This window comes from Excalfactoria chinensis, chromosome 1 (assembly GCF_039878825.1).
Source record: "Excalfactoria chinensis isolate bCotChi1 chromosome 1, bCotChi1.hap2, whole genome shotgun sequence".
Lineage (NCBI taxonomy): Eukaryota > Metazoa > Chordata > Aves > Galliformes > Phasianidae > Excalfactoria > Excalfactoria chinensis.
The window spans coordinates 175,891,402-175,963,490 of record NC_092825.1 but is presented as its reverse complement, the minus strand read 5'-3'; the positions used below and the strand labels follow the sequence as shown (position 1 = coordinate 175,963,490).

Sequence of the window (72,089 nt, the reverse complement as noted above, 5' to 3'; positions counted from 1 at the left end):
ACATACTCCAAGACACAGAAATTTGCTCTGTTGCAAACTGCCGTCTTCTGATCTTTTAATATCACAACTGTTTATGTAAATTAAGTTTTCTGAATTTGCTACCATTCCAAAGCCCTGCAGATTATCAACGTAATGCGTGACCTTCTCCTGAACTTGTTAAAATAATCAGAATTTTGATTTAAGTGGAAAATCAGGATAAGAAGTAGTTAGCTCTACATATTTTGGAGCCTGCCTTTCCTTCAGTTTCACATCATTTCTGCAGGTTTCACTGAGACATTTAATAATAAATCTTTCCATTTTCCAATTTATTTTTTGAGGTGGAGGGCAACAGAACTGATATCAGTTTCTGAAGTACGAAAAGAAAACTGTTTTAAGTGGACCCTTGGATTGTAAACAGAAGAATTTCCCCCCATACATACACACACGTACATCATATGCAGCAAGTACAGATACAAATCTCCACAATCATCAACAGTCAGAAATTCTTACCACGCCTTCAGTTTATCGAACTGGGAATTCAGCCTCACTTTACCAGTCAACAATACAGCACACAGATTACTCCAATCCTCAACTGAGCCTAGAGACCAGCTAAACACAAAGGCTCAAATCTTTGCATTTGGAGTTTGGCTTCTGCGTATAACCAGGATGAAGATGTTCATAAATATTGAATCAGAAAACTTAATCTTATTGTTCAGTCTGGAAAAGAAGAGGCTCAGGCCTCAATGTACTCTACAGCTTCCTGAAGTGGGGGGTTGGCCTGTTCTCTCAGTCAGCAAACAGGACTCGGGTAAATGGTCACAAGTTGTACCAGAGGAGGTTTAGATTAGACATAAGGAGAAACTGTTTCTCGCAGAGTGGTCAGGCACTGGAATGGCTGCCCAGGGAGGTGGTGGAATGGCCTTCCCTGGTAATGTTCAAGAGGTTTCTGGATGAGGAGCTACGAGATCTGGTTTAGTGGCTTGTAGTAGCAATGGTAATAGGAGGATGGGTGGACTAGATGATCTTGTAGGTCCTTTCCAACCTTGTGATTCTATGATTCTGTGACCTTCTAAAGCTAAGGCTGCAACCATGCCTTTCTATTTGAAATTCCATTTGTTTTCCCATTATGTGTAGGATAAATCATGAAACGAATGCTTTATTAATTTTACTTTCATTTTTGCCTTTATTGAAGTAGAATACATAGCAATGCACATACTATTAAAAAAATAAATAAATAAATAAAAATCAAGAAATTTTGACTCTCCCCAAAAAACAAACAAACTCTTTGCATATGTGCAAAATGTATAGACTTTGGATATACTGGAAATCAAAGACTGAACTAAAAAAAAAACCTAGCAGAATCATTGAAGGTTTTTTCATACTTGCTGTATTACTTTTTACTGACTATTGTAAAGGGGAGTAGTGTAAAGGAAATACCTTGATGGACTTTTGACATTCAGATACACTAGAGATAGGAAACACACCTAGATATTCTGCATGGAAGAATTTCCATGAGAAATCAAAATTGGAATTTCTGAGCCTTCTTACAGTTACATCTCTAGATGGACTATTAAGAAAGAACATCTGTAATATCTTTTGGCATTTAGAAACCTAGGAACTTCGCTTTCTTACTGCCTTTCCCCTTCATTTGTCACAGAAAAAGCAAACAGAAAGGAAAAATAATGACTTTTCCCCAGAATAAGTACTGAGATGCAAACTGCAATACATTTTCTCCACGTGAAAGTAATCAGCAAGTCATTTGTTCTGCAGTAAAAGCTGTTTGATACGTTGCCTCAAAAGCACTACAAGAAAGGCTGATAACATACTTCACCATTTTAGAGACAGCAAGGACCACGCACGCTCAGTGCAGTTATCACCTAGGAAACAAATGATTGCATCTTATTTTTGGCATAAAGCTGTAGGTGTACGGAAGATCTGAAATGCGCTCCCACACAGTACTGAACTCATTCCTCATGATGTCAACAAGAGCAATGAGCAGAGCTGTTGGGAAGCACCTCCTAGAGGTAGCCAGAGAACCACCCACGGGTGGGATGTGATGTCAGGGCTCCTCACTGCATGCCTTCCCCAAGAACACCATGTTATGGCCCGCATAATGCAGGAGTCAGGCTGGGCAACCATAATAGTCTCTTTAGGCTGAAGATCTCCTAATAAAATCTGTAAGGCACCCAGAAGCAGCGTGCATCAAGATGTAAAAGCATTCAAATGGATTTTAATGAAACAATTAATTTAAGTGTTCTTCAGATCTTGATGTGAATTGCCTCTGCATCACAGCATTACAGCGGGTTGCTTAATAAATTGATGTATTTTAAGGCCAGAAGGGACCATTATGATCATCTAACCTGACGGTTTGCATAGTACAGGTCAGAGAACCTCAGCTGGAAATTCAGTAAGTAAAGCAAGTATTTTAGATTAGACAAGAGCATCTCTTCCCAAAAGCTTTCCAAACTTGATTTCAAGACTTTAAATAATAAAGAATTCACAACAGTTCCAGATAAATGGCTTAGTGAGGCATTAGCATAACTGTAAAATTTTTGTATCTTATTTTTAATCTTTAGATTCTAGATTTTAAGCTCAGTGTGTTGTTTTTTTTTTCATGCCAGTAGCTTGAAATATAACTGTGACCTACTTGGAAAGAGCTTGGTCGGGAAATCTTGTGCAGATTTGCTGATTGCAAAGTAGGTACAATTATCTTTCCCTCTTTATTTTCCTGCCTGAAGAGCCATCTCTATAACATTCCTAATGGAGACAAGACTGTCTGTACCTTGATTCTTTGGATCAGCATCATTCTTTGCATGCTACCTCTAAATATTTGTCAGGAAAACATAGATTTTGGAGAATTAACCATAGATTTGATTTGGCTATCATTCACATAAGGAATGTGTGCAAAGCAATACTAGGCATAACTTATACAGAAATAGGTATATTACACTGTCTGTCAGTGTGAACATGTTTAGTGCATAGTATGAAAACAGGAATTTTTAGAAAGGAATGATCTGCAAGGTTGTTAGTGCACTACACATTCATAGTATGCCTTATTTCACAGGAGCTTCCATGAATAGAAAAGTCCATAATGCAAAACTATATCTTGTCCTGCTCCTAACGCACATTATGTGCAACCTCATAGGCAGCAGGAAGGATCATATGGGATTCACATACCAAGAGGAAATAGAGTGGCCCCTTCCAGAAGGATGCACAATTAAAAGGAGTCTGAGCATAATTTACTAATTGTAACAGAATAATAAAGATATGTAACATTTAACAACCTGGTCTGCCGCCATTATGGTTTGTATAATTTGCTCTATCTGTACTGTTATGGTCCTTCTGTTAGAATGAAGATTAACACTTTTTTTGTCTATACTGTGCCTGGCACAACGGGGTTCTTGGTTAGGAATATACGCGTGTTGCTGTAGCAGAAATAAAAAGTGCTAACTGTAGTTCCCTTCAGTGGGACTCAGTGTGCACATATGGTATGTCCATATGGAGCTGATTTCAGGATGGGTTCCTTTTGTGCAGAACCTCATGGGTTCATCGATAGAAAATACGAACCTTTCGACAAGCAGAGAGGCAAAAAGTAAAACTGATGGCCAGAGGCCATAATGTTCTTTTCCTTTCAAATTTCAGAAATTAAAAACAATGAAAAAATCAGCCACCCAGAAATTAAAGTCATAACTGCCTAGATTTGAATTGCTCATTAATTCTGGATACCACATTTTGTCACACAATGTTAATGCTATAACGGAGATGTATGCTAATAGAACTAATAGCTAAAAGAAATGATCCAGTGAGGGGAGGACAGCATCTGTGTTCGAACAGAATAATGAATAGCCCTATTCCAACCTGATAACATTTCACAGCTTATGAACTACTGCCTGGTAGGCTGGGGTTAAAACGATCATCTAAAAATTCCATGTCCTAAGACATCTGCAAAATGATTTCATCTTTGCAAAGGAGAATGCTCACAAATCGCTGTTAATTGCAACATTCATAATTCTGATTTAGTTAAATGCCTTTAGAACTTGACAATAACAAAAAAGCTAAAATGAACACAGGGAGTGTAGCACGATGGAGCCAAAACAAGAATCAAGTGTTGGGAAAGAAGAATATTTCTGATGCCAAAGTCACAAATGTAAAAGTATTTGTCCATGGAAATCAGCTTGATCTCCCTTCAAAATATGTATATTTTTGCAAATAACTTTCTTCAAATATCTGTGCCCCGTGGTTGATAGCAATCTTGATCCTTCACTACTAGGTTTATAGTGAAAAAACATCTGAAAATAAAGATAAAAGTTGATAGTCTTACACAGACAGCGATGGCTTCTTATAATGTAAAGACTTCAGGATAAAGAGGCATAGATATGCATAAGAGATCACATCTACCCTACCTCTGCAGCCTTTATTGCAATTATTATGAGTTTCCGTGTGTGCCTAAAGGCATATTCTGACCAGCACCCACACACCTAGGGGAAGAATGCTATGCACAAACGCAAGAATTTATGAGGCAATGGGCACTTCTTGTATGTATTTGTGCTGTGATAAATTCAGGACTACTCCAGTTTCATATTGAATTTCATACTTACAGTATTCAATCTCTTGTTGTCTTTCTGACTTAGTAAGGGAGATAGATTGTAAAATATCTCCTCTATAGTGGCCAAAGTCATGACATATATTAAATGAAATGATTTATTATACTGGCCACAATATGTTATGACTGAAAGTGTCACTTTGTAATTAAAGTGTCAGAACAGCTGCTAAGATTTATAAGAGTGATATAATGAAATTATCATTCTAAGGTTTGTCTGTTTCTTGTAAATTTTGTCTGCCACTGGAATGTGCATTAGCCATGTGATATTTATAGCATGGGTTTTTCAAGCATAGTTTCAGGGATTAATGTATGAAAAATTAACGTATAAATCTTTGAAAATCAGATTAGTAGGATACAATAAGAATATTGTCAAACTAAGACTAACAGCCAGACTTCCCAATGCATTAATTTTATTTTGTGGGGCTCTGAAGACATACTGCAGGTTTAAATATGTTGCGCCTTACACATAACATTTGGATCTAGCTGCGTGCAGATTCATTTTGCCCAAGGGAGACTTCCTGTAGAGTGCAGGATAAAAGCACTGTGGATGTGGCAAAGTAGAGGAAAGGTGAGTTTGCAAATGGTGGTACTTACTGCTCACAGTGGTAACTTCAAAGTCACACATGTAAGTAAATTCAACCTGAGTCTCTTCCTTAAAGGTTTTCAAGCTCTACTCCAAACCATGTCTTCATGCAACTGAACACCTTCGATGTACCTGTAAAGATGATGTTCTATTTATGTCATTACTACGATATACTTCCAAATGCCTTTCAGGTGCTGAGGTTATTATTCACAATTTTTAAACACCACTTTTGGGATATTTTTGACCAATAAATAAAAGAAAATGAACAAGAGCTGGTCATTAAGATTCTGTTCCAAATGAGTAATTCCTCACATAAGTATCAACAGAGGAGCTGGTGTCTAAGCTCTTCCACTTCTGCTATAGAAATGTGGGGAAGGAGGCAACAGTCTGCATACAGATACCTGATAATGTCTGGAAAACAATAGTGCCTCAGAGACTGCTCTGGGCTGGAAAACAGCGTGTTGGATGAGTGTGACATTTACCTTGATGGATTCCAAGTTGGAACACCTCAGGGATATCCTCAAGACTTGAAAGGCACTGTGTATCTACAACCACCTCTCTTCTTGTTGATGTGGATGGTGACATCTGGAGAGATGAGTCCTACAGACAGATTCCTAATGACCTATTCAGTTGAATTTAGGAAGTTTTGCTCTATCTCACCAGGTGTCCAGCTGTCTTTACAGTAGGTGTCAGCCAGTCTGGCGGCATATTCTTCTAGACTGTTTCACTTGAAGTTGATCAAACACCTCCATTCCAGGAACTGAACTAAATCCTTACCTCACTCATAACACTTCCATGGAGTTACTACATACAGATTATCTAAATTCATGCATCTTATCTTTCCAGAAAAACAGCATCTTCCAGATGCAACCTATTGCTTTTTGTGATGTCACACAAAGACTTCATATTCTAAAAACAAACATTACAGGAGAATGTCAAAATAAAGCTGTTCTAAATTAAAATTTAGCAATTGATGAAATATTTTGCATAACTTTTTTTGTGTGTTTGTTTGTTTGTTCTGAAGCCAGATTGTGTAACTTAAAATATTTGAACAGATCTTTAAAAGAAATAAATTTCTTTTTAAATTAGATTTGGTCACTCCATACCAAAATCAACTTCAGTTTCAATACACTGAAAAACAAAAGAGGAAATTGAGACAGACCAAGATACATCTGGATACTTTAAATAAAACATGCAGACTTTTCATTTTCAAATGGCATTGTAGGCAACCTTTCAATAAACAAAGTATCACAAAGTGCTTAAATTTTTTAGATAAATCATATGCTTAGTGTAATTTTGGCTTGGAATTCTTGTGAGAAAATTAATTATATTTTCTTTTCATTTTGAACTACACTGATTTTTGTTTTGCAAGGATTTACTGAAGAAAGAAATAACTATTAATTACAATTATCCTCCAAGAACAAGGATCCTCTGTCTTCTCTATATTGTTGTATTATAGACTATTTATCCTTTCCCCATTTTAAATGGGTTCAAAAATTCCCCCTCTGTCCCCACACAATATGTGCAGTAGGACTAAGCAAGCTGAAAATGTAATAGTTTCAGGTTTTAAAAAGTGGTAATACAGCTACTTATTCCATCTCCTACTTTACCAAGATTTATACAGCAATTACAGATCTCTCAAAAATCCAATTATCTATCTATTTTCATGAATGTGACTTTTTTTATTTTTTTTTTTAAATAAACAATGTCTAGGCACAATTTTTCATGATACGATTAATGAAAAGTACCTATTTTCCTAAGTAATCAAACCCACCCCCAGCTTCACTATCAAAAATACACCTGTAGACACCACAACCAGGCATTTTTTTTCCATCAAAAATTCTTTTTTAATGCGATTTTTCAGCAACTGGAAAAATGTTTTGGTTAATAAAAGGCTTGAAACAAACAGTCAGCTGGATCATTAAAGGAAACAAACCCTCTGGAAAACTGCAATTTATTCATTTATTTTCCAGGTTTCTCAGGATTTTTTCCTCATCTTCAGCAAATGTTTTTAAAGTGGGCACAGTTTTTCTTTGGGGAAATAATTTGTTTGTTACAGATTCTCCTGCATATGTACCTACTACTAAGTGACGAAGTACACAATATGGTAACGTTTAACTATATATGTCCATATGCAAATGTACATGGGCTGCAGACTACCTTTACAGTAAATAGAAAGAAACATGTACTTACAGCGTGCAAAATATATCATCACAAAATAGACTCCTGAAAAGGTTACACAGATCACAACTAAAATTGTCCTTCTCACCATTGATTATGAAAACCTGGAGAAATATACACAGGTATGTACTCCTACAGTGACATATTTACTAATTTACTTGTTAATTTTTGAAAATGAAAATGATTATAGAAAATAAATATCCAAAATAAAAGGCATTCAACATTATTAATCTCTCTCTAAAAAAAAAAAAAATAATAAAAAAAAGACTATTTATATGAAGAATAGAATTCAGCCTGAAAACCTTCATCTGTTGTTCTCAGTGAGGAAACGACTTGAAATGAATCCAAGTATGAATTTCAGCTCAGCACTCTCTGAGATATCCTCTTCATTTCCATAGTCGTTGCATTCTGAAGTCATTGCATCTATGGTCTCCTTCAGTCAAAACTGGATATCATATTTTAAATTATTCTACTTTATATCTTCAGTGATAATCTTTCAGAAAGGGAAAAACATGCTTTGTGACATCTATTTGCTTATACATACAATATTGTTGAGGGTTTTTTTTTCTGTTTGCAGAAAATTTATTGTCCTGAGTTAGAAGGAAAGGCTACCTATCTCTTAATAATGTTTCTATTTCAAAAGAATCCCTGGAAACAAAATGATGATTACAGAACAAACTGATACGGCAAAAATCTACTGTCTCTGATTTGCCAATGCTTAGAAGCATATAGGCAACACAACTTGAATTTAAAAGTGAGAACATGTATCAAGACATTATAAAGATGGTTTCTATGAAACTGATGTAAAATTCATGATTCTTACAAGTCTTTTCCAACTTGGGATATTTTGTGATTCCATGATTCCAAACTCATCAGTACAGATGAAAAAAAATAAAAATAAAAATTAAAAAAAATGCATAGACATTTTTGTCATAAATGTCTTGGGAAATAAATCAGCATCTTATTCAGGGTTGTTTTTATTTCTGTTGCATTTAAGAAATGGTAAATGTTTCAGTGAAGCTGAATGCAAAACAGTGCCACACTGGTGGGCAGCACATGGCATCTTTGCTGGGATTAAGGACTGCCCAGGGTTATTCTAGTGAGGTAATGCATGGCTAAACACAAGGTGAAGTGCAAGGTTAGAATCCCTATTCTATCTATCTCACGCAGCTTCAGATGTCAGTGTATGAGCTGGGCACTTTCTCTTTTCTTTCTGTTAATGGGAAGAAGCTGGCACCTCCAAAAAGGGATTCAACTGAACTATCCTGGTCATATATTTGAGGTGAAATCTCATACTCATGAGATGTTTGCATTTCCTCTGAAGGAAGCTCAGGGTGACTAGATCAGGTTTGGACAGCTGAAATTAGGATTCCATTTGAAGTTGTATTCATTTATGTTTATTATTTACCATATCTGTGCTTGTGATATGTACAGTTTTGCTATTGACATGAAGAAGAGAAGCAAGTATACAAGAATTTTTCAGTTGAGTCAATATATGCATGTTAAGACTTAAAAGAGACTAGATTTACAGAAAAGAATAAATAAATAAGTTATTACTCAACATAAGAAACTTGAATATTTAAGATAAAGCTTGTAGTGTAGGAGGCATCTTACCAAATTTTACAGGTATATAATGTAGCTATTGTACAACTAAATTACATGAGATCCCATAATAATAAGTGGAAAGGAGTAAGTACTTCATCTACTTGATTTTAGCTATCTGAAATGCTTTAGGTTGAGATAATTTACAGTCTAAAATGTTGTTTGTTAATTCTTTGTAATGTAGTTATTGTTCTTCTTTTCTTTTTCCTACAGTTTCTCCAACATGAAGAGGCTTTGTGTGTCCTTGGAACAAGCTGCTTCATCTCTCTTGACTTCAGTTTTCTTAACTGTAAATGAAGGCAAAATATCTAATTATTTCAGCATACCAATACATAAAGTACAAGGGAAGGGAAGGGAAGAGAAGGGAAGGGAAGGGAAGGGAAGGGAAGGGAAGGGAAGGGAAGGGAAGGGAAGGGAAGGGAAGGGAAGGGAAGGGAAGGGAAGGGAAGGGAAGGGAAGGGAAGGGAAGGGAAGGGAAGGGAAGGATTTGCCCCTTTAGTACTCTAATAACCTATATTACAAAGCCTGTATGCTAAATACAGTCACAGAGCTCACATGCTTCTTTGAGTAGTTAAATTCTATCCACTAATCTTCTAACATGCAAGTTACGTGAGCAATTAAAAAAATCGGTAAAGAAAAGGTAATCCTTAAAGCAATTACCCTGCAAAACAACAGTAGTTCTGAATAGCAAGGCTGAAGTCTGATGCTTTCAAGCACTGAAAGAGAGAAAAGGAGCTTTCCCTGATGCAACAAAGACATTTCCAAAAAGTAGAGCAGAACTAATGCTTACTTCTAGCTCTGGGAAAACCCAAATTATCGACTTAGAAAACCTGAGCCATCACCCCAAACAGAAAAGATAGAAGAAAATGTTTTTAGGGATTTCTGAGCTTTCTATGTTTTCTCTGATGGAACCTTATATCAGCTCAAGGCAGAGTTTGGTTTAAAGCAGGATATACATAATGATCATCACAAAATATTCAAATACAGAGCCTTCAAGATGTAATTTGTAGCAAGGGTTTGAAGTCTAAATCTCTTTTCACTGCTGCTTGCTTATTGGTCTTTTGAGAGTGGTGTTAGGATTAGCCAGATGCAAATTGTTAGTAACTTTCATGCTGTAGCCCCACATGCTGTACTTTTCACATGGTATTCTCATCACTCCTCAATAATGAAGCTGTCTGTTTATGCTGGTACACACATATATGGCGTGACAGTATCCACATGAAAAGAGTCCTAACTAACAGTAATGTTACTTTTGTCCTTTGTGATTGGAAGTCCAAACTCAACCTAAATTTGATTGAATTTAACACTAGATCACACTAAAATTTACTAACATTTGAAGATTTTCTTCTATCAAAACCTTCATGATATCTGACACTGAATTTATTTTTAAAATGTAGTAATCCACTGCCAGCCCAAGTGTCTCTAAATGCCCAGTTCTAAGATGTAAGGAATGGTAAAGTTCTCTTTAGGAAGACTCTCTGAAGTCTGCTTCTCCCACCTTCCCAGTGAATTGCCAAATCACTGCTCTCAGAACTCAGTCAGTCCTTCACAATTACTGAAATTGGCCTTTTCCATCAAGACTTCTGATTACCACAAAGAACTTGCCTTATCCACAAAACCATACTTCAACAAATAGACCTTAATGCCAAATTCTCTCACATGTGGCTAGTCACAAGGTTAATTTAAACATTCTGGATACAAGAACCTCTTACTTACTTACCAGAAATATTGAACATATTTCTTCTTAAACACAATTGTGTAGTTTTCCTTAGTGTCTTAATACTCTGCATCACTGATGCATCACTTCTCATACAATTTATTTTTGGTGTTTTCTACATGGACATTCTTTGGCTTAAGAAGAATAAAGGACTTTCAAGAATATACATTTCTTCCAAGTTTCCTTCCATGAACATAAGGTCTCCCAGAACCTGTGAGTGGTGCAGAGGTGTTTACTACATCAGTGTGAATCACCTGAATGTAATCTGTTTTGTTGGCCAAGAAATTTCTTTCTCTCACACCACTCTTAGGTTTTTTCTTTGTCTTCTGAAAAGTTGTAAACATTTCATTTGAAAAATAAAGCCAGAACCTTTATGTATTAATTACTTCAAGATATTTGCATTTGAATATGAAGATGTAGATGTATTTATCATATTGTAATATGTATTCATCATATTGTAATATGTATTCTAGTGGTTCCAGAGTCTCCACCTTGGAGATCTTTGAAAGCCAGCATAGTCCCTGGCAACCTGCTCTGGGTGTCCCTGCTAGATCAAGGAATGGACCAGATGAACCTAGACGTCCCTTCCAATCTCAGCCATTTTTTGATTCTACAATCCTATGGTAATATTTGTGCTGCTCTGCAGTACAGACCTCAAACAGGCTAGAGAAATATGTTCTAAACATATCACAGGCCTCAGTGGACCAGAATTTAAGCTGTTTTTGTTTTAAAAGTGGTCAAACAAAAGGACTGTGTTGTGCAGTGTCTTGTTTTCACAATAGGCCATGGTAGATGCACAGTGGGTCTGGAAACAAGCCTGAAGAAACACTTCTGTGGATTGATCCCCCATCCTTAGACAATTCAAAGGATTCTGAGGTCAGAGATGGTGTCTTTGCACTTGCCTTGATAAGCCTTTCTTCCTGAATTTCATCAGTTTTTGAGTGCATGAAAATTTTCACCAAAACAGGATGTAGCAGAATAACTAAGACTGACATGAAGAAAAATCACTTTTACCAGGTTTTTACGTACTACATTCTAATAGCAAAGAATAAAGAGAAATCTGATCAATCATTCCCAGTTCACCTTTTCTTTTTTTAACTCACAGGTATCAGCTTTTATCAGAAGCACTGTACACTACTTTGGAAGGACTCTTTATTTTCCCAGATGCCTAATGTCTTACCAAGACATTTTGTTCTTTATTCAGCAAGTTTGAAGCACAAGAAACAACTATTTGCATTGAAGTGAAATTGAACGTCAAGGTCTTATATATATATTTAGTTAACTGTGGATTAGTTAATGAAGTTCTACAGAGAAAGTCAAATTCAGTACAGTTTGATTCTTCATTAGTGATTATTTGGACAGGGGATAGAAATCAGAGACTACATCTTATATGTGAGTCTTTTTTTTCAGCTGGGCCTTTGAGTACTGTCAGAGATTTGTGGAAGGTTAATAAGATATTTTTTATAACTCTAAACAATGTGTGTCTTTTTACTTTATATTTGTATATTGTAGAGATGTTTAAATTAATAGATTTGTAAGCAGAGCTGTTATAATTGCCTGCTTTATTGTCTGCATTATCTCTTTGCAGTGTTCTGGGGCTGAAGAACCATACCATCTTCTCTGCTCTGCAGGACAGGGAAAGCAGAGGGGGGCTGTTCTGCAGACTGGTAAGGCAGCTCGTTCTCACCCATTGTGAAACAGGGGTCCCCTTCTTGAAAGTATTACAGCAGATGCATGGGGAATGGGGAGCAGGCTGGGAGGTTAGGGAACATCCATTTTCCACAGCTTCTCAATTGGTGGCTTTTGTTTCCATGTCTACTGCAAATTGTAGTCTCAGTCAGCTCCAGGCAAAGCAAAAGCTGTGGACTTTCAGAATTCAATTAAAAAAAAAACAAAACAAAACAAACAAAAAAAAACAACTTGTGATTTTTAGGAGTTTTCTGAAATAGCTGAAGGTCTACTCAGCCCATCTGCTCTTGAAGCCCAAAGGAGATAAAGCTTACCCCGGGTTAAGGCAGGATTGAAAGGGAAAAGCCCAAATGTAACAAATGAGATTAATTTCTTCTGTATGTATTTTCTCCACTAGAACTAGTCACATTTATCACATTTACAGCACTTTTTCATTTTAAAAGCTATTACATATTTTGTATATTATATGAAAAGTCCACTATCTATTTCCATCTGAAAAGTATTGATTTACACTGGCAGATTTCTGGAACACACTAAAATAGCTGTAACATTTTCCTCTCTGCTTTACATATTCAGTGAAACTTTTTTATTAGTCTATGAAAGGGACTAATTTATAAATAAAATAAAATTTTTAAACAAAGAGAAAAAGATGCATGTGATATACTTAACTAATGCATAGGTCTCCCTACTGTCTGCACAGAAAGGCAAGGCTTAATGAAATCCCAATTAAGCTCAGCTCAAGAGCTTATACAAATGGCTTAGCCTCAGAAGGACCCAAATGGTTTGTACAAACATACTTGTCCTGGTTGATTCACTCCTTCCTTTTTCAAATGTAGTTTTTGACACTGCATAGCCATGCTTGCTTTATCACTAGGAGCAGCTGAGACCTGCTTTGTACTAAATCTCACTCTCACTTTTTTAATATAAAATTTGATGTTCTGTTTCCCAAAACACATTCTCACACAAAAACATCTTCTAGGAGCTTTTATTACTGTCCTGTATCTCCACAGAGATGGATAAATGGAGCAGGACAGGTCCATGAGAAGGACCTGAGGGCATTCAGGAATGGAGAAACACTTATAGACACTGCTGCTTCTGAAGAGGAGCTACTTAAGTGGGCAACCCCATAGGAAGGTTCCCCCAAGCCAACGCGCAGACTTAAGTTTATCGAGAGGTTAGTGGAAAGAAGAAGGAAGATTATACACTCACTAAAAAACTAAGACTGTGCAGCTGCTATCAACACAGCAGGGGGTACCTGCGATGAGGAGTAAGGATTCAGGTTGACAATAAAAGTATGTTAGTCTAAGTGCCCTGATAGAGAGAAATGACTGGCCTTGTTTCTCCTCGAGCTGTTTCCACTGCTAGTTTTGCATCAGCTGGAGTCCTTGTCTGACCCCTCAGAAGGACAAATTCCCTTGGAAAATAAGCAGAATGTGGATAGCTTTTCATCAGACTGCTGAAAAACTTTCTGTACTTTCAGCACCAGTGAGCTGTTAGATGAAACAGGGAATTCCTGAACCACTATACTATTATCCACCCAATTATATCTGGGCACTACTAGTATTCTATCAAGGTGAAATGCATGTATCAGCTGCACAGTAGTAAAAAATTGTGATACTTTTCCTCTAAAAAGCATTCAGACTCACCAAAATTTCCACTCTGCTCCAGAAAACCAAAACCCAGGCTGTCTTCAGCAAAGAGCCAAATAGAAGTGAAGTATAAGCAGAGTGGAACAAAAGTATAGAAAGTATTGCTTCAGCATCTCCCTTAGCTGCTGTCTTGTCATCAAGACTGATGGGCATCAGATAGGTTTTGTGTAGCCTGCAGCAAAGATCTAAATTGTACAGATCAATACGTTAGTTGCCTTGCTTTGGATGGCAGATCTGCTATTCCTTTTGTTATATTTCTACACATTGGCTCTACCACTCATTGTTTTCAGACCAGTGGCTGGTGTGCACACTGTCTCTAGGTCTCCCAGTATCTGATCAAAAATACCATAGCTACTCTGTTCATTGCATGAGAGCTCATTATGAGGGAGATAGACTAGATGATCTTTACAGGTCCCTTTCAACTCAAATGATTCTGTAATTATATGATTCTGTAATAAAAACACTGATCCTATAAAACTAAGTGGTTCAATGATGTTAAAAATGGGCAGACTAACTTCATGCTAGCAGGCTTTGTAACCAATGAGATATCATCTGTCCACACCTTTCTGTTTCTGTTAGAACATGAACTTGTGTTTCTCATCTTTGCATATAGCACAAAAGCAACAACATTATAACACTGGCTCAGTCTTCTCTGAGCAATTCATCAATGTTGAGACTAGGGATTCAAGCATGGAGCAGGTTAATGTTGTGATCAGTAAGGGGGTTGATTCAGTAATGCAGTGATTGCTCTTGGTAAAATTATGCCATAATAATTTTAGCCTAGGAAGCCAATTACATACATGAATTTTTCTGCAAGGGTTCAGGGCAAAGGCTGGCACAGGGTGGCAGAAGTGCTTCAACTTGCTGCACATGCCAAGCTTTACTGAACTTTGTCCACACTGAATTTCAAATTAGGGACCGACATCCCACTCATGACTGAATACACCTGCAGGTATATCCATCATATTATCAGCTGTGCTGAGAGGATATTAGGTATGCTGCTCCTGAGTTAAAAGTTGATTACTTACAGGGCTCAGAATCATTTTTCAGCCTGGGGCCATGCTCCTTTCATACATCTAAATGGGAGTTTAAGTCTTATTTCCAGATATCATACCAAAAAAAGTTGTGAGCGTATTTATCTTCAGCTAAAAAGTATGTGGGAGTTCCTAGCCTGCTCAATAAAGAGCCAAATGCTCACATTCTAATGAGAAACGTGATTTCTTCTCACCTAAAACAAAATTAAAAGAAAAAAAAAAAAAAAAAAAAAAAAAAAAGGTTATAGATTGAAAGTTACTATTTTCCTTTTCATTGCATAAACTCTGAATACTTGGCTCTTTCATGGTTCTCATTGCTAGATAGGGCTCTTCATGGTAGTACCTATGACATGCTCAAATATCACCGTTCTGCTTCCACCGCTGTTCTCCCTCTTCTGGGGGCCAGGAGCCAGATTTGGCTCATGGATAAGCCACCAAAAATACCGTTAGCTCCATCTGGAACTTGGGACATGGAAAGGGAAGAAAAACCAATGCTTAGTCCTTCTACATGAATTACAAGCTCAGCAGGAGCTCAGGCAGATGTCTCAAACACAGTGCCTCGTGTAGTGCATAAGGATGCTGATGCTGAACAACAGCGAGTAGCAAGTAAGGATCAGAGAGCATAATTTAAGCCTACTGGTTTGTTGAGTTGAATTTCCTGGCTGGATAATAGCCTATCTTTCCTTACATTTGTCAGTACTCTCTCATTGTCAAAAGGTCCTTGTACTCATCCATCTCAAATAGCCATGTATTATTTTTCTACTTTTCTCTATACAGAATTTTTTCTCTCTATTGAAACTGGGCAGCACAAACTCTCTCTCTGTTTATCCATCCTTTCTTTCTAAATTTATACTTGATTTTTAAAATAATTTCAATTAAAAGCATTTTTCCATTTTCCCAGATCTTTTCTCTGTTTTACATAGACAATTAAACCTCTAAAAAAAAACACAGAATTCCTAAAAATCATTAAGAAATTATACGGAAACATCTTCACCGTACCATCCAGGTGCTAGAAGTTTTAAAAACCCATTGATATTACCTGAAACTTTGATTGCTTCATTATCAGAAGACTAAAATTGAAATTTCCAGTAGCATCTTCTAAATGTGAGTTAACTCTGGTCATGAGTTATTTTTGCACTGTGTGTAATTTGATTTGTTCTTTTTCTTTTGCTCATAATTACATCAGAAAATCATGAGTGCTGTCAATGTAAACAATTTAGTTCAGCAAATGCAATGATGCTGAAAAACCAATCCTAAAACCACAAGAAAAATAGCATGTGTATGTCAGAAAGATATCTCACTATTCTGTATCTGTGATGGTTTTCTTATCTGTAATTACTGACAACTCTATAAAACACTTAAGAACTTTGTAATGAAAGCACATCTTAGATCTTAAATATTGCTACACTGAAATCAGTCCTTCAGGCGATCCAGTTGCAAATTTTCGTGTGGAGTTAAAGTTCAGAGACAGGAGGTAGAGCCCCATGCTAAATTGTTCCTGGAGTTCTCCTCTACAGAACCCAATTTTAATGTGACTTGTGGTCATTTTTATTCTTGAATCAGATAAACTTGGAAAGGGCCAACAAATAATAAACTTGGAAAGGGCCAACAAATAATAGTATGTTTTGGGGATAGAGGAAGTGGTCTGCTACAGGGATGCTGATCTTGTGGAAAACGTAGCATTTGTCAGCCTTGAATAAAAAAGTCTTGACTCATACTCAGATGTTGGGACTCAGATGCGAGAATGAGGTTTCAGTGCATGCAACATGATGGTGTTTATCCATTGGCAAAATTCAAGACAGAGTTCTCAGTCTAAAGTCTAACTTCATCTGATACAAAAACTTCAGTTAAAAATAAATGATGGTTCTGTTAGAGTTCTCTCAGAGGTATGGGTTGAATTTTGGGTGGTCATTTGTGCAGCCAGGAGTTGTACTCAGTGTCTAGTGTGGGTCCCTTCCAGCTCAGGATATTCCAGAATTCTATGATGATGGGCTGAAGGAATAGAAAGTCTTATGTGATATTATTAATGATGAGAATTTGGCCTGGATGCAGCACATGAGGTGTGACTATCTCATGTTTTGGTGACTCTACAGTCACACAGGAGAACAGGAACATGTATTGTCTTACTTACGGTTGCTTATAGATGGAAAGGTTGAATTTCCAAATGCAATCTGAATCACTGACAGTTAATTAAAGGAAGCCTCTGCTCACCAGTAGGTCAAGAAGGGCAGCATATGCTTCTCATCAGTCACATTTCTCATTCAGAGCTTCTCATTCATACGGTTTCACAGGAGATTCCTCTGTTAACCAGCTGCTTCAGAAATGTGTCATATGACAAACGTCAAGACTTGTATTCTTTTTTTTTTTTTAACATTGAACATAAAATCCCCATTGAATATAAACTTAAGATATTGAATATATTTTTGTGTAAGGCTGCCTGCTTAAATATATATTCAAGTGCTATTCTGGTTTCCTCTGAGGCTTTGCCTCAAGCCTTTCTTAATCCCATAGCTTTTCACTGAAAATTAGAAAACATAGATCCTTATCCTCTGAGATGGCCCTCTTCTCATGTGTAGCAGTTTTGCACTAGCTTCCACAGGAAGAACACTAAATGAAATAGATTGCTAAAGTTTCCCAAACAGCCAGGAAAAAGGAAAACAGAATAAATCAAGCAAGCAGCATTTTCACGATGAAATCTGTTTTTACAAGCCTAGCATGGAAACCAGAAGAATCAGACAAACAACAGTAAGCATCAGCCTGTGGTTAGAACTATTTCTGAAAACACAGTTCCTTTCCCCTTGCTCTTTCTGCTCCAAGAGCCCCCATCACAGGCACCGGCACTCAGAGATAATCTCCCTGAATATCTGAGGCGTAGAAGCCAACTGGATTAAAGCACCTCGTGCTCCTCAGCATGGTCATGTGATGACCTGCTGATCCCAGCAAAAGGCATCGTTTCCCAGCAGAGCTCTCACTTATTTCCCTAGATGTTGTTTCTGCCTTCCTGAGATTCTCTGTAGTCATTATTCTTGTAGGAAAAAAAAAAAAAAAAAAGAAAGAAAGAAAAAGAGAGATTAAAGCAACTGCAACAACAACAACAAAACTCCAGCAGTTTTAGTGGTAACAATGATAGCTAAAGAAAACTGCATAATTTAAGTGCAGTTTGCCCACAAGTAAACCAACAGCTGTCCCTGCTTCAAGGGTCATTTCAAAGTAGGTATAACTTCTAATGGTTTTCATATAGGTCCACTATTGCAGATCAGACTTTCACAGAAGAAGAAAAAGAGGTGAGATGTCTGGAGTAATATACTGAGCAAAGCACATAGACATTATTTCCTTAACAGTTTTTCACTTTGTAGTTACTTGTTGCTGGTCTGGTAATGTCAGCTCAAGCCGAAATACAGAAAAGACAAAGACAAATAATTTATCATGTCCCCATCCCATGTGCACACTAATAGTCATTTTCTCATCTTTATGCTCACTGTCCTTACTTTAACTGATCAGATTTTCTGGATCTTTTTTAAACAATAATTTACACAAAAGCATATTATCCAACAATGATGCTGAATAGACAACTGCTGATCCCATGTCCTGATTTTAATCTTACTTCTCCAATTGCAACAAGAAAGCAATCATGTGCTAGGCAGAAGATTAAAATTTTGCTATAAATGCCTTCATTTTGAAACCTGTAGGGGGTGGGAAAAGAAGTCAGTTGGCTTTCATCCACAACATGTGATAATCAGATTAATCACATAAGTGTATTCTGTGCGTAAATGCATCCAGGGTAGGAATGGGGAAGGACATTGGAGGGTGCACAGTAGCAGAAGTCAGCAGTGAAGCATTCCCAGTGGGGTGGAGAAGTTTCTTTCACACTCAGGTCATTGGAGCAGTCAGAGAGAACTCTCCATGCACTGAAGCGTAACGCTGGTGCTCCCCTGCTGCTCTGTTAGGATGTTTCTGTTTACCATGGGCTTACTGCTGGTCATCCTTCAGCCATCCATTGGGCAGTTCCCCAGAGTCTGTGCGAACACACAGAGCTTGCTGAGGAAGGAGTGCTGTCCTCCCTGGGATGGAGATGGGTCCCCTTGTGGGGAGCGTTCCAACAGAGGAACCTGCCAGCGCATCCTTCTCTCTCAGGCTCCTCTGGGACCACAGTTCCCTTTCTCAGGAGTGGATGACAGAGAGGACTGGCCTTCTGTGTTTTACAACCGGACATGCAGATGCAGAGGCAATTTCATGGGGTTCAACTGTGGGGAGTGCAAGTTTGGCTTCTCGGGACAAAACTGCACTGAAAGACGACTGAGAACAAGAAGAAACATCTTCCAGCTCACCATAAGTGAGAAGAACAAGTTCCTTGCCTACCTTAACCTAGCAAAGAACATCCCCAGCAAGGACTATGTCATTGCTACTGGCACATATGCTCAGATGAACAACGGCTCCAACCCCATGTTCAAAAATATCAACGTGTATGATCTCTTTGTCTGGATGCATTATTATGCCTCTCGAGACACACTCTTAGGTGGCTCCAATGTGTGGAGGGACATCGATTTTGCCCATGAAGCCCCTGGTTTTCTGCCTTGGCATCGTGCTTTTCTGCTGCTGTGGGAACGTGAGATACAGAAGATAGCGGGCGATGAGAACTTCACCATCCCCTACTGGGACTGGCGAGATGCAAAGGACTGTGCAATCTGCACTGATGAATACATGGGTGGCCAACACCCCACCAACCCTAATTTACTGAGCCCAGCATCGTTTTTCTCCTCATGGCAGGTAAGGACAGGCAAAGGGATGAAGGCAAGGGGAGGATAAGAGGAAAGGGAAGAACCAGGGAAAGGGAAAAGCTGATCATGCCCAAACTATCTAACCTGACTTTAAGTACTTAAGTGAGGTGCACTATCTGGAGTGAAAGCAAACTGCTTTCCAGATTTTATGTGGATCTTCATTTAGAGTATTCATTCATCTCTCTGTCTCTGCTTTGACAGTAGAACATAGTTTAATTATGAATAAAAGTCACTCTACAGGAAGGAAAGTCAGACCTTTGTTTCCAAGCATGAGCTTTAGCAGGCTGAACAGGCTGTTGTGTGCTGGAGCAGCCAGTTGAGTTAAAGAAATTTTTATGTATGCAAATAGCTAGCACACAATCACTGCAAAATTGTTGGTGTCTGAATGAAGTAAAAGGTTCTAAGATGACCTACTCCTCTCTCACTGACTTTCTACATCAAGAGTTAAAACTATCCAATTAGTCTTGTCTGCTTTCAACATAAATAAGCAAATAAATAAGTAAATAATCCTTAGAGCGTGGAAGAAACATCTGTGCTGTTCATCTCAGTAGTTCTAAAGCAAAACAAGAAGTGAACTTTGTTACTCAGAGGAAATAAGTAAGTTCAAAAGCTATCTTTTCCACTTAAAACCACTATGAGTTGGTGTATAAACCAAGATTACATATTTACCTAGGTGATACAGTCTCATATGGTCAAACTATACTGTGCTGTTCTAACACTGAGAGTTTCTAGAGTTTATTTGGCTCTTGCTTGTTATTATCACAGTGCCTAAAATACGGTGGCAGAGGTCTATTGGCTTCCACAGACATACTCCATCATGACAATAACAACAGTCCCTTCTGGCACTGAAGTCTATGATTATGTTGGTGTAAATCTAGCTCTGTTCTTTTTAATTCTGTACCAACAACCCAAATGAAGATTGAGCAGTGTTAGTGATTTAATGGACAGTGAAAGAGATACAAGCCAGCAACTTGCTGACATTCTGGCCTTTACAAAACAATGCCTAACTGGGGTTACTGGGATGGTTTTCTGTATTTAGTCTTGAATTTTGCTTGCTAAATAATGTAGTCTATGTCTAGTCCTTTAAACTCAAGCATTCTCATCTACAACCGCAGACCTATTTTAGGACATTCTCTGGTATAAATTTTGTATGTATTGTATAAATACATATATATGTAAATATATGTGCTGTTAGACGTATGCATATATTTATATTTAGTTGCTCCCCACACAGACATTTTTCAGGGACTGTCTGTGGGTCATTGTTTGTATGAAGTTACACTGTTCGAGAATCAAAGATGTGTTTTGTTTTAAGCACAGATACAGATTATTTCATACTGTTTCATCTGATTTTGGGTTTGGGGCAAGGAAATTGACTTAAGGGATCCATGTGGGTCCCTTCCAATTTGAGATACTCTGTGATTCTGTAATTTGGTCTCAGTGCCCAGGAACATTCCTGGCCACATATATTTTAGCCATAGACATAAATAGAGTCAAAAAACATGTATTTTGATCTCATTTGTAAAGATTACCCTGATTTCTAGTATAGCGAATCAAGATGAACTCAACTAACTAAATTGGATTGCATTACCAAAATGAAGTAGATCTGATCCTGTTCTGTGCCCAACTAAATAAAGAGTTACAGGAAATGGTACAAGTGTTAACATGGAATAAGTGAAACTAAAATTGAGCTGGCTATATTTGTCAAGTGGAGCTTTCAGTGTAATGTACCGGATGAGATAACCAAAGCAGTAGGAGGTAGGTTGTATAAAGGAATCAGCAAGCTGCTAGCAATGTTTTCTAAAAGCCCCGGAGGGATCGGATAGTTAGATTTAGCTCTCTTTTTCAAAGATATTATTAACCATATCAAAATTCTTAGAACTTCTCCATCTTAGTGGCAAGTACCCAGACGCTTTACCAGTCACAGTGAATGTGTTTAAGAACTCAGTAGTCAGTTTATGACTTCTCATTTAAAGTTACTGTCATAGATATATTCTGGAAACAAACACATTTTATGAAATCAGTGGCTTTTAAAACACATATCTTTTATAGACACAGCAATGAATATTGTTCTATACTTAAAACACATTCCATGTCAGTGTCTATGAGTAAAAACACCTGAGTTTTTCAATGAAGCTTTCCAAGTCATTTCTGAAAGTAAATGTTTATCAAATATATTTTCAGTCACTCCTGAAAATGTTATACTTTCCAAAATAGATTCCAGTTACCAAAATAGCACAGTTTTAAATTCAAAGGGGGTTATTCAACTTTAACGTCCCCTATCAGCTGCCTTATCTAGGAAAAAATGACCAAGATTGAACAGAGTGGCATTTTAAGTCAGTGAGCTTGGGGCGAAGATAAAAAACTAACTGATTTTTCTTTACTGGCAGTGAATCCAAGTTTTAACATTAGCTGATGGTGGAATAACTTAGTTGATACAGTGGCTTTAAGTAGCAAAAAATAAGAGATTAGAATCTTAGTCCAGAAAATTGAAAGGGAATAAATACAGCCTTAGCTTCAACCAGAAAGCATAGATCTGTTGCAGAATATGTTGATTATCTATGCTCTGTAGATAAACAAGAAGAGGATTTAAAAAGAGAGAAGGAGAAGAGGAAGATACAGAAATGTGAAGGAATTTAGGCTTTTAATAAGCATACAGATTAAAAAGAAGGCAAGAGAAATCTCTTGAATAACAAGTCTGTAATGTAGTGTCCTTTTACAATATTAAGTTATTAAGTCTCTTTCGAAAGCAGAACAAAACAATGTCTGCTACAGGAGGAAAGGAGGAAATTCTGCTCAAGATACAGTTATGGGTTTATTTTAAAAAGGCAAAGTGTCTATTTGCAGAACAGCATCTTTTTTTTTTTTTTTTTTTTTAATCCCTAAAGAAAGGAGAAAATAGTTTATTCCATTCAGAAGTTGCCATGGCAACATGGACACCCATGAATACATGCTGAAAGTCTTGCTTTCTCCTTACTTTTATTTGGCATGCTGCTGTTACCACTTAGCTGAGTGAATTATCAGTCCACATTTTCTTCATGTTTACCACCTAAGTGAAACTTTTGATACCTGCCTCTGTTTTTACCAGTAAGCCTATCAGGGATCTTTAGTGATTTTGTTTGCTTCTTTCATGGTTCAGAGTGGGTAGAAAGGATTTTCCTATGCTTTTAGCTGTTTGCTTTTGATGATCCAAATGTTGCGTTTAGATTTATTTAGGACTGCATGGCACCTTTATCAAGTTTTATAATTCCATACAATTTATCAGAAGGCAAGGTGGGAAATGCAGCTTTTCCATGATGTTCTGAGAGTTTTTTGTTTTACTGTTCATTTCTATAATTATTCAAGTTAATGAATTTGCTAAAGAAATAATTATGATGCCTTGCATAAAGAGCAATGGGTGAAATTCTGTTCTCCCCTTCACCAGAGATAACTTGAAGAAATTACTGAAGTCAATGGAGCTACAAATGTAAATATAAATAAATAAATACCTAAATAAACTTTAAAAGCCTTCTGCAATTAAAAGCAGAATATTTCTGCTGGGATTTAATATCAGAGTTCTGGGGTTCCCCCCATGTACTGGACAAGCAATGAGGAAAATAAAGCAGAAGGATATAAATGCTGTTTTATGTTTGTAATTATGCAACCAGGCTACACCACTGACTTCACCTTCCATCTCTTGAACTTTCCTAAAAGAGTTATTTGTGAGAAGCAATTGCATAGCATGGAGGGCTGCCTACTCTCAGCTGTGGTGGTGCAAGCCTGGAGCCAATTATTTGATGCAAGCACTAAGAATTTCCCTCAGCACTTCTTTCTGTATAGCCCTGCAGAACTACAAATGGAAAGTTACTACAAATGGGAAATAAATTCCGAAAATACAAAGTGGATACAAGTCTCTTGAACTAATAATGGCAGTACTTTATATCCATTACCTGGAAATAAGACTTGATAGGAAATAATTTATGTTATTCAGGCACTGTTACTTAATTCTAAGCACAGCTTATCATGGGGCTGTGCTGCTAGTTGAAGAATCGGAGGGAATAATTTGAATCACTGTTTTCTGTCCACCTTTAAGAATGGAATTCATAGAATGGCTTAGGTTGGAGGGGACCATAAAAATCAGCACTTCCATCCCCCTTGCCACATGCTAACTGTCAGCCACTGGATCATTCTGCCCTGAATCATTCAGCCTAGCCTAGAATGCTTCCAAAGATGGGGCAGCGTGTTCCAGAGCCTCACCATTCTCTGAGTAAAAAATTTCTTCCTAACATCTAATTTAAATCTACCTTCCCTCTTGTTCCATCACTTTTGGACTGTGGGACTGTGTAAAAAGTCAATTCCCCTCTTGTTTGTAAGCTCCCTTTAAGTACTGGAAGGCCACAATGAGGTCTCACACAACCTTCTCTTCTCCAAGACAAACAGGCCCAACTCCCTCAACCTTTCTTCATAGGAGAGGTGCTCCAGTCCTTTGTTCATCCTCATGTCCTCCTCTGGACCCACTCCAACATCTCCACATTCCTCCTGTACTGGACACCCAAGACTTGGACACAATACTCTAGCTGATGGTCTTTTGATGCAACCCAGGATGCAGTTGGCCTTCTGGGCTGTAAGAACATGCTGGCTCATGTCTAGCTCTTCGTCCATCAGGAGCCCTAAGTCCATCTCCACAGAATTGCTCACTATGAGTGTACTCACCCTGACTGTACTGGGATGCCCCACCCCAAATGCAACACTTGGCCTTGTTCATAGAATCATAGAATCATAGAATTACACAGGTTGGAAAAGACCTTGAAGATCATCAAGTCCAACTGCAGCCTAACCATAGTACCCTAACTCTAACAGTCCTCTGCTAAATCATATCCCTGAGTACCACATCCAAACAGCTCTTAAACACATCCAGGGATGGCGATTCAACCACCTCCCTGGGGAGCCTATTCCAGTACCTAACTACCCTTTCTGTAAAGAAGTTCTTCCTAATATCCAACCTGAACTTGCCCTGGCGCAACTTGAGGCCATTTCCCCTCGTCCTGTCACTTGTCACTAGTGAGAAGAGACCTGGCCCACTCTCATTGTAAGAACCTTTCAGGTACTGGAAGAGGGCGATAAGGTCTCCCCTCAGCCTCCTTTTCCACAGACTAAACAGCCCCAGCTTCCTTAGCCTCTCCTCGTAGGGCTGATTCTCCAGGCCCTCATTGTTAAACCTCATTAGATATTTTAGATATTTGTGTTCCCATTTTTCAGACATGTCTAGGTTGTTTCCTGCTTCATCATCCTGATTTCTTATGCTGGAGGATGGAAAGCTCTTGGGCTCTCAGAAATGCATCCTTAGGGTGCTGCCAGGTATAGTAAGCTTCTTTGTCCCAGTGTAATCTTCCAGGCAATTTCATCCAACAACTCCTTATACAGCCTGAATTTCACTCTCCTGAATTTCAGGGTCTTGATTCCATTCTTTGCCAGGCCTGTGTTCCTCGAGATCACAGATTTGACCAGGACATGGTCACTGCAGCCCAGGCTACCTCCAGTTTTAATATCTTTAAAAATCTCTTCCACATTGCTGAGCAACAGGTCCAGCAGTGCTTCACCTCTTGTCAGTCTGTCCAGTACTTGAACTAGAAAGTTATCATCTATGGACCAATTCTTCTATCTTTATCAGCAGTACATACCCTCTCCCCATCAAATCTAGTTTAAAGCCATGTCAGTGAGCCCACACAGCTCCTGGGGCAAAATTATTTTCCCCAGAGACCCAGGTTGACCCCATTGGTAGCCATCAAGCTAGGTGTCAAGCAAACTGTCCCATGGAGAGTGCCATTCCTGCAGTGGCATCAGCCTCTTAGCTGCTTATTTATCAAATGGGTTTTCCTGGTCCAATCAGTATCCCTCAGAGCCACTGAAAGGTTAGAGAAAAATGCCATCTGTACCCTCTCTCCATCCACTGACTGCTCGAGCCCCCCGAGGTCCCTTTTGATAGCCCCCAGGCTTCCCTCTTAAGGGATAATAATCAGAGGTGCAAACCAGACTAGGGAATCTCCTAGCAATGTCCCTTACCCAGGCCCTGGGGAGGCAGCAAACCTCCCAGGAGCTAGGGTCTGTCCAATAGATGGGGCCCTCTGTTCCTCTCAAAATCGGGTCACCCATGACTATTGCCCTGCTTTCCTTTTTGGTGGAGAAAGTCTTGAGGCATGGAGTCAGCTTCCTCACCCTTGACAACATCCTGCGTGGACCTTCCTCTGCATTCTCACTTATCCATTCCTCGAGTTCCAGACCCTCAAACCTCTGGTAAAAAATAACAAATAGAAAACACGAACACCACAAGCCAACAATTGTTAAGCCAGCCATGGCAAGTGCAGCCAGTAGGGCTTCCTCTGCCTTTCAGTGTCATTGTAATCTGAAAGTAACTCTACCAGATCATGAGGTTGGACACTGGGAAGTAGTCAGCTCTTCTCTAGTGTGTTTTCTCAGTTTCTCTAGCATTTATTTTTCTGTTATGTAGTAAGAAAATGACTGCAAAGATGGTGAAGGGTCTAGAGGGGAAGACATTCAAGGATTGGCTAAGGACCCTTGGTTTGTTCAGCCCAGAGCAGGAGAGGCTAAGGGGAGGCCTCATGGGGACTACAGCTCCTCAAAGGGAGCAGAGAGGTGACAGGAAATCAAGAGGGAGCAAGGGAAAAGGTCTGCCCCAGATAGTTGTGGGCATGGAACAGGCTGCTCAGGGCAGCGGGCATGGCCTCAAGCTGCCAGAGTTCAAGGAGTATTTGGATACTCTCGTACATTGAGTTTGGATTTGGATTTAGGGAGTTCTTTGTGGAACCCAGAGTAGGACACAATGATCCTTGTGGGTTAGTTCCAATTTGGAACATTCTACAATATACAAAATACTTCAAGGTATGGAAATTAATAGCTACTGAATTTCATAAAAACTGTGTTTTCTTTCTTTTTATTTATTTGTAATTCACTAGAAACAAACAAACAAACAAACAGACATACAAAAACTACCTACAGAAAGATGGATCTGAGAATTTGTGGTGGACATGGATACAGCAACACTGAGAGGGCACAACTTGGAGACAGAGAGATCAGGGAATCACAGTCTGTCAAGCCGTAAAGACTTTATGAATATTGCAATCCTAACCAATAGCAGAGTTTCCTACTCCTCCCCAGCAACATTTTGAGGTGTTGAATGTGATGTAAGTTGGGCTGCATCTGAGCAAATAGACAAAACTCATCCACTTTTTCTGAGGGCTGAGAAAATACCTTGCAGGGCCTGGGTTTATTTTATAGCTGTCACTTCACATTTGTCTCATCTATTTGTAGCCTTGAGTTTCATAGTTCTTCCGGTTAATGTTTGTGCTGGAAGGGTCACAAAGATAATTAATGACCTTTCACTTTGCATACAGAATGCACACAAAGGTTTTTAGAATTTCTCTGTTTACAAATTTTCTTTTTTCTATGTCTGTTTTACCTTCCTATTTCCTCTAACATTCATGAGTCCATGAAGAATTAGATATAAATATACACAATCTCTTAGAAACCATTTGGACTGCTATAGATACAGCACCTGCTAGAGTGCTGCCTATAAAGGTAAGCACCCAAAGTATGGTTTGTTCTACTGTAGATTTGGGGATTTCCCTGGATTTTTCTTCTTTGGTGATGAAATGCCTGAGCTTTGCCACTTAATTAGGATTAGATTATATCCGGCCCTAGTGCAGCCATTTTAAAGAATAAATAAATTAAGAAATTAAAAAATTAAACCTCTTTACAATTGCCTCATTTTAAATCTAGCATGAGTGCTGCACTTGATTGCCACTTCCAAGCAAGGGTGTGAGCACAAATGGAGAAAGAAAGGGAGAAGAGAAAGGCACTGAACTGGTACAAAGTGGAATCCAGGGCTCCAGTTTATGCATCTAGACTTGTGAGATAAGTGGGCACATGGGAATCATAGAATCATCGAATCATTAAGGTTGGAAAAGACCTCTAAGCTCATCCAGTCCAACTGTCAACTTATCACAGTTATGCCTACAAACCACGTCTCTCAGTGCCACATCTCCAGTGAGCAGCCATTTCAACACCCAGAAAAATTATTCATCAGGTTTTCCAGGTATTCAGGTATATGATGTATGTACTGCATGTCTCTATGTAATAAGCACAAATAATTTGTCACTCAAAACTTTGAAGCTTTGAATTTAAAAATGGTAGGTAAAAGACTGAACTTTGCCAAAAGCAATTCCTTTTACTTCAGCTCAGGGGCTGGTCTGTGCAAGCAGGAGCAAACTAAACAACAGCAATGCTTCTGCACATTTACAGCCTGTTTTCGAAGAAACAACACAAAGAGCTGTGCAGAACATCTCAGCTGCAGTGCACCAAGGGGTTCTTATTTATTTATTTATTTGTGGTGATAACAAGGCCCGTGAAGTTGCTGCACATTCTGGACTGCCATCTACTGGTGTTTGCTCTGCTTACTGCTTACATAAGCTGTTCCTCAGAGAATCTTCGTAAGGCTTTCTGTGGAACCAGTGGGTTTGTGGACACAGGCACTGGGTGCAGTTGGGTGCTGTTCCAAAAGGGAATGTGTTTTGTTTGTTTGTTTGTTTGTTTGTTTGTTTGTTTGTTTTGTTTTGTTTTTTAGTAGAAAGACTTCATACTAAATAAAAATAAAAATAAAAAATATAAAAAATGTTAAAAAAAGGCAATTCTGTGACCTATTTTGCATAAGCATTATACAGATTAAATCCAGAAGGAAAAACAAACATGACACTTTTGACTGGCCTATGTGCTGTCACTACTAACACCTCATCTGACTGATAAAACAGCAAATAATAATTTCAGGATAGAACTATAACTTGTAACACCTAAATTACACCTTTCTGGAAAAGCATCCAAGCTCATTTTACATCCAGACTTTAATGTTTAGTTCAGGGCAGGAAGGGCACAGTTAAGCACTTTATTCCTGCCCCTTATGTTGGCATTTCATGATCATGTGCTACCAGATGCCTTACAGCATCTTGCTTTTGTTTGGTTAGTCAGTTAACAAGGGCTACACAGAGACACAAACTGAATAAAAAATAACACTTTAGGCATTTATAAGCCTCCCAACATTGAGTGGAATTAAGTCACACTTAAATAAACAAACAAAACAACGGGAAAATGTTATTTTGTTTAGATCTATTTGGGCTTATACTTGAAGGCTCCCTGTCTGAGTGTTTGAGATGCAAATTGTGAAAGCGATGCATGACTCCTCTTTAGGATGCAGTGGGGTAATGTCTCTGGGTGATGGGCAGAGGATGAAAAGACAAGAGATGACAAGGCAGCAAAGTCAGGAGAAGCTCTACAAAAGGACTGGAGAAAACCAAGCTAGACAGAAAGCTTTTGTGAGTGCAGTTTCTGAGACAAGTGCTGACTGGGAAAAGTGTTGAGATCCATCAGGCAAGGCTCAGTAGTTTTCTTCACTGGTGCGTTTATAGGGTCTTCAGATTGTGCATTCTTTATAAGCAAAAAAATTACTATAATATCTCCTACATTAATCATCCCCCTGCTTTCCTGTTAAGTTGGTTGAACTTCATTAGAGTGAAAACAGTCACCAAAACAGCTGTGTAGCTGTGCTTTGTGTTTCTAAGCGTAGGTCTCTCTACCTTGCTGCCTCTTCCTTCTTAGTGAAATATGAAAATAAACTTCTTAGGGGCACAATCCTTGGGAGAGCTGCCAAGAGAAATTGAGTTCTGTGAACGTTAAACCCTGCTGAACAACCACCTCCAGCCTCCAAGGGCACCTTAGCAGTTTTAATAGACCGGGGCAAATTTCAGTCAGTTAACAGAGCAGTCTCAATGGATACATTTCTCTGATGAGCTTTCTTATCTCCTCAAAAAAAAAAAAAAAAAAAAAAAAAGATTCATGAGATTCATATTCATAAGAAGCTTATCATTTAATAATCCAGATCCTTAAGAAATCTGGGTTATATCACCAGCTCTGTCACACACTTTCTATGAATCTGTGGACAAATCACTTTGAAAAGATTCTTCTCATGTCCTTCCAGTCATCCAAAAGTTTGTTAGGCAGTGAAGCAAGTTGTCTTTGACTCTGTCTTAAGTGACTTCAGAGGCCTATCCATGCCTCCAGGGTGTGATTCATCCCATCCTAATGCAGAAACAGAACATTAAGCTGAACACTTAATTTTGCTTTCCTTGCTAACTGCAGTCCAGAGACTGTTCCCACATTGATTTTTTTTACACATTTTCTTTCACCGACTTAATCAATGGAGAGAGCTTGGCACCCCTAGAAGTAAGTACATCTCAGTTACCAGACATCTGGTTTGGGAGGGTTGAATCACACTTTGGAGATGCCTCTCTCTATTGATTGCAGAGGTTGCCCTAAAGAATGTGTTTCTTCATTCCCAGCAATTTGTACACAATAGCAGCAGCAAAGTACATCTCCCACTCACTTCTTCCCGTAACAGAGAACCTCATGTTCCTCCACCTGGTTCACTGCAGATATGGTGCTTTCAACCATCTTCTCCACTGTTTCAGTCGATGAAACAAGGTTGTACTTCCAGGATGAAAGACTTTTGAATGTACATCACTCAAAATTGAGACTTTTTCTTTCTCCATACAACTTTCTCACTAACTACATTGATGTCACGGAGATATTTAGATCCACGACAGTTGATTACCTGCTAATCACAGAATCCCATTTGAATAGATCTCTGGTTGTTTGGAGATATTTTGTTTTGGTCATTTTGTTTGTTTGCTTGTTTGTGTTGTTGTTGTTCATTTGTTTTAAGAAAAAAATGTAAAGCATTAGATAGATTTGCTTCAGACTCTCAGCCTCTCCTGAGGTGCCAATGAAGTTTTGAGCCACTTTTGAGCACAGTTTGAGCCTGGAAGTTTTGAGCTACTTGTTTTCGTTTTTGGTAAACTGATCAACCGTACCATCAGACAGGACCACCAAACCACCTAACATTATCTTCTGCTTGTTGTGTAATTTTGTTTTCCCCCATCCTCCATTCTCCATCCTGACTCCCTGCCAGGCTATGTCCTGAGTATGAAATAGAAATATTTGTTAGAACATGTACAAACTTCCTATGGGTTTATTTTAGAAGAACCATATATTCCACCATCTTATTCCCATTATTTTTCTGGTCAAGCAGTGGATGCAATGAGATCAAGTGTATGAGAGCTTTTATAATGGGCATGAGAGATGCATAGCAATAAGAGGGCCTATGTCTCCAGGTTAAGTTCATGTGGCTTAAAAGGGCAGCTAGCAGCATTTGGGTAACATAGATAGTCTGAGCATCCACTTTTAACCTATGGCAAGTGTGAAGGAGTTTGACTCATAATTAACTGACTATTATGTGAATTTACACTGATCTACCTGGCTTGTTCAGGAGTCTCAAATTGGACTGGAAGTTGTCATTTCCAGTTATTTGATAGTTATCTAAGAAATAATGATTTGTTATGTCATGGAACTTTGCTTTTGAATCCATAGATTATGACAGTATTTCGTACTTTTTCAATATCCTGAATACAGCACCTTGGATTTTGATATACATGCATCTCCATAACATTCTTGTGAAGAAATCAACAAGATGTAGTGAAACTAAGTGATTTGTCCATTTAGTCTGACAAAGCACAGATAGATATTTTCAGACCAAATTACAATTGTTTTCGTGTTCCAAGTCAACAATTTTCTCCTTTATTACATAGGGAGACAAATCCATGATTATGGCTTTGTTCAGTAGGCAGATGAAGCCAAAAGCCTCCTTTTTGCAGCTGCAGCAGCAGGTTTAACTCCATCTGAATCCTGCCACACTGACTGATAACACTGAATTTAGCTTTGGTGAGTTTCCAAGTGCACAATGAGGTGATACATTGGTCCACCTGGACAGCCACTGGTGCTATATTGTAAATTTCCTTCACTTCTTCCTCAAATAATAAAGTAAATATTTGTTTGTTTTCTTTTTTTTTTAATGCAACTTTACTAATAAAAAATATTTAATACAGGTAATCTGCACTCGATCTGAGGAGTACAACAGCCAACAGGCTTTGTGCAATGCCACTAGTGAAGGTCCTATACTTCGAAATCCTGGAAACAATGACAAATCAAGGACCCCAAGGCTCCCATCTTCATCAGAAGTTGAATTTTGTCTGTCGCTCACTCGGTATGAATCTGGATCCATGGATAAAATGGCCAATTTCAGCTTCCGAAACACTTTGGAAGGTAACATGTTCCAATCTGCTATGATATCTCTGTCAGTAGCTTGATTGTATCTGGGATTAGAGCCTTAAAACTTGGGACATTTTTAGCTAATTTCGTTATGCACAACTCATAATTATATAACATAACATATTATAATGTAAAATAATATAAATATATATTGTATTATACCATATAGAGTTATAAAATAATAATAATTACTCCTGGAATATCAACATACAGGAAGTACCATGTTAAAAATATAGAAAGCACAGACCCTACATCCATCTGTTATGAGACATTGTCTCAACACTTGTCAGTACTGGGAACAGAAACATAACTGTATAAAAACAGATAAAAACAGATAATCTAATAACCGGCTTGCACATTTTTGCAACCATGTCCATGCAGACTACAGGATTATCCTGAGTCTGTCTTCCAGAGACCGTGCTGAATGTCAAGGATGAAAGAAGATGCTGCCACTTGGATTCTATGTATGCATTCAGCAACTCATAGCAGGCTTCACCCCAGAATCTAAGGATTAAAGGCAACATTATACCTTGAACATTAATCATAGAATCATAGAATGGTTTGGGTTGGAAAAGACCTTTAAGTTCATGTAGTTCAAGCCCCTGCTATAGGCAGGGACACCTCCCTCTAGACCAGGTTGCTCACAGCCCCATCCAGCCTGGCCTTGAATGCTTCCAGGGAGGGGGCATCCACAGACTCACTGGTCAACCTGTTCCAGTGTCTCATCACTCTCACAGTAAAGAATTCCTTCCTGATATCTAGTCTAACTTCAGCATCTTTTCCTGAAGTGTTTAGTTATTCATCTCAGTTATCTAATTAGCCAATCCATTATAGAGGTTCCTAATTTGCTGATAAACGAGGGTTCTTTTGTAAATAGAATAGTTATTCTTAATTATCTATTGACCCAAACTCTTTCAAATCTTGCTAAATTGCTAGTAAACAAGGTTAGCACATTATGGTTATCAAAAACCATTACTTCCCTGCTGTATTTTATATCTGCTGAATCAAGTAGGCCATTCTTTCATTGATATCCCAGAGATTTTTCTTGCAAGGCAGTACACAAGAACCAAAAAAATACAATATAGACTTTGGTGTGAGGATAACACAACAAAGCTTTTAATTGTCTGGTGTTACTCTTGACATAGTATGCAAAGCCATAAAGCTTTTTCAGGGGAAAAAATAGAAGAATCTGTTTCAGTACTAAAAACAGTCAAAAAATGTGGAATATGTACACTAAAGACTAAAGAAAATATAGATATTTATTGACTACAACTCTGGACAGAGTTGTGGTTTTTACATTAGAAAAAAGTACAGTTTGGGAAAGAAAAAGGTGATATAACCCTCTATTATTTTATTATTATTTATTTATTATTATTTAAATTTAAATTCTAAAATCAGAATCAGGGTTTTTGTCTGATTGATTTATCGTTCTTTTCTCTGCTGTTGTCTCTTTGTCACGTTAATTTCATGGCAGTCATGGTTGATCTTTATTAATATAATGGAGCCATCAGCCTGTGATGAAGAGATCACGTTTTTATCTGAACTGTGACAATATCTCTGCATCTGCAAGAAGCTTTTGTAGATCAAATTTTCCTCCAAGTGAGCTTTCCTCTTCCATATAACAAATCTTTAGAACCTGAAGAATGTTTATATTTCTACTAAGATCGTGAAGCTCCAGCTTACCACCACTAGGGTAGGCACCAGTGAGGTCTGATGGATTTAATGTGATTTAGATAATTCCTCCTATAAACTTGGGACAAAACTACATGTCCTTGAGGATGAACTCAAGCCAGATATGATACAGAAGCTTAGATGATCACAGAAGTAGCATATATTATTTTGGACATAGTGCTGCATGACTTCAGGATGCATTCGTTTAGCTTGTAGCCAGGACAGAGTGAATTCATGTCTTTTTTCTCAGCCTGTCGAGATGTGCACATAGTAGCCTTTTCATAATGCCTGTATGATCTCTCCAATGTAATTCAAAGAGGGAAAAAGAGAGATGGAGCAATTTTCTTTAGCAATGGGGTATGCCCTTTGCAAGTCCTAGGTTTTATGTGGAAGAAGGCTAAGAGGTTGAACTACAGTAAGAAAAAGCTCAATGGGAACAGACTGAGACAATAAATGTCCTGTCCTTAGACATTCCACAGATGTAAAACCAGAAGCAAAACACCGACCCAGTACTACAGTCCTTTCTCTACCATGGGAAATCCTGTTAAAATAGTAATGTTTTCTGTAGCCCAACTCCCAGTGCCCTTACCATATTGTTTTATAACTTTAATAGACTAGCTGAAGGAGCTCTATCTACAGTGCTCCAGAGCTGTTATGAAAGAAAATGAAGTTCAATAGAGTTCAGAAATAACTATCCCTTCTAGCCTGAACTATCTATAAAACTAGCTAGTCCTAAAATCGGTTTGCTGATTTTTTTTAAAGGCATTTTAACTCATTCTCCTGAAAATTATTATCAAAAATTGCTGAGGAATAGAACATTCCTTTCCCAATCAACTATCATTACCCTCTTTGGTGCTTCTACAATGAAAGCCGTTTCAGACCACTGCTTTTAGTTTTTAATTAAGGTTCAGCTTCAACAGCACCTTCAGGCTTTTCTCTAAGTGTGTTCCTCATTCTCTTAAAATGCCTTAAAATTGAAAAGTAACAGTAATTACAGAACTGAGAGTTCCAGAATACTACCCAGATCTTGTCCATCAAATGGAGTTACCACCTTCCTGTCTGCAAAAGTTGCATAGGATATATAATACAAGACTTCTGAATACTTAGAGAGACTTTTCTATTCCAGTATGGTATTAACTCATTAACTTGTTCTAAGACACTTTTTTTTTTTTTTTTTTTTTTTTCACACTGAGATCATTTTTAATCTGAATTATTTCAACACTGAAGTTTACACCTCAGGTCCATGGCATTCTCATATAACAGTTCACAGATCCCAGCATTTACTTCCTTTTCTAAGTGAAAATCTTTTCAGTCCTTCTTTACTGGTTTACCCAAGCTTGTGCCTATACACCTAAGGTCAAATGCTAATCTCTTCTAGATCCAAAGTAAATCCAAAGCAACTCCACTGACTTTAGTGGAGTTACTTTAGATTTACAAAAGATGACTGGAACCAAGCTAGTGATTCTAATGGAGTGGCTCTTGATTTACACCCATGTGAGATTTACTCCTCAGTTTTATTTCTGTAATGGAAAACAGCTGTGATCACTTAGAATAACTGAGCACAAGATGAGGCCAGAGTATTCCAGTCTTAGACATGTTATCGTGCACTTATGGACAAAACTTCACGCCCTTCCATGTCTCAGCATCCACATGAACTGGAACAAACACATCTAAAAGGTATTCATCAGCACCACACTGAATCCGTTTTCATTTTGAAAATACATTTTTTTGGTAGCTTCTTGCATTACAGTGGGAGTACTGAGAAAAGTTTTTTCCAGATGAAAATATCTCATGGGATAGGACCTCATAGGGTGTCCTATTAAAATGAAATTACATTTCAAAGTGCTTGATGTTCTGTTCCATTATTTCATGACAGAGATGGAGTAACAATACATAACTGTGTCAGACAATGGACTGCTATGACATCATTTGACTTGATACCATGTGTCATGGGTTAATTCATGAATAATCAAGGTGATATAGAGTTCTAGAACCCAAAAAATATTATTTTGTCCTTTTGTAGAAAACTTAAGAGGCACTGATTTTCATTTGCAATTGCCATGAGTACATTCATCCTAAATGTGGAAAAAAGTAGTTCTTTGGCTATCTCTGATTTTTATAATGTGTCACATTAAAGCTGACCTACACAAAGAAGCCCAAATCTTAATTTACAGTCAGCTGATCTTCACCTATTTCTTATAATATCAACTACTTTTCTGTACTTTTCTGCGTCCAGGATGTGTCTGATGTGTCTGATGTGTCAGTAGTGTTTTCCAGGGACAGCTGTTCAACAAATTCTAAGTAAAATACTTTCCTCCAAGGAAATATATGCCACCTGCTTTTAATCCACTGTTTTTCAATCAAAGTAGAAGCTACCCTGTCCCAGAGTGAGAGGACATGAATGTTCAGTTCCACTGGGTTGTTGCTTTAATGAACTATATTGAACTTAGCTGACCATATTTGTAGTGGCACTACGTCTATCAGGCAGCTGAACTTGGATATGCAATATGCAAAGCAGAATTTGGCCTTTAAAGTCCCTGCTACCCCAGTAACAAGCCTAGAAAGTCATGCAAAGCTAAATCATATTTTGTAAGAAGAGTTTTGCAGTTTAAAAATAAAACAGCAATAAATAACTCACAGACATTGGTAATGCCACAGATGTTGGGCAGTACACTAAAACAGTCAGTGGAGAAAGGATTTCTGGAACGGTTTATGCATTTCTGTAGCACTGAAGGTTGCTAATGCTCTCCAAGGTCTGCATATCCTCCACTAAACATACTTATAGTACTTCAGTCAGTGGAAAATGAGCTCTTGAGGAAAACACTACCTGCTTGAAATACATAATGTTTCTCATTTGATAGATTATAGAAGAACATCTGTGGACTCTGTCATTAGTCAGTAAAATCCAAAGAGAGTATGGTTAAGTCCTCCATTAAAAGACAGATACTTGACCCACTACATTTTTAATGAGAACCGCCTATATATCATCCTAAAAGGGTTAGGCATCCTTAATTGTGAGTGACATGATTAGCTCCTCCTATAATAAGCTTTGGGCTGAATCCTCATCTGATTTAATTTGGCCTGATTCTACCGAAGTTGCTTCAAATTCATTGGATCTTTGTTGCTGATTTACAAGGTTATATATATAAAGGCTTAAAAATTTTGATTCTTCTCTCACTAAAATCATTGGTAACACCTCAAGGCTCTTCAGTGATGTATTCCCTACTGGATATTTCTAATACACCATAATTAAATGAGAATTTAGAAGGATGTCTGGATGATACAGCTTTCTATACTGGCTGGATGATTTAATAGCTCACTACCACCAGCCACAGTCCTAATTCTCTGTGCAATTTCCTCAGTCCTCTAGTCAGTCACTCTCACCACTTTTTGGTACTCTGTATCATTGCATAAGTTACTGAATGAGTATTCTGTCAGTTCAGTGAGTTGACTCAGTTCACAGAAGGACGAAGAACAGCTGCATTCAGTACACGGGAGAGGATAGGAACACACACCATGATGCAAAGCAGGTGGAAGGAGCTTCCCTATTCACAGGCAGTGATATCAGTTTCAGCTCACAGCCATGTGTAGATCTGTAGTCCTGTATTTGCAATAGAGGTTATTCTTCTGCAGCTATCTCAGCAAAATGTCCAATATTCTGAAAAAAAAAAAAAAAAAAAAAAAAAAAAAAAAAGATTTTCATATATTCTTTTGTGTCAACCTTACTCCATAACATGTTGTGGTGATTTTCCTGATGCCCTTCAGAAAGCCTGAAAGAAAGTATGAATACCCAGATAAATAAAATGAATTAATATCAAATTACAGTTTATTTCTGCCAGGTTTAACTTTCCATAACATTCCACAACTTTCCATAACTTCTTATGGTGCACCCTTGAGAATGGATGAATGCACCCCAATTAACTGGTAGATAGGATGTTGAGGTTATTAAAGGCATCCCAGTTACTTGTGAGCATATGATCATTGCACCAAATTGCTGAAATTCAGAAGTTTCATGAAAGTTGACTAGAGCCAGAATGTTCTGTATAACCACTAAATCACAGAATATCCCAAACTGGAAGGGATCCTTAAGGATCATGGAGCCCAGCTTCTGGCTCTATGCAGGACCACACAAAATCCAAACCCCATGTCTGGGAATGCTGTCCCAATGCTCCCCGAGTTCTAACAGTCTTGGGCCTTGCCCACTGCCCTCTGGTGAAGAACACTTTCCTAATATCTAATTTGACTCTGCTGATATTTCATGCCATCCCCTTGAGTTTTATCACTGAGCAAAGTAGTTGATTTTTTGTTGTTGTTTTGTTTCTTTGTTTTCATCTAACCTAATCGTAATTTCTAGCTTTTAATTTCCTGACATTAGTATAACTAGCAATTGTGACAAAACAAAAACCACGAAAGAAATGCAAGGAGTGATCTTGTAAAAAAAAAAAAAAAGTTAGTGCAGTCCTCTTTCTGGTTGCAGATGAAGTTTTCACAAGCTGTTCTAACCTGAGTGAAAGTTTTGCCTGACAGTTTTAATGTTGTCAGTAAATGAAACTGTCGATTTTGAACTGACCAGTAGCTCTTACACAACAAAGTCCTTAAGAGCATGATTAACTCAGTCTTCCTAAGATCATGTCCTTAAGTAATTACCTAACACTTACTATTTTCAGTGGATCTTAGCCACTTCCATTAAGCATGTACTTTCACACTTTGCTGAGTCAGAGATGCATCATAAGAATTAGTTAAATCTTTTTCTTCAATACAAACTGAAGATGCTCAATATCTTAAGTCACTTAAAACATCTACTGTTTACCTGTTTATGTGTATATCTACATTGCAACCTCTCACTTGTACTGCTGTAGAAATAATGGCGTGATGAGGCATGTTCTTTGGCCAGAGTGACAAAAAGTCTTAGTGTAGCGGTGGCCATATTGATAAAAACTTGTGATTTATTTTTTTTCTTCTGTAGTTTATTTCACTAGTAAAACTGCAATGAAGAAGCCAGCAATGAGATGTGCCAAAGTAGCTGAGTATGTGTTTGGAGGTTTTGTTGATGTCATGTGCCAATGTCTTTATAAGAAAGTATTTTTAACTGGGGAAAAATCTTCCACTGTTAAGATTTTAAAATAGTTTGGGAAAAAAGACTGTTGCAGTTTATTAAAGAAATATTCAGTTCAGTACTTTAATATTCCACTTCACTAGATTTCCTTTAAGATTGTGGCACTTGTACTGTGTGCAGAAATAATGCTGTAATATGAGTAATCAGAAGAACTGTGGTGAATCTCAACAGAACTGGGAAATTATTTGGCACAAGTAAGTAGTGAAGGAGAATAAGGATGCTTTTCAATATTGACCTGAAGAGGGAAGATTGTAACAGAATCACAGAACTGTAGGGACTAGACAGGAACTCTTGAGATGACTGAGTCCAGCCCCCGCGAAAGCAGGCTCCCTGTACCAGGTTGCACAGGTAGGTGTCCAGCTGGGTCTTGGAAATTTCCATAGAAGGATAATCCACAACCTCCCTGGGCAGCCTGTGCCAGTGATCTGTCAACTACTTTGTGAAAACATTCTTACACAGGTTTGTGAAGAACTTCATAAGACTCAATTTGTAGCCATTTCCCCTTATCCTATCACCGCACATGGATGGAGTCAGGTATCAGTTCTTTGCCTCCAGCTCTTTAGATACAGACATTGATCAGATCCCCTCTGAGTCTCCTTTTCTCAAGGCTGAGCAGACCCAAGTCACTCAGCCTTTCCTCATAAGAGAGGTGCTCCAGGCCCTTTACCTTCATGGCCATCCGCTGCACTCTTTCCCGGAGGTCCTTGTCTTTTTTGTACCAGGGAGCCCAGAACTGGACACAGTACTCCAGGTGAGTCCTGACCAGGGCAGAGTAGAGGGGGAGGATCACCTCCCTTCAGCTGCTGGCCACGCTCCTTTTAATGCACTGCAGGATCCCATTGACTGTCTTGGCCCCCTGCGCACAGTGCTGGCTCTTTTGGAAAACCTCACCTGTTTTCTTTCATTCCACTGTCATACTTAGAAGATCAGTATGTTCTCCCTTAGCTCGTTGCTTCAGTTTTGTTGTTAGGCCCATCTCCGTGCCTTTTCACCACCTCCCTTCCCTCTTTCCTGGTTCCTGGGTTCGTTTGTCCCTCTGCCCCATTAGTCACAGAACCGGGCTGCACTGCGCTGGAACCGTGACACCGTCCCAGTGCCCCAGAGTCCCGTTTGACTGCCCACAGGCTTCCTGCAGCGCCTTCATGGCTGCCGGCCTGAGCTACCAGTCAGCAGTAATAATCAGAGGGACAAACCAGAGCAGGGAGTCTGAGCCGCTGTGCCTCAGGGCCTCCTTGCGTGTCCCAGCAGCTCTTGCTGTGGTGTTTTGCCGCCGTTGTCCCTTTCTGGGAAGGCTCCTTTGGTGTGAGCCTCCACTATGAAGCTGATCCGCACGGGATCTTTGGCGACCTGTCCCAGCTGTGGATTCCCAGTGTGCCCTGGATTCTTCCCAGCGTGCTGCGGGACTCACAGGACCTCCCCGTGTGCTCTGGGGGACGCTGCATGACCTGAGTGGGACGTGGGCTCCCGCTCAGGATGTGCTCTCTCCCCCTGAGGCACGGCTGTCTGTGGGCACCTCAGAGCCACCAATGCCTCTTTTCCCCCGGCCCAGCGCCCTTCCTCCTCACCAGGCGCGTGCCCCCAAACCCCGCACAGCAGCACTCTCCTGCAGCAGTGCCTTTCGTGCTGCTGCTGTCCCGGACACACCACCACCACAATGACACCGGATGCAGAAATGTTGGTGTTATAAATTAATAATTTTTATTTTAATGATAATTAATAAATATAAAATTTATATAACTATAAATAATTCTAATTTTATTTTAATTATAATATAATAATAATGAAATTACATGCCAGATGGAAAATGGAGGTGATGATCTGGGAGAAGTTATTGTTCACTCAGTGGAAGATGTTGTTGTTCACTCAGTGGAAGATGTTGTTGTCATCGGAGGTGCCTTCAGCGCAGGAACCTTTGGTGGGCTGTGGTGTGTCCCGCCCCACCAGCTGACTGTCACCATTTGACCCACAGGCTGTCAGATGGACAAAAGTGCTTCATGGAAATCATTCTCTGTTCCTGTGGAAGCTGAGGCCGTTTGTCTGGTTCCCTGGAAGTGACAGGGCATGGGCGCAGGGAAAGGGCTGCAGGCTCATTTTGCAGAGCATCACCCTTCAGGGCTCTGATTCCTGTGCCGCTTTTCCAACCTCACGGGATTGCTCAGGGCAGCCTGTGGGGCTTACTCCACCTCTGGCAGGGCCCATTTTGCATGGGGGGCTCTGGCTGGGTGTCAGTGCTATGGCTGGGCAAGCCCCTGGGCACAGCTGATGGACATCTGAGGTACGTCTGCTTTCCTTGGAAGACTTCACATTGCGGTTCCTTGCTCCCCGGCCATGGTTTGCTCCATGCTTAATGACTTAGCTGGCCTTGGTGTCTTCACAGTCTTTCCAACATGCTGTGGACTGCCCCCAGCAGCTGCCACGTAGCCCAGTATTTCCCAAATTCCACAAAGAAACGGACTATCCGGCTTTGCTGACAGAAGTCCTGGAGCTGGTTCATGGTGTCGAGCCAGCTGGAGGCTTTCTGCTCGGTGTGTGGGGACTGCTGCTTTGGGCCCTCTGGAACAGAAGACTCGCTGACCCTGTACCGGACCCATCTGGGGTGTGGAGAAGGGCCAATCCAGAAGCGCCAGTTCAAGGGATGGAGATCAGCATTGATGGGCAGCCTCTCCTGAGGCTGCACAAGTACTTTGTCTCCATTCCCAGGACAGGTGGTTAGTCCAGTCAAGCAGAGCCAGTTGGAGATCTGACTCCTGGTCTCAACTGGGCTCTGCTCCTCAGGAATGATGTGGTTTTTGTCCTCATCTTCCTCGGTCTTGGTGGGGCAGGTGGTTAGTCCAAGCCAACAGAGCCAGTTGGAGGTGTGGCTCTTGGTCTCAACCGAGCTCTGCTCCTCAGGAAGGACGTGGTTTTTCTTCCCCTCCTCGGTCTTGGTGGGGCAGGTGGTTAGTCCAAGCCAACAGAGCCAGTTGGAGGTGTGGCTCTTGGTCTCAGCCGGGCTCTGATCCTCTGGATGGATCTGTTTTTTCTTCCCCTCCTTGGTATTGGTGGGGCAGGTGGTTAGTCCAAACAAGCAGACCCAGCTGGAGGTCTGGCTCTTGTCGTCAACTGGGCTTTGCTCTTTGGGAAGTACCTGGTCATTGTTCCCATCCTCGATCTTGGTGGGGCACGTGATCAGGCCAAACCAGCAGGCCCAGCTGGAGGTCTGACTCTTGGTCTGAACTGGGCTCTGCTTTTTGGGAAGTACCTGGTCGTTGTTCCCATCCTCCATCTTGGTTGGGCACGTGGTCAGGCCAAACCGGCAGAGCCAGCCAGAGGTCTGGCTTTTGGTTTGAACCAGACGCTGCTCCTCCTGAAAGACCTGGTTGCCGTTCCCGTCCTCCATCTTGGTGGGGCAGGAGGTCAGGCCAAACCAGCACAGCCAGCCAGAGGTCTGGCTTTCGGTTTGAACCAGACGCTGCTCCTCCTGAAAGACCTGGTTGCCATTCCCGTCCTCGATCTTGGTGGGGCAGGAGGTCAGGCCAAACCAGCACAGCCAGCTGGAGGTCTGGCTCTTGATTTCAACCGTAAGTTGTTCCTCTGGAAGGGCCTGGTTGCTGTTCCCATCCTCAATCTTGGTGGAGCAGGTGATAAGGCCAAGCCAGCAGAGCCAGACAGAGGTCTGGCTCTTGGTTTCAGCCAGACACTGCTCCTCCTGAAGGACCTGGTTCTTGTTCCCGTCCTTGATCTTGGTGGGACAGCTGGTTAGGCCAAACCAGCACAGCCAGCCAGAGGTCTGGCTGCCGGTCTCAATGGGGTGCTGCTCCTCAGGAAGGACCAGCTTTTTGTTCCAATTCCAGGCCCAGCTGGGAAAGCTGAAAAAGCCAGTAATTGGAGACATGAAAGGAAGTAAGATGAGGAAGAGAGTCAGGCTGAACTTCATCCTGTTCTCTTCCAAGGACCACTCTCAACACACAAATGGCTGTCACGCAGAGCAGAGCTCCAGCAGTGACCACCAGGACGGTGCGACCGCCTAAAGTGTCTGAGCTGGGGGAGGGAGCCAACGTGACCTGGTATAGTCTGATGTCATGCCCCGCACTGTGATGTCACAATGCCTTTCCCTCGGTGTGTGCACCCATGCACCCAGCTCAGGGCTGGAGACCCTACGTCCAAATCCCACCTCCCTGTCCCACCTCCCTTTTTTCCAGTCTATTGGCACTCTGTAATTTTCTCCATCAGTCGAGGCTATAGAATCACAGAATCATAGAGTGGCCTGGGTTGAAAAGGACCACAAAGATCACCAGATTTCAACCCCCCTGCTATGTGCAGGGTCACCAGCCACCAGACCTGTCTGCCCAGAGCCACAACCAGCCTGGCCTTGAATGCCTCCAGGGATGGGGCATCCACAACATCTTTGGGCAACCTGTTCCAGCGAGTTACCACCCTCTGTTCAAAAACCTATGTAACCTAATCCTTTCTCATCTTAGTTTAAAAACATTCCCCCTTGTACTGTCACTATCCACCCTTGTAAGCAGACGTAAACAGAAGTTAGGTGCTCCTCTCCCATCCTTTTGATCCTTTCAGTCCAACAGCAATGAACACTGAGATAATTTCCTGTAGCTATATGTAGGAAAGAAAATAAAAGAATATATGATAACGTAGACCAAGTGATTCAATCCTTTGCTTACGTCGCCCATAGCCGTGTCTGTATTTGTTTTCTGCATGACACAGATTCACAGAATTGTAGGGGCTGGAAGGGAGCTCTTGAGATGATTGAGTCCAGCCCACCTGCCAAAGCAGGCTCCCTAGCCTAGGTTGTACAGGTAGGCGTCCAGGCGGGTCTTGAACATCTCCAAACAACGAGACTCCAAAACCATCTTGGGCAGGAGTTCCAGGGCTCTGTCACCCTCACTGTGAAGACATTCTTATTCACGTGTGTACAGAACTTCCTATTTTGGCCGTTTCCCAGTGTCCTGTCACCATGCACGGCTGAAAGGAGCTTGGCCGTGTTCCTTTCATAGAATCTTAGAATCACCAAGGTTGGAAAAGACCTAAAAGATCACCCAGTACAACCGTTCACCTATTACCGATAGCACCCACTAAATCATGTCCCTCAACACAACATCCAATTGTTCCTTGAATACTCCCAGGGTCGGTGACTCCACCACCTCCCTGGGCAATCCATTCCAGTGCCTGACCACCCTTTCTGAGAAGTAATACTTCCTCATGTCCAGCTTGAATCTGCCCTGCCGTAGCTTGAAACCATTCCTTCTGGTGCTATCACTAATGACATGAGAGAAGAGGCCGACCCCCAGCTCACTACAACCTCCCTTTAGGAAGTTACAGAGAGCAATAAGGTCTCCCCTGAGTCTCCTCCAGGCTGAACATTCCCAGCTCCTTCAGCCTCTCCTCCTATGGCCTCTGCTCCAGACCCCTCACCAGCTTTGTTGCCATCCTTTGTACATGTTCCAGGGCCTCAAGGTCTTTCTTGCAGTGAGGGGCCCAAAACTGGACACAGTACTCGAGGTGCAGCCTCACCAGCGCTGAGTGCAGGGGAACAATCACCTCTCTGCTCCTGCTGGCAAAACTATTTCTGATGCAAGGCAGGATGCCATTGGCCGTCTTGGTCACCTGGGCACACTGCTGGCTTATGTTCAGCCAAACGTCAATCAATACCCCCAGGTCCATTTTCTCTCTACAGTCTTCCAGCCACTCCGCCCCAAGCCTACAGAAGTGGGATTGTTGTGGCCAAAGTGCAGGACCCAGCATTTGTTCTTGTTGAACCTCATCCCATTGGCTTCAGTCCAGCTCTCCAGCCCATCCACATCCTTCTGTAGGGCCTCCCTATCCCCAGGCAGATCCATGCTTCTAGCCAATTTGATGTCATCTGCAAACTTACTGAGGGAGCATTCAGTGCCATCATCTAGGTCACCAATAAAGATACTGAAGAGGACAGGCCCCAGGACCAACCCCTGGGGAACACCACTCGTGACCAGTCGCCAGCTGAATTTAGTTCCATTTTTCATGATATTGCCATCAAAGAGACGGACAGTTATTATGATATATTGATTCTTTGGCATCACAGCTACTATTTGACCTTTAGGGTAATATATAAGCTTTATTCAGTATACAGTGAAGTACTGAAAAATACCCCATGCCTGGAGGCATTCAAGGTCAGACTGGACAGGCCTCTAAGGAACCTGATAAAGCTGTAAGTGTCTCTATTCATTGTAGGGGGTTGGACTAGATAGACTTTAAGAATCCTTTCCAACTCAAATGCTTCTATGATTCTGACAATTATCCAGGGCTTTTCACCAAAAGATTTTTTTTGAAGAGATTATTAGACAAGGCAAAGCCTGATAAGGGAATTTAGAAGCACAAAGAGATGAAAATAGCCCATCCAGCAGATATTCTCAGTGATGTCTAATAGTCAAGTTTCCAAACTGACAGAATACTATATAGTAATAAAACATCTATGGCCGTGTGTCAGTCAATACCTTCTGTGAATCAAAAGCAGAAAACCCAAAAGTGCAAACAACTGATACTGAGGATTTGACTTCCATGTTACACGTGAGGGTTTTGGTGAAGAAAGGGTTATTTAAAATTAGCTCTAGTTCAGTCCCGCTAACTGAACACCCACTGATGTTAAATTTCCTTCAATCTAGCATACTGAGGCAGAAATTGCCCTGTGATGTGAATCATTACAGGAAACAGAAAGACTGTTGGGAGAAACACTTCAAAAGAATCCTGATGCTGCTCTTTCAAATGCTAGTTCTTGGTCCAGATAAAGCAACTGTTCATAGTGTGTGAACCAGAGAGATCTCTCTTTTTCCCACCACGGATAAACTGTAACAATATTGGGAAAACATGGAGAAGAAGCACAATAAGCATACTGTTCAAAGTCCTTTTTATTTGATTATTGATTTTTAAAGATGTTTTAATATCCCTACATTATGTTCCCCCATCCTACAGCATACAGGAATTGTGACAATAACGCACCTTCATGAACCAAATCAGAGATGGCAGGAAGATGTGTGAGTGCAGGTTAAATAGCAGGACTAACATCAGGTTAAGAAATAGGTATATTTCCCTTTGTTTTCTTTCAGAAACCCTGAGAAGTTCCACATGATTTAGCTGACTTTTATTTTGAGACATTACAAATAGGGAGGAGGCTTCTCTGTTACAATGCTAAGAAAGGCTACCAGCACCAAAGGTGATGTGTGGGTAGGCTACCATACAGAAATTCAGGGGTTGCTGTGTGTGACCTATTTGTAAAGCCTGTATTCTAAGATTAAAATTAATAGCAGTCCACAGACTTTCATGCTCAAGTGGGAAGATGAAAGATCATCAATTGTTTTTTTACCAAATACAAAAACATTAATATTTTACTCATTATTTACAAACCCTTTTTGTGCATTATCTCCTTCCATTGAAAGAATGAGTTCTATAGAGATAAGTGATACTAAATGGTTGCATATATGAGATACACTAGCTGGTTGTAACTTAGAAATGTATAAGGATGGACATAAAAATGAAAAAAAAAAAAGAAAAAAGAAAAAGGAAAACCAGTAAAATTGATGAGAGTAAACATAAATAACTGCAGAAATTGGGCTTCCTTTTTGCAGTCACACACAATGGATGTAGAAATTTAAAAATATAAAGCAATTAAGCAGTACACTTGCTGACATGCTGCATTAGTTACATGGCAGGAGTTTTAATTTAGCTTATTCTAATTTCATCTTTGCTATGCCTTTGAAATTTATTAATACTCCTATATGCGTTTTCTGAAGCTCTTGTCTAAAATGCTGAAAGTAAATGAGTTGGAATTAGGTATTAAGATCTTCAGTGTTACTGGGGAAAGAATTCTATGCATTGTCGTATCAGCATATGATTTTCTCTGGAATATACAGGCTTTGCTGATCCACACACTGCAATATCAAACATATCTCAAAGCGGTTTGCATAATGCCCTTCACATCTACATGAATGGCTCCATGTCCCAAGTACAAGGCTCTGCAAATGATCCTATCTTCATCCTACACCATGCATTTGTTGACAGGTGAGTTTAATTCTTCTTGGTAAACCTAATTTATTTTGTTTCTACAGCGTAGTTTTCACTTGTGCTTCAAAACTGCTAATATTTTACATGCACAGCATTTTCAGAGATGTAAAATTGGTCTTAGCTATTATTTGAGAGCAAGCGTCTGTCCTAACCCATCTTTACTTTCACTGGATTAAGTATCATTTCAAAAGTTGACAAATGTAATCAGCTTTTATTACCATGGTAAAAATAGTCCTTCAGTGATGTCATGGTAATTGATATATATGGATGTGTATGTCAAGAGGTTTGGACTGAAAGTGTATGACTCATTTTAACAAGACTATAATCGGTTGAAGTAGTTCCTTAATATTCTAAATGTCAGTGCTCTTTTAATTTCTATTCCGTAAGGAAAATCCAAGTGTGCTATCCATAAAGAATAACAAATTGGTATTTCAGTGTGACAAACAAAATTGTGACTGTCTCTTGCTGAAAGAGAAGACTACAGCTGTGCAGATGGAGAGGGAAGCAAACAGAAAGATGTCATGTTTATTAATAAGAGAGGGTAAGTGAGCACAGCTCTGCAAGAAGAGACTGAAATTACTATGGTGAGGAGGACATTCCAAGATTTGATGGTGACCTTAACATTCTCTGTGACAATTTACTGTGTACTGTACTACACATAACTGTGAAAACTAAAGAGCACTAAAAAAAGGAAACTGAACTGCAAAATACATTAAATATATATATATATATATCTTTAAAAATAAGTGAAAAGATTCTTCTACGTCAGGTGGCCGCCCAGATAATTTCAAGCAGCAGTGATAAAATGAGGATGTTCTCTTCAGACCTCTTTATATCTGTCCTGCCTGCAGACCTATGAGGGCAGCAGTGAAACACTCATTTAAAAGACATAATTCAATTGCAGCAAACAAAAAGAAGACAGACTGACATTAGCCCAAAATCTAGCCCTAGAAAAGTACTTCAATTTATTTCTTTTTTTTTTTTTTTTAACTACCAACGCTCCTTTTCTTCAAAACTTGGAGCCATTCTCTCAGGAGAAGATTCTTATATGTGTGGAAGATTGGCTTGTTCCAACCCTTCCTTTTTGACTCATCCTGCTTTTACTAAATCACTCCATCAGCTAGCTACATCATAAGGTTGTGTGTTACTTGACTCGTCTTTCCAACCTTCTTTTACTCTCCCACTGTGTGCTGACCATGACTTGGCAATGGCAATACTTAGAATTATTATGACTCAAGACAAACTTTTGTGAGTCTTTCATAAATGTGTGCTCAGAACTCTACTGATGGAGCCCCTGCCTGCAGGATGCTAGGCAGATATTCAACCGAAAACCAAAAGTTTCTTTAACCAGGTTTCCAAGGTATGCAGCACAAGAGGAATGCAGATTATATCCTCAAGACATCATCTTGCGGTGAACTTCCTTAGTTCTAGGCAGTTCACACTAATACACTTACATACATATAAATATAAATACATTAAACTTTATAATATTTGAACAAAAGGCTGTACATATGAAAGGTAAAGTTGTTTGTTTTTCCTACTCAGGGTATATAATTAATGAACCTAATGGTTGTGTTCCTCATTCTTTATCCAATTAAAAACGGGAATCAAGTCTAGGCAGGTCACAAAGGCATGAATTGGTTGGTTCCTTTGAAGGGTGACCCCGCTTTCTTCTGCTCCTAATACGGAGGTTATAATTAGACTTCTTGAAGGTGTCAGTTTTGAAACTTTACCAAAAAGTTTCCTCAGAACATTTTAGATGCTAAACAGCACGACTTAGCTATGATTTAGTATATCCACCCATTGACTGCTTGACACAGTGCATGCACAAGGGTTTCAGGTGCAGTTACAGATTTCAAGTTTGGCACCTGGAAATTAACTTTCCAGTATCTAGACTTTTAAAAATGGCTCAGTTGAACATTCAGAGAAAGGGAACACAGAAGGGAACACATTATGCTCTGCAATATCAAAAGACATTGTTTTCTTTAGACGTTCACACTTGGATAAGACCTATGCTTCTCTTAGCTCCCACGCAGTGCAGAGCTTAAGTAGCACCTTGGCCTTCATGCTGACCCCTCCCGCAGAGGAACTTCAGTTATAGTCATTATAAGCCCCTGGAAATACTTTTCATAACATCCATTTTAGAAGGCAAAATTATTTGCAAAAGATAACATCATTAAATCCTACTGGTGCCAAGGAAATAAATCACTGCACAGGCACTGTGGGGGCAATGCAGAAATCCATGATGCAACCTTGTCCTACCTGTGGCAGAAAGAACTCTACCAGTGCTCTGCAGCTGCTGTGTATATGGGTTTCAGTACACATGGATATGAAAACTGATGATAATGCTGCCTTTGTGTCAGTGACAGAAATGAATTAGCATGATTAGGGTTACTTAGCAGCCTTATCCATGACAGATTAATCATGCTTTTAGTTATAATTAATAAGTAGGTGACTGATAGGTACGTACAGTACATTTAAAAGAATTATGTTCCTCTCCTACATAGACATTGATTATGAAGGGTTGCAAAGAAGTTTTGAGAGGCAGGGAAGAATACAAAGCACAGAGGAAATGGGAGAAACAGCATACAGGAGCAGAAACGGTCTTTTAACTATCTATCTGATATTTACACTAAATCTGAAGAAGACAATATCCCCTCCAGAACTTGATGAGGATGTGGAGGGTTGGGACACGGGAGTTTACTGGCAAAGGGTGAAGAAAGACTGGAGACAGAAACCACAGCTCTGCTGGATCTTAGAAAGCAACTCTGTGTCTAAAGAAAAACAAAATGGCCCAGAGCTTGAAGCATCTGTTTAGGACCCAGAAGAGGGATTCCCCACACCACTACAAGCTGCTTGAGTGAAACTGAGCATGTAGTTTGCTTTCCCAAGCTCACTTCTCTTGGAGCTGTGTTTCCTTCCATCAACAAGAGATAACCAAAGTCTTTTGAGGAGCTGTTGATCTGAGCTTCAGCTAACCCATCTGTAAAGTGGGTGATACTAAATGCCTACGCAACAGGAATGCTGTCAGGGTAAATGCATTAACGACTGTGAAATGCTCAGTTATGACCATAATAGGAGTGATAGAAGTATGGCAATAGATCATTGGGACTGCTTTTCCATGGAAACATATGGTACAGAGGAGGATAAACAAGTGTATACGGAGTCTGCTGACAGGTGTGAGCCAAATGTCAGGAGCTGCGTTCCAAACTGAGCAACAGCCAGTTCCCATCTGTTGCCCTCAGCCCTTCCTAGGCAGGCCTGCTGCCTGAAAGGAGGGAAGGATGGAGAGAGCAGAGGTGTGGAAAGCACCTTTCTGAGACAGAAAGCAAAGTATGGGCTTACAAATGCTCTTCTTTCTATGTCATTCTCATTCAGCAATGAAGAAGTATGAATGTATTCAGGCAACAGCTTCCTTAGTAATGATAAATCAGATTCCTTGCCTTCTTATTTGCTGGGAAAGATCAGACCCCGAGGTTTAGTAAAAATAGGTGACTGCTGTGAAAATTGTTAATTATTAATTGTTGAACCAGTTGGAAGGAAGGAAGGAAGGAAGGAAGGAAGGAAGGAAGGAAGGAAGGAAGGAAGGAAGGAAGGAAGGAAGGAAGGAAGGAAGGAAGGAAGGAAGGAAGGAAGGAAGGAAGGAAGGAAGGAAGGAAGGAAGGAAGGAAGGAAGGAAGGAAGGAAGGAAGGAAGGAAGGAAGGAAGGAAGGAAGGAAGGAAGGAAGGAAGGAAGGAAGGAAGGAAGGAAGGAAGGAAGGAAGGAAGGAAGGAAGGAAGGAAGGAAGGAAGGAAGGAAGGAAGGAAGGAAGGAAGGAAGGAAGGAAGGAAGGAAGGAAGGAAGGAAGGAAGGAAGGAAGGAAGATAATTTAAAAAAGAAAAAAAGATGCAATAAAACTATATATTCAGCAAAAAATATGAGATATTTTAGCTGTGTGAAGCATTTCTCCTAATTGCAAATCTCTTTGCCATTCAGATACGCTCTACAGTCAGCACAAGGGAATAACAAGGGAGGAGTCAGCCCACTCAAGCTGCAAGGAGCAGCTGCACAGTCAGTGAAAGCAAGGGCCCACAGTCACACTTGAGCTCACAAGGGTGTTTTCTGTGCTCTGAAAAGGCATTCTTTCCTCTGTGATGACTCTTTCAGCCCCTCCATCCCTACAACCCCACAGTATCTTCATCTGTTCTCCCTCCACCACTGTCCTTTTAATGTTTTTGGCTTCTTCTCAATTCTGTATTTCTGTACCTTAATACTTATCCTGTCCTTGAATACCATTGTCTATGCCAATAATACCCCTTGCAAAGAGCTAAGAAACCCTAAATATCAAGGGGAAAAATAAGTTGCAACCAAAGATCTCCATACTGCTTTATACTCTTACAGCTATTATTAGTAGGGCCCCACTTTTTTCTCATTTCTGAGTTCTGTAATACAGGGCAAGGTTCATCACAATAATATGGATGATTTTCAAAGGAACTAATTATAGCATGAGCAATTTAGAACTGAATTTCTAGAAACACATTATATAGTATAGACTTTTAGTCTCCTGTTTCTCTAAAGTTTAATATCCTCGTTGGGAACCATTCACCCTATGCATCCACGGCTTCAGTCACTGCTATTCCCTTCACTGTGACAATGGCAGGAAGGCTAAAACATTAGTAAGCTGAAACCTTCACCATTTCACTGGTGAATCACTGTGGCACCACTGCATAGCTGCTTAGTTCTTTTCACATCTGTCTGCATCCATCTGTTGTCCCTTGTCCCATGTGTAAATTATAAGCTATGTCATCAAGGGACTGCCTAATTGCTGTAGTCTGTGCTGTGCCTGGCATATACTTAGCCTCTGACTATGCTTCTCGGGTATATAGGCACCATGAGCAATTTCTTCATCTACAGTTCTGAGATGGCAATGACAAGAGACAGCTGGGCATCTCTGCATTGATCCTGTTGGTTCAGTAGTGACTATTGCTTGCTACCTCACTGGGCAAAATATTTGCATTCAAAGAGACAAAGTTTCAGCCCTTTGCTTGGGTATTTGTACAGTGTACAAGACAGGAACACTCTGCCAAAAGCAATCCAAGTCAAGTATAAGGTCAAGTAGAGAATGGAGAGACTTTTATATACATGCATGCTTCCAAGCAGGAGTAACTTTCACACCAGTTTCAGAAACATCAGCTGCCACAGTCTCCTCTGCAGGATGGGAAGCTGCAAGCATTAGGAAATGCCAGACTCTGGTAGTGTCAGGATCTAACAATAAAATGTTCCTATTCACACTGATCATCAGTGAAGTAACAAATTGACAAGCATGTCTGAAGCAATCTGTTCAAAAGTATATTAGTAACCAAAATCTCCACATCATGAATTGCATGCCAGCATTGCACCACTGCAGACACTTTCGGTCCCTTTGGACTCAATGTACTCACCTTCATGTCAGTTCTGCCTTAATTCCCCTCAAAAAAGTTAAGATTGTGTCAGAAGTGATTTTGTTGGAAAATACTTCAACAAGAGGAAAAGTTCTTTTTACTCCCAGGCGATGTCAAAATAAGAGACTCTTATTTTAACTCTGTTTTAGAAGCAACATTTTTGTTTTCTCTTAAATGTCACCTCAAAAAAAAAAAAAAAAAAAAAAAAAAAAAAAAAAAACAGAAAAAAAAACAGAAAAAAAAACAGAAAAAAACAGAATGAGAAAACCCAAGTTCTTCTCTTGTTTTGAAATGCTGATAGGAAACAAGATTTTTTTTTAGCTCTTAAAAACTATTTGCTTTGAGAATTTGAAGCATTTTGAGTGAAATCATTCAAAAAGAATCATTAGAAATTCCTGTAAGGCAAAACTAGGTTTCCAGACATCATCATCATAACACATGAAATAAGAGTCATTCCTTATCCTGAGGTGTCTCCAGTGGGAGACGACATGGGCAAAGCAGGAAGCCAAGGAAGCAGTGTCCCCATTAAAAAGGGAGGAGTCATTGCATAAATGCAAAACATGATTAATTTTCTCTTTTTATATCAGTGCAGCAGAACTCATTACTTTGTAAGGTATGTTTACAGAAAAAAAAAAAAAAAAAAAAAGAAATAAAGAAAAAAGGGAAAAAAAGAAAAAAAAAGAAAAAAGAAAAAAAGAAAAAAGAAAAAAAGAAAAGAGAAAAAAAAAGAGGGAAGGGAAGGGAAGGGAAGGGAAGGGAAGGGAAGGGAAGGGAAGGGAAGGGAAGGGAAGGGAAGGGAAGGGAAGGGAAGGGAAGGGAAGGGAAGGGAAGGGAAGGGAAGGGAAGGGAAGGGAAGGGAAGGGAAGGGAAGGGAAGGGAAGGGAAGGGAAGGGAAGGGAAGGGAAGGGAAGGGAAGGGAAGGGAAGGGAAGGGAAGGGAAAGGAAGGGAAAGGAAGGGAAAGGAAGGGAAAGGAAGGGAAAGGAAGGGAAAGGAAGGGAAAGGAAGGGAAAGGAAGGGAAAGGAAGGCAAGGCAAGGCAAGGCAAGGCAAGGCAAGGAAAGATGGCATAGGGTAAAAGTTGCATTTTTTTTCTGGAACTGAATGAATTATGGCATGGAGCTGTGTGAAAACTAATAGACAAAGAAGGATCAAGAGGCTGCCAATGGCAATACACCTCCTCCCAAGTCCTTCTGCATTGTGTCAGCTCAGGATGGGAAACCATCTGTGCCCAGCACTTATCTTTCAAAGTGTCTCTGCACAGGCAGTGAATGAAGTGTTATCTGCAATTGCCCCTGACGTGAAGGAGAAACACGTTAAAGTCCTTCAACTCAGGGAAAGTACAAGCATCACTGTGCTACTGTTACCCTCAGGGATAAGAACCACTAATCATAGAATATCCCTAGTTGGAAGGGATCCCCAGGGACCATCGAGTCCAACTCCTGGCTCCAAACAGGAGCACTCAAAATTTAAACCCTATTTTCTGAGAGCACTGTTCAGAAGCATCTTGAACTACAGCAGCTTGGGGATGTGTGGTTTCACCGGCAGCATATGAGTAAGCTGAATGTAAGCAAGATGGGGAAAGAAGGGGATGACAAAGTTATTTCTCAACCTTCAAAGCTCTTAGGGGAATTAACTGCATTTCTGTGACAAACCTTGGGTGGTAGCTGCCTATAAAGACTATCATGCCTACCTTGCATGTATTACACAGAATCTGCTGTGCAGAGACTTCATCATAATGTCCTTACATGGGTAATGAAATCCCTTCCTTGCCAGCAGCTTCTGAGCTGGAAGCCACCACTTCATAGAAAACATCTGAGTTAAACCAGGTGAGGGATCAAAGGAAGACAAGTGCTGCCCATTAATCTTTTTTACACTTTTTCAATGGTTAGACTAAATGTTCTTAGAGGTCTTTTCCAATCTCAGTGTTTCCATGATTCTATGACCTTGGTCTGTCCTTTTATTGGCTCACACAGGCTTCCATGACAGTCATGAGATACAGAACAGATCAGTATTGGGAGGGTGGGACACTCGAGCAAGTATTTTAGAAATGATATCAGGGAAGGAGTTGTCTTAATTCTTCCTCCCCTTGGGGACATCTGCAAATCTGCAGGAGACAGGGTCCCTCTGTTGCCACAAGCCACATAGCTGTCCTGAGCTGGCATTGCACTGGAGCAAACCTCCCCTCCAAACTCTGAGACTTTGTACTACTTAACCAGAGCTACTTGGCTTGTTTGATGGAGCTGACTCACTCAAAGTGGGCTTAGTATGTGGGTAGAGTGAGTTCACATCTACTGCAAAATACCACATAAATATATCCATAGAAAACAGAGTATAAGTGGGAAGGTTGGGGTGTTGCTGAGAAACAGTGATCCCCAGTATTTCTCCTTTGATATTGGGCTGAAAATCAAATCATATACCAAGATACCAAACATGTACTTCATCGTTGGTTTGGTAAGGAAATGGTGCAGTTCCTGTTACTCAAATTCAAAACACCCAAAGGGACCCAGGAACAACTCTGGAGACTTACATCACATCTAATCTGCTTTGCTCACTGGACAGACAAGGGTTGAGTCTATAATACACTTGAGGTTGCTGCTTGGAGCTACAGAGGACACTCTTAAGTCCTCTGGAAAACCACGAGTAGACCCTATAGAATTAGAGGCAGGGAAAGATAGGAGCAAGGAATAAGCTCTGCAGATACATACATGCTCTTGATATCGATTGAACGTATATAAAGTCTTTACTGCTGCTGATCTACCTTGCTTTGGGGAACAGTGAGAGGGAGGTAGAACAAGCATCTTTGGATTATATGTGGAAAATAGTAGTTAGCAATCTCACTTGCTGAATCATGATTCAGGTTGGATGTTTCTAATGACCCATTCTGCTCTGAAAAATCAGTAATCTAGGAGGCTCCGTTCAAGTAGTTCAATTTTAAATGCACATTTCCTATCATTTTTACTGCAAGATTTCTGTTCATCCAATGCAGTTATAGAACTGATCACTCTTATACACTATATATTGTGCAAGCCTATTAATGGTTTTTAAAAGTAAAGGTTACTATGCCCTGAAGCTTGGCAAGAACCACCTGGTCTTCGTCTTCACCTATTCTTCAAACACTAGAGGAGAAAAAAGCTCCCTCTGTGTCACAATGATCAAGACAAACTCTGATGCAGACAGCTAACATAGCACTGAATTTCCTTCCTCCAGCACTTTGGCAATAACAGCAGCCATAATTGATCAAATTGTAAAAAATCACAGGATAACTTGGTGCTTTTCTCACCCACGTGTAGCTACCTTCTATTCATCAAAAGAAATTATCACTTTGCTGCCGTAGATGTGATTTATATATTACATGCCCTTGTGAACCTCAATAATGACAATCTCTCAGTCTCAAAAGAAATGAATTACAGAGCACAGGAGTGGGTTACAGTCAGTCCAGCCACTGCCACAGCAGTCCATTTTAATCCGCTTGTTATCTTTCTCCTCAGGGGAAACTAGTTATTAAACTTCAGAGCAGCTGGCATTTGTACTATCTTTTACTTCAAGTGATGTTGTTCTGTTAGCTGCAAACAGTAGCAATGATGAACCTAGGAAAGATAGGGCAGGAAACATATTCCAGAAAATATTATATTTTTTCTTTCCTCATGCAACACACGATCACATTTCTATTTCCTTTTTTTTTTTTTTTTTTTTTTTTTTTCATAGACTCACCAAGGTTGGAAAAGATCTCCAAGATCATCCAGTCTAACCATTCACCTACCACCCATATTTCCCTCTAAACCATGTCTCTCAGTACAACATCTAAATGCTTCATGAACACCTCCAGGGTCAGTGACTCCACCACCTCCCTGGGCAGCACGTTCCAGTGCATAACCACTCATTTGGAGAATAATTTTTTTCCTAATATCCAACTTGAATCTCCCCTGGCACAAACTGAACCCATTCCCTCTCATCCTATCACTGTTACCTGTGAGAAGAGGTCAACACTCACCTCAGCACAGCCTCCTTTCAGGAGTTGTAGTGATAAGGTCTCCCCTGAGCCTCCTCCACACTGAACAGTCCCAGCTCCCTCAGCTGCTCCCCATAAGACTTGTGCTCCAGAACCCTCACAGCTTCATTGCCCTTCTCTAGATATGCTCCAGGGTCTCAATGTCTTTCTTGCAGTGAGGGGCCCAAAGCTGAATACAGTACTCGAGGTACAGCCTTACCAGTGCTGAGTACAATGGGACATGGGACACACCATCATGTCTCATTTATCTCTTGTTTTTAACAGTGCTGAGCAATATTGGATACCCAAACATGAATGATATATATATTAACTTTAGCAAAATATTACCAAGGATTTACAGCAAGAGGTGAAAGAACAGCACTATTTTGAAGGAACAAGAATTTCTCTCCTGCAACTAGGTAGAGGCACTGCTGACTTTCAATGGTATTAAGGGACTGGCTTGACTAAGAAAAGTGTTAAGAGTTTGGATCACTTTTTTTTACCAAACCTGAGCCCATCTATGTCCAACCTAAACTCACTATTTTTTCCAGCGAAGCAAGTTTATGTAGGAGTCAGTCTGCCCTATCAATGAACAAGCTGCAATGAGGCACTACCTATTCCTACACTAGACAGTATTCGCATTCACATTCCTCTGCACTGATTCCTACTCAAATTGCAACACTCAGCTCCTGCTTTTATTGTCATAAACGATGTGTCATGGTCAGCTTATCCATTATCTCCTTCTCCAGTAGGAATAAAGCTCTTTATGTTGTAATCCATCAGCAACCCAGCAAGCATAAACTGGGCTCAGCAGTTGTTGGTTCAGCCTACAGCATTTTCTACAAAGAGAGAAAACAAGAATCAGTCAGTGAGATTCATTGAGTGGCAAAATGGGTTGACAACAAGTTAGGCTTTGTTGTTTGAGAGCTGTGCCTCAAGGCTTAAATGCAATGGAGCTGAAGCCTCAAGCAGCACTTACTCCTACACTGCCAGCAGCCAGCTCTGCTCAGGACTGTTTTGTCTCAATCCTCTTTTGGACTCAGGTCCCTGAGCAGCTTTTTCTCATGATAAACTTTGGAGAAGCTTCTGCATTTTGTGTTCTAGAAGAGGAGCACTTGGAGCACTGCCTAATTACAGGAACAAGGACTGGAAACTGTGCAGCCCTGAGGCAGATCTTTTGTATTCCCCTAATCCCATAGAGGTGTTGAGGGCATTATAAAGATAAGAGGAAAGCTGCTCTATATCACACTGGTAGATGGAATATTAAAATATCACATCCGCACAGCAATAAAACAACCTTGATTCTTTTCATAAAGTGGGACATGGGCAAATAAAGTACTGTTGATTGTCTTGCAGATGGGGATTATCATGTTGGATTATTCCTTTACTGTCCCTTTCTCTCTTGTTTCCTCAATCTGACACTCTCCAAGTGTTGTGCAGTGCCATAAATGAGTGCAAAGGAAGTGGAAGAAAGTACAGATTTTTGTAGTGGGATGGAGAAGTAGAGCTATGCCAAGATCCTCAGGCACCACACAGCTCCCTCAGCCCCGGTGGTACTTCGTGACAAGTGGGAAGGTGTCAGCCTGGTGCACATTGCCTTGGCTCAGCCAGAGAACAGTCTTTGGGGAGGCAGCCTGCACTTTAGGTGCATAAGTAGGGGGCTTTGTGTCACTGGCACATTGATACTCAGTGTGCAGGTGATCTGGTTCACTGTGGTCTATGAGAACTAAAAAACCTTTTTGGTCAGAAGGTGGAATAAAGGGAAACAATGAGGCAGGACAGATCTTCACTGAAAATGAATATTCACGTTTCAGAGGCATGTGATTGATCTAAATGAGAATATGTGATTCAAGACAAAACTTGGAACCACAGCTTTGCATGAAGGAACAGCTCCATTGGGCTAAAACATCTTCTTTCATCTGTTTTGTGTAAGTCTGTGTTTAAAATGAGAGGCTGTCAAATTTGATAGCCCAGTAGTGTTAAGACCACCACAGCTCCATGTTCTCATGTCCAAACTGTATTGAGACTGAATATATATTCCTGATAGGCTCATATAAACATAGTACATACATATATATCAACAAAGAAAATACAGCATTCGCAAATGCCAACAGTACGAACAACTTCATCCTCTTGTTCTCTATGCATGATCGGGATGAAAGCCTATTAATGAAAAATATAGCTATATATATGTGCATATATAGAATCTGAAATCACTAGTTACTGGCTGTCTCTGGTTCTTCTCTTCCCTAGGCTGAACAGACCCAGGTTATTCAGCCTTTCCTCATAAAGGCCAGGCCCTTTATCATCTTTGTGACCCTCTGCTGGACTCCTTGTAGGAGATCCTTGTCTTTTTTGAACTGGAGAGCCCTGACATGGACTCTCAGTCTACATGTGACCTCACCAGGGTAGGGTAGAGGGGGAGGATCACTTCCCTCAACCTGCTAGTCATGCACTTTTTAATTCACCCAAAAAACCACATACATGTATACATGGAATTATTCCTCTCCACTAGCTAGTCTGGAAACTGATGGCAACGGTAACACAAGGGCAAGCACTGAAACCCAGGACAGACCTCAGCACTGGCTCAATATAAGGAGTCACAGCTTTGGAGGCATTGGCTGGGTTTCTTACAATAATTGAGGGCAGCAAGTTAATTTTTAATCAGACACTTGCATTATGACAGGTTCAATTTGTTTACAACCAGCCTGAGAGTCCCTGTACTGTCTTTAGCCAACTTAAAAGAAAAAAAATGACACTGCAATATAACTGCATACATTGGCAAGGAAGACAGTGCCTTGACATTACAACCTCTGCATTAGCAGCTCTTCCAGTACCAGAGTACCAATGTTTCTCCTAAATGCTTGGAACAGGAATTACCTGAAGTGACTTTGTATTATCAGGTGGATAGTGCCAACTTTTAAAGTGATGACTATTGTGTAATCACAGTCCTCGTACTGGCATTTCAGCTTCCCTCAGTTTGTTTCCTTTTCCCTTTCTTTCCAAATGGTAATATAAGTTGCTTGCCAGATTTCTTTTACAGAATGTCAGATCTCATGAATGTGAAATGAATTGTATAGACGAGCTCTAAGTAACAACATTCTGCCTTCCTTCTACTGTAGTGAGCCTGAACTTGTCTCAGTCTTGCAAACATAACTCAGGAATGAAAGGTCCTGTTTCAAGTTTGGTGCAGCCAGTGACATGAGTATATATTTGAATGTGATGAAGTTATTAGTGGCTTGCCAAGCTGCTATGTAACAGCTAAACTGTTAGAATTCTTCCATATACCTTAGCAGAGGTGAATGGACATACCAGGTGAATGAAAAACAAAGGGCACAGCTCCACAGACGCTTTAAATCAGCATAACTAACTGGTATATAACCACCATAGCTAACCTCTCAATGCTACCTGGAGGTGCTCACCTCTGTTCCTCTGTTGTACAGACCATCAAGTAAAAGCATAACACATCAGGTGCAGGATTTTATCTCACCTCATCTAACCTGAAATAAATGAAAATAAATGAGCAGTTAGTATTTAAACCAAGTCAGTTCTTTAATCCTAGTTATGACAAGGTTGCACAATCACATACGAGGAAGCTGAAGACAAGAAAATAGGGGAAAGCAAGAATGTACCTTGAGACAGATTGACTATGGACCTTCACCATAAGGGCAGCACTGTCCTTCCACTGGGGATACACATGTTTATGTTGGCATGGAATGTGTGTGGAGCTACTGAAACTACTTCTTCCTCCTTTCCCTCTCTCTAGCTGTCCTTAATTGCGAGGTAAAACATGTGACTTGAACCTCTTGTGGAAAAGCTTGCCAAACATCCCGTTAGGTTTACACTATGTGTCACTTCTCTGTGGTGGTACAATAGAAAGAAATCGCTAATAGCAGCTATCGGTCTGGTTTCTCTTCCTACGCTGCAATCAAACATAGCTCTATGCATGACAGTGGAGGCACGCTGACTGGAAATGGCCTTCAAAATCATGAAGAAAATACCAATTCTTGTTGTAATACTTTACTTTTTTTCCCAGGCTTTAAGATTTCCTTGTTGTGAGCGGTATCTTTTTTTCAGAGCACACAACATTAGCTAGAACAGAAAGAAGTTATGCAGCCTACATACGGCAGTACTGCTTATACTCTGCTTGATATTTCCCACTGGCAAAATAAACCCATTTATTTCTTGACTCATCCTTTCATTAGCTATAATCCCATTGCATATATTATTCATAGAATAATATGAATCCAGAAATATATATTGGTGCCCTTTTAAAAATCATCCTCAAATCAATCTCATTCCCCCCAACACTCCTTTTAAACCAAGTTGTTTTTTTTTTTTTCAAATTAATTTTCTTCTATGGCTCATGTCATTTCATTTTGTATAACCTAGTACGTATGGAGTGGGATAAGGAAAATAATCGGGTCTATTTATACACAATCAAATTGAAGTAATATATCCATGTCTTTTACCGATGGCTTTAATTTTCTCTGTAAAAGCATCTTACCATGCGAAAACTCTTTACGAAAGCAAAGTATATTTCGTCAGACTGAAAATTTAAACTACCAAAGCATCAACATACCTGGTGGGTGTCTTTATTATTTGTTACCATATGCCAGCACTTTGCAGTAGCAGCACTGGGACCCAAAGGTATTAAACTCTGACTGAACCAAAGAATTTAAGTGATAGAGAATTTATCACAACCTTAGATCAATTATTTAAATGGGAACACTGAGCCTTCGTTTAGCCTAAATATGTCTGAATAAAACTATTCTGCAGCATTAAAATACTGTTCATAAATGACAAAAATAATGTTTGCATTGACTATTGATCACCATAATCCAGCAGTTCTAAAAATTACAAAAATATCTAAAAATATTACAAAAATACTGCTTGAAAACAATTTCTACTCTGGAAATGCAGTACAGAGTGACGGAGCCCCTTTGGGCTTTGAACATGAGATAGGGCTTCTTTCAAAATTCATGTTATTTTTCTATCCTTTTTTATTCCTTAACCTCTTTGGGCATGCAATTTGGGCACTTTGATTTCTTCAATACAAGGGAGCAGCGTTCCAGATGGAAATAGTACTTGCTGCAATCTACATACAGCTATTTCTAAAGCCTTTAAATAAAAGCTACTTATTCTGAGTTACTTTTGCTTGCCACTGAAGACATGTGAAGGGCATTAAGGTTATCACAAGATTGATTTCCATTCCAGTTAGTCCATTTCCATATTTTAAATTTCTATTTCCTAAATCCTGATTGCCTGTGACCCTTCTAGATAAGTGCTGCCACCCTCATTCCCTGCCATTACAGGAGATTCTTACATGTTGCACGTGCAAACTACCCTTCAGTAAGCCACCAAGATGTGTAAAGGGAATTTGCTTGATCCACAAGCCACAGTGGTTCAAGTAGGTTGAGAAATATGCAATTTGGGAAAGATGAAACTAAGAATTAAAGATACCTTTTTTAAATTAGAGGGCTGGAGCAGCTGTCCCACAAAGAAGAGAGCTGGGCCTGTTCATCCTGGAGAAGAGAAGGCTCCAGGGAGACCTCACTGTAGTCTTCCAGTACTTAAAGGGAGTTACAGACCGGGAGGAGACGAACTTTTTACATGGTGTGACATGGACAGGCCAACAGGAAACTGTTTTAAACTGAAAGGGGAAAGATTTATATTAGATATTATGGGGAAATTACTTACTCATTCGTGGTGAGGCACTGGCACAGACTGCCCAGAAAAGCTGTGGATACCCCATTGGTGGAGGTACTCAAGGCCAGGTTGGATGGGGCCCTGAACAGTCTGATCCAGTGAGGGAAAACCCTGCCCACAGCAGGGGGTTGGAACGGAGTGATCTTTCAGGTCTCTTCCAGTCCAAGTCATTCTATGATTCAGTACAAGAAGGAGAGTCTGTTCTACTCAATTTGCTCATTCTTCCAAAATTTTTGTGACAGTCAAGTTCAAACTCTGAGTGCTTTCATCCTACAAATAACATAAGGAGGGAAATGACTTAGATAAAAAGATATTTCTTTGCACAGTTCCTAGGAAAGGCCAACGTATTTGTTTCTTCTTCCATTTCCTGTAGATAAACAGACGATAACACACGTATCCCTCACAGTAACTTCCTTTCCCTCTCCCTTCTCCTCTTCATGCTAGTGAGGATTTATGGTTTATCATCTCCACTAGATCCCAGGGTAGGTCCTCCTAATTTCCATTCTTTGAATAAAATTCCCAATTGCTTTTGATGTTCTTCTCTTCTTTCCTTTATCCCGCTTTGTATATCCCACCACTCTCTCATCCCATCTGTTCTTTTTAGCACTGCCAGCATCTCCCAGATGATGCCAATCTAGCTGGAAATGCAATGCTAAAAATGCCTCCATGTCTGGAAAATGTCACCATGACCTGTGCAACTACATAATTGTTTGCCTGTCCTCTGTGTCTACATGCTGAGGAGGAAATTAGCCAAACAGACTGTTGTAGAAGTTGGACGGACATTCCCCTCATTGAACTTCCATCCACCATATTTTTGGAAGTAGAAAAAATATGGAGATTGGATATCACGGAGCCCTGACTCGTTAGCTTTCTTTTTGGTACCATTATTTTCATAATGCCAAGCAATGGAAATGATATAGAATAAGATGGCTTTTCAGTTTTCTTTTTACTGCTTTGTTAAGCTCTCAGGGGCAAAGGAGTGTGCAGAGGTTGATGTAAAGAAGACATAAAAGCAGTAGTTTTGCCAAGATAATCAAGAAATCCAAGAAGTTCAGATCTGCCATTCTACCACTAACCTGGTTTTTACCAGAAACATAATCACTTCGCAAAGGGAGCAGCTAATTGTATCAGCACTTTGTCTCTCTGCATGAGGATTTCCTTCTGAAGCCCTAAGCTCTTCCAAGTTTACAGCTATTGAAAAAAGCATGCAAAATGAGCATATATTTTCAAGGTAGAAGGAATTATTCTACAACACAGCAGTTTTAAGGGAAGAAAACTAAATTTATCTCCATAGAAAGTGGAACAACTGATGATCAAATACTCTTTACTCAAGATGTATAAAATTTAGTTGTGCAAATGTTCCAAAACAAAAGACTGGTCATTGTTTTACTTGGCATGTACTTGTAGAATCCCAAAGGCCCTTCAATTAAAACAAACCCCAGGAAACAGGGGAACTGTGCCTAGCCAGTGGCAGAAGTGTTAGGCTATATCGAGACTCCAGTTTTCCTTGAAAGTGTATGAAAGTGATTAAAAGCATCATTCTGGGAATCATGAAATGTAACTGTGTGAATTGTCCAACATGCTTGTGCATCAGCACAACTCAACATAGTAGTAATTAGAGACATGATTGCATCTAAATCTAAAAATCAGCTGTAAGAGTTAGTAATTCAGTGCCCTTGCTACAGCTAAAGAACCTTGCTTTTTAATGTGGGAGCCATACTGCAAACACAGGAATCCAAAGCATATGCGTTCATTTCCATGGAAATGCTTTGCATTTGCATTCTATTTAAAAGATTACTGGCCTAAGAATTCTTGAAACTGCTTGTGAAATTGAGGCATTTAAGTCATCCAGAGAGAATGCTGCATGCATTTCAGGGCATGTCATATGGAGTTATTTCAGGAGAATGACAACTTCCAGCTCTGAGCTGTGTGCTCATCAGTTCTCCAGACTTTCAAAATGTGGCTGCTCAGCATCTTCAAAAAAGCAGACCCCAAGAAGTACTTCAGACTGGGCATTCAAAAGTTAGGGCATGGATCATGAGGAGACATCCAAAATATGAACAAAGTTCTGCCATCATTATAAAATATTACCATGTCCCTACATCCAGACCACCGCTGTGCCTCTACTAGTCCTGTGATGCAGAGAAGAGCTGACTCAACTCCCATCTACAACTGCTAAGAAAAGAATGCATTGGTAGTGAGGGTGTCTTGACCAAAACAGAAGCAAAAGGCAGACAGGGCAACAACAGCAGTCCCCTGCCCTACTTCCACCCAGGCTAAACTAATGTCCTGATTTCCTTTATATTCTATGCCTTTTTCAATGATTATTGATTTTCCTTGTGACAAAGATGTAATGAGATTACAGACTTTCTGTTCAAAAATTCTCATGGTAAGCTCAGCTGAAGCCTTGATGTCACTGTTTAAATTTATCTACCTGAAAACTTCAGCTGAATATTATTATTCTGACAAGAGCTTTTCTAGACAGAGCTGATGAAATTTAACTGAAGATGAGAGCTACAAATGAAGATTTTAATCAAGATTAATATCTGCATTGCTAAAGGTTGACAAGGTGGATAAACATAGTGGCGCTTTCATCTACTAAATCTTTTGATCTTAATAAAGAACCAAGTTTATGGCCGAGGCTCTGTTTTAATGGTGAAGAGAGGGCAAGGGCATTAATTTTGGTGGGATAAACAGAGTATTTCTCAACATTTCTACCCAATGACAGGAGGTAAAATTCTACCTGCAGAGTTTTCAGATGCTCCACAGAGATTGCATTCAGGTTTTGTTTTCAAGATAACTTGAATCTCTGTACAGCCAATCAATAATTACAAGATGGGAGGAAAGTCTGTGCCCTCCAGGCAACCATGGGGAATAGTAAGAGTGTGGCTGCACCTCAGAAAAGCACATGCCCGTCTCACTAAAGCCATGTGAGCAAAGCAGGGCAGTGACTGCAGCAGGTGAGAGAGGCAGAACTGTCAAGGCCTGTTAATACTCTCAGGGCCCTCTCAGCCCTGACAGCCTTAATTCTGTACAACACTGCTTAGCAGCAGCCATAACCATTGGTGTGTTATTGGTTTTATTACAGAACCAAAACATAGCATCATACCAGACACACTGAGACAAACAGTTCATTCAGATGAAACTAAGGCAGTGGGAGAGGATCTGAGGACTGAAGCAAGGTGAAGAATTGAGGAGACAAAGCTCAGGCAGAAAAGGAGAGCTGAGAATGTTTTGGAGGGCTGTTGATTTTGCTTTCCAAATATATCCAGCAGTTCACTTGAAAAAGCCAACACAAACTGTCCTGTCCCCATAGTGCAGTATTTGAGCCTTCTCCCTCCCTTTTAAAATATTCAGAACTGTATTAGGAGACAGCTAAACAGACGAACCTTTGGCAGAGATAAATGGAAAAGCACAGCTGAGGTCAGGGGTGCTGATAACACCTACTGCTGAAGAAAGCTTCTTTCCTGACTGCTCATCTACTTTATCAAGCTTTTGGTTTCATACAGCCTATCCTTTCTTCCTAAGATATTTCCAGCTTCTTTGTACTGTTACGTCAGCAATGGAATATCCATACTTGAATGCAGGAGAGCAAATCCCTACTTACAGTGGGTGGAAAATAAAGGAGGGGTAGTGGGACTGAACAGCTGGGGACAAGACCACCCAAAAAAGAGCCACAAAAGTTTCTGAGAGTGACAAGGAAGCACTGAAGTATTTAATCCTGCTCTCTGTATCTCACAGCCTTGCAAATTACTGAGTAAAAACTTCAGTCAGGTCAGAGTGACACAGTGAATTGCACTTGTGGAATTTAAAAGCCTCTCTGCAGCTCTGAAGTCCTTTGCTTTTCATATGCTTGCACAAGAACTCAGTGCTGAAGAAGCTAACCACAAACTACTTGGGAAGTATAATACATACAAACACAAGTCATTGAATGCCACTTTGTCTCTAGAATTCAAGAAGAAAAATGATCAACTTTTTTTTTTCTTTTTTTTTTTTTTTTTTTCCTTTTTATCTTCAAGAAGAAAATTTCCGCCAGTCTCCTCCATTAATAGACACGCTTTCTCTTTTACAGCATTTTTGAGCGCTGGTTAAGAAGACACAGACCCATGATAGAAGTTTACCCAGCAGCCAACGCACCCATTGGGCACAATCGAGAAAATTACATGGTTCCCTTTATCCCTCTTTACAGAAATGGAGAATTTTTTATACCATCAAGGGAGTTGGGGTATGACTATGAGTATCTGCAAGAACCAGGTAACTGCAATTTTAAGTAAATGTACAATTTGCTGTTTATCTCATGGAATATGTCTGTAGAATGACAATATGTTTAAATGCTGCCTATGTATATGCAATACAGATATAAATCCTTCTATTTCTCATTTTTCCATATTTTAGTTATGAATTATGCCTGCATGTTTTCACATTTCTCATCTGACGATACACAGAGCCAACCTAACTCTATTAGAAAAGTCCCAGTCAAAAAGGAATCACTGACATCAGTCATTATCTATCCTAGCCTCACCAAGATCTGAATATGGACCAGAGGATCAGCTTCTGAACAGGACAGGGGAGAAAAACAGATGGATTCTTAATCTGCTGTTTCCCCAGCTCAGCTGATAACACATAACATAGAATGGCCTGGGTTGAAAAGGACTTCAATGGTCACCCAGTTTCAACCCCCCTGCTATGTGCAGGGTCGCCAACCACCAGACCAGGCTGCCCAGAGCCACATCCAGCCCGGCCTTGGATGCCTCCAACTGATCCCCCTTCTCTCTTGGTCCCTGCCGCAGAGGCTCCACAGGGCAGCAAGGGCCTCTCAGCAGCTCTAGTAGTATTTTCAGGTTCTGGATGTGGTTTAACAGTGGACAGAACCGAAGCTCTTCTGGTTTACAAAAGTAATAAAACTGATCCCTTAAAGGCATGGAGAAAAATTCATCTCAGTACCAAAGGCCAACGCAATGTCCATGCAGCACTTTAAACAGCAATCTATTGGCACTGTGCTTGCTCTCTCATTATTTATACAGAACACAACAGAATCATTCATAACGATAATTTCATTTAATCAAATGAATTTTGCTGTCATTGGTAATAGTTACGACTTCTATTGCTATTCAGAGATGGTTTTGACTTGGGTGTCTTGTCCAGTCTCAAGCATTGAGAGGGAAGAGGTCTTTGGGGAAGCTCCAGTAAGGCAGGTCTTGTGCTTAGGGCACTAGATTTTGTGGCTTCTAGTCTCCTCGTTGTTTAATGAAGGAGCTAAATTATGCTAAAGATACAAAATTACTTATTATCCAAAAGATACTCATGCTGTGGGATGCAGTTGTTTTTGCAGTGCATTGGCCACAGAACAAACAGCACATGTTTGGTTTCCCTGTTTTAGGCAGAACAGTTTCTCTTAATTTGAAAGGCAATTAAGGGTGAGAAGTCCAGTAATTATGCAGCAAAAGCACCAGGGACATTTTAGCAGTGCTAGCATTCTACTTGTTTTCTTGTTCTCTTTATCAAAGCACTATCAGTTATCATAGCATCTCTGTTTTTACAATACAGTTTGCTTACTGATGGAGATGTACAGTTTTGCATACTGTGTTAAACTATGACATCACTGATTTATTTTATTCAATTCTCAAGTAAAATCTAGCTTATGATTTAGCAAGCGAATGCATTTTTGGCTACTTTATGACTAAGGAATCTTCTCTCCCAGATAATTGTTAAGGTCTTTTATTAATATCATACTGACACGAAAGTCATTATTTCCTGTAATATTCTGCAACAAAAATTGGCCAACTCTATTTACTCAGAAAGAAAACAAACTAATAAATATTTCAAATATAGTCTCAGAGTTATTACATATTTATGTCTGATTATAAGCATTTTTATGCTTTTCTTCATGCCACCATAATTTAATTCCTGACCACCAAGACTATAAATAAATATATATATATAAATGAAAACCACTAGTTTCTGAAAACCACATTATTCCTAGAGCTGTACATCTAAAAATGTGCCAAGTACTGTGACAGCCAGAAATATTGAGTTCTGAATTGGTTCTGCTCAAAGAAGCAAATTGTAAATTATTTACCACTTAGCAATTCATTTCTGTTGCCTTCCAATCTCTTGCCTTTACCCAGGAGAGCATTTTCCTTAGAAAATGAAATTCTTATTAAATTTGGTCTATGTTTCTAATAAAGAAGCAAGGAAAGTAGCTTCTTAATTACTTTGAAAGATCAACACAAAGAGTGAAATTCAAACTCATTTGGAAAGCCCAGATAATCCCCAGACAAAGGGCTCAACCCCTTGTTAATCTCACTGAGAAGATGAAAGCTAAAGCTATTTCTTATCTGAAGGAAGGCACTGGTTACAAGTGGAAAATGGCCCAGAATCTCAAAATACAGAGATGGATTTTCTCAGTATTTCAATGTTTAAACCCAGATTGTTTTCTAGAGAAGGATGACAGGTTCTGGTTAAGAGGAACATAAAAGTGAACAGGAATTTCTCTTCCCCCTTTAGAAGGGTCTGTTGTGATAGAACAAGGGGAAATGGTTTCAAACTGAAAGAGGAGAGATTTAAACTGGGTATAAGACGATAGTTTTTTACAACATGGGTTGTGAGGCACTGGCACAGGTAGCCTGGAGAGATGGCGGATGCCCCATCCCTGGAGAATCTCAAGGTCAGGCTGGATGGGGCTGATGGAGCTGTGGGTGTCCCTGTTCATTACAGGGGAGTCGGACTAGATGGCCTTTTAAGGGTTCTTCCAACACAAACGATTCAGTGATTTGATGATTCTATGATCCTTTTGCTTTCTATTCTTACAGCTTTCACAAAACCATAAATAGCACTGGAAATAGTAAACTCAATTCCTGTCAGTTTCAACACAAAAAAATGGGGAAACTTTAAGGACTGATGGAATTTGCCTAGAATTATTTGTAACCTTCAGACAATTTTCTTCACTTTAATCATCATTTTTCATTCTGAGCCTTCCAGTATTATCTGTTACACAATCTGTATACACCGGTACTGCATTGCATCATGTAAAAGGACCTCTGTTTTTCTCCTTTCTAGCACTTGGTTCTTTCCAGGACTTTTTAATCCCCTACCTCGAGCAAGCCCATCAGATCTGGCCCTGGCTGGTTGGTGCAGCTGTGATTGGAGGCTTAGTTACTGCTGTGATCTCTGGGCTCATCCTGGCCTGCAGGAAGAAAAAAGCAGGAACTTCTCCAGAAATACAACCCTTACTCACTGAAAGTGAAGATTACAACAATATATCTTATCAATCCCATTTCTAAAGACCTCCAGTATCTCAGTGATGTTTCTAAGGTGCTAGTCAAGCATGCAGTGTTTATGTTTACAATGACCTTGTTGAGCTGTGCTGCATAAGCTGGCTGGGCTGTCCCACCCCTGTGTCCCTTGTAACATCCAGTCTTATAGTACCTTATCAGCTCCAGTCCTCCAAAATCTGTCATATTCAACATGTTTCCATGCCACCCAAGGAACACAGTGTATTTCCAATGCTTGATTAAACGATGCTCCTGTGAATCTGACTGGCTTTGGTGCTGCTTACTCAAATGTATAATTCTCTGATCTTTCTTGCTCTGTTATTCCCATGGGCTCCAGTCCCACAGCTCCAATCCCACAGCCCAAACCACATGAAGGAATTCACAGGGCACACACAGGTGCAGGGATTTAGTGACAGGAACTCGATTGCAGGATCAGCGCTATGTTCACTCTGGTGTTCAGAGTTTAGTGAGAGAAATGCGCTGTCTGTGAGCAGAGTGAATGACCCATAGACACATATTTCTTTCAGGATATAAACATTTTCCCTCCAGCTCCAGTAATGCCCTGTTTGTCGATGATGGAATGCCATCAACAGCAGCAAGTGGGCTCTAAGGAACCACTTCTCACTTGTCTCAAACATTCCAGTTACTCTTCTGCTAAATCATTTTCCATTTGTCTGGGGCAGAGAGGGTTTTTTTTTTTTAAGAGATGAAACCTAGTCTGTGCACACCTCTCTTCATTTTGACTTAGGGATGCTCAGGTTACGGCTGACTTGTGATTGTTCAATAGCAAATTTCATACAGACAATCCATACCATACGAAAGAAGGTGTATAATTACACAACACGCTTTAAACTAAAAGAAATATTGGTTTTCAGAGACGGTGACTCCAACTGACTTTAGTTCCAAAGCTTTTCTCAAGAAAAATGAAGGGTACACGGCGATCTCTGTGGCTTAGCACTGGTAGCTAACCATGTTCTGATTCACACACGATGCCGTCCTTCCCCATCTGATCCTGTGTGGGATTCCCACAGGCTGTAGCTCTCTCAGCATTGCTCCAGCATGCCTCCATCCCATGGGCCCAGCCTTCAGGCACTGCTCCAGCACAGCCCCACAGGCAGCAGCTCCCCCAGCCCTCCTGCCCCACTGCAGGCTTTTCTCCAGGTGCTGCAGCTCCAGCTCAAGGCTGCTCCTATAGGGGTATCAATGGGCTGTGCCTCCTCCAGGCCTCATCCAGTGCTATTCTGTGGGCTCCTCCATGGCTGCATATACAGACCTGCTCCACGTGGTGTGCATGGGCTGCAGGGAACATTATAAACACTGTATTTATACAGATCACTAAGGAAATCAGGACAGTAAGGCAAGGGCCATAAGTTTTCTCAAAGAGACAGTACAAGCAGGAGAACCAGCAAATGTATTTATGAATCAGATGATTTAATCGTGAGAAAGCAGGTGGTGTAGATCTTCAGTTGTCCAGAGATGTGGGGAGTTTCCATCTGTCTGTGAGGCCATGCTGATGTACAGTCTGGGGCTGTCTCCTTGTCCTTAGGTTCATGCCTTCACAGATGGCTGCGGAAAACTCAGAGTAGCTGAAGAGGGTGTGGGCAGGAGGGGCCTGTGGCTTTCAAAAACAAGAAAGTCTGAAACAAGATAAGGAGCAGCAACTCTCCATTCCCAGCCCTTACCTCAGAACAAGTCTATCAATTCCATGTCTCCTGGCAGCCAGAGGAAACCTGTTATGGGCTAGCCCATGTCAATGAACTACCACCGACATGGGCTACTACCAGCTGGCTGCCCATTGTAACATGAGCATTCTGTTATTTTGATGGCATAGCTATGTATGAAAGTCCAGGTACAAGGTGAAACACCTCTCAAGCTGAATGGTAAAGAGCAAGAATGTTCTATGCTTTCATAATGTTCTTTTCAGGGACTCAAGCCTTCAAAACAAAGGAAGAGTAACACTGGTGTTACATTCATTACTTATGTTTCTATTGATGTCCTCATCATGGAGGAGCATCTCGCCAGATGAGCAGCAGAGGACAGGAAGCGTCCATGGTATGATGATGTACTCCTCTGAGCCTCTGGCCCTCAAAGAGAATAGAGAAGGACACAAAATCTGTTGCAACGCAACCATCCATGAATCTCCATCTACGGCCCAGCCATTCCCAACCATGCCCTCCGTCCTTCCATCTCACCTCTGACTTGGAACACCATACAGCTTTCCACAGGACTAACCTGCAGCTCTTTCTGACTTATGCTGGTGGTGTATCCAACACCTGTGTGACACAGGGAACTGCCAGCATTCTGCCTGCTGAGCCATGCCCACGGTGTCACCAACACAGTTGCCACCAGCTGATGCCCAAATTGCAGCCAGGCTGGTGTTATTTTAATTACTTATCTTTGTATTGATGTCTTCATCAGTGGTGGAGCAAATCTCCAGCTGAGCAGCAAGGGACAGGAGGTCTCCACAGTCTCATGATGTCCTCCTCTGGGCCACTGGCCCTCAGAGAAAGAGGAGGAGACAGACAATCTGTTGCATCATTGCAACCTGAACGTCCGTGCCCAGGCCACATCTCTTCTGTTCCCTCTGCCGTCTCCCCTCAGCTTCTGCTAACCATTCTGCTCTCCTCTGTATAGGGCTAGCAGAGGGTGCAGCTCTTTCCTTCGTCTCCCTAACCCGGCCATCTTAATAGTGTCGGCGTGACACAGGTTACTGCCAACATTCTGCCTGCTGTGCCATGCCCATGGATTCACCAATACAGTTGCCACTAGCTCATGCTAAATCTGAAGCCAAGCTGGTGTTATTTTAATTACTTATCTTTGGATTGATGACCTCATAGATAGTGGATCAACT

The 72,089-nt window shown here is 40.2% G+C and overlaps 1 protein-coding gene across 1 annotated transcript; it reads left to right on the top strand.

Moving 5' to 3' along the window:
- Positions 1 to 18,985: 18,985 nt before the first annotated feature.
- TYR (tyrosinase) lies at positions 18,986 to 69,247 on the top strand. The gene is made up of 5 exons (XM_072355053.1): positions 18,986 to 19,804; positions 31,803 to 32,019; positions 46,696 to 46,843; positions 66,037 to 66,218; positions 69,024 to 69,247. Exons 1-5 carry the CDS (start codon positions 18,986 to 18,988, stop codon positions 69,245 to 69,247), a joined length of 1,590 nt encoding a protein of 529 aa, XP_072211154.1.
- Positions 69,248 to 72,089: the final 2,842 nt, after the last annotated feature.

What these genes read in the sequence shown, in the direction of transcription:
- TYR (XM_072355053.1), top strand. Translation starts at nt 18,986, where the DNA reads ATGTTTCTGTTTACCATGGGCTTACTGCTGGTCATCCTTCAGCCATCC. An exon ending in CACCATGCATTTGTTGACAG is followed by an intron (nt 46,844 to 66,036) that starts GTGAGTTTAATT and finishes TCTCTTTTACAG; the next exon opens with CATTTTTGAGCGCTGGTTAA. An exon ending in TGAGTATCTGCAAGAACCAG is followed by an intron (nt 66,219 to 69,023) that starts GTAACTGCAATT and finishes TCTCCTTTCTAG; the next exon opens with CACTTGGTTCTTTCCAGGAC.